This window comes from Dasypus novemcinctus, chromosome 26, assembly GCF_030445035.2.
Source record: "Dasypus novemcinctus isolate mDasNov1 chromosome 26, mDasNov1.1.hap2, whole genome shotgun sequence".
NCBI classification, from domain to species: Eukaryota; Metazoa; Chordata; class Mammalia; order Cingulata; family Dasypodidae; genus Dasypus; species Dasypus novemcinctus.
Window position 1 is genome coordinate 61,184,688 of NC_080698.1, and position 72,089 is coordinate 61,256,776.

At 40.3% G+C, this 72,089-nt stretch overlaps 2 protein-coding genes across 2 annotated transcripts; one reads left to right on the forward strand and one right to left on the reverse strand.

The window, feature by feature from the left end:
* Positions 1-1,422: 1,422 nt before the first annotated feature.
* Positions 1,423-2,370, reverse strand: LOC101420966 (olfactory receptor 14C36-like). The gene has a single exon (XM_004479292.1). The coding sequence runs from the start codon at positions 2,368-2,370 to the stop codon at positions 1,423-1,425; it is 948 nt and encodes a 315-aa protein (XP_004479349.1).
* A 4,975-nt stretch (positions 2,371-7,345) lies between these two features.
* LOC131276127 (constitutive coactivator of peroxisome proliferator-activated receptor gamma-like) lies at positions 7,346-50,369 on the forward strand. The gene is given in 10 exon segments (XM_058288533.1): positions 7,346-7,360; positions 10,117-11,259; positions 11,353-12,036; positions 13,605-13,785; positions 25,966-25,985; positions 27,415-27,418; positions 28,144-28,221; positions 38,056-38,228; positions 46,613-46,705; positions 50,346-50,369. Coding segments are annotated over 10 exon segments (2,415 nt in total).
* The last annotated feature ends 21,720 nt before the right edge of the window (positions 50,370-72,089 follow it).

Here is a 72,089-nt window from a genome sequence, read left to right on the forward strand (position 1 = left end):
GGGAGTGGGGGCAATATATGGGTCCTCATTTTTTTAATGTAACATTTAAAAGAAAATAAAGGAGAAAAAAAGAAATAAATGTATAATCAGGGGAAATTTGTAGCATGAGTAGAATAATTGTAAGTGTAACTTATCAAGCTCCTTAGGGCAGACATAAAGTTTCTGTAGAAAAGCGCATAGTCCTGCCTACTATGATATTAACCAGATCTTTTCATACTTCTTTGTAAAGAAAAATGTATGATTCAAGCAAACTATATATATATATACTCAGTGGCTCTCAGTTTCATCACAGACTTGTGCTATCATCCTTTCAGATAATGTTTCCATTACTCCAAAAAGAGAGGGATATATATTTGTGGTGTTTATTTTATTAGCCTTCTTATTTAACATTTCTGATTACCTGCATTTGTTCCTGTGAATTTTTGTTTCCATTTATTGCCATTTTTAAATTCTAATGCAGTTTCGCTCCTACATCCTGATATTGTCAAATATATTTCAATTCCATATGTGGTGAACTAATTCTCTATATCTCTAGAAATAATGGACCTATAAATTGCATCAACAATGAGATGGTTTGTCCATAATTTTAATAAGAATTAGTAAATAACCATATCATATACAGGTAAGTAGGTATGTGAATAGAATTTTGTTGGCAGAAGTATAAATTTGCCATTATTTTGATAAAGCTGATTGGTGATATTTACAAATATGTAAAATCTATTTTCAGTTTTTATCAAATTATTTATTTTAGAAACATTTTCATATGTGAACAAAAATTCAGGTACAATAATATTGAAATTATTCTTGAAACCTTGAAACTTAAGAAGAAGGTTTTTATTGAGAACTGTGATATTTTATTTCATATAAAAGTTGCATTGAAAGAAGAAGATGAAATTCAAGCAGACTTGATTTGCACACACTTGCCAAGTCTCACATGCTTCAACCTCATTGACAATATTTTTGATTTATGATACTTATTTAAAGCCTCATACTGAAGCCCAGTATGCATCCAACCCAGACAACAAATGTGAAAATGTATATGCAAAGCAACATCTGGAGATAAGTGTCTCCTAGGTCATCCACTATATGTGTTTTGTTCCTCTGGTTGTCACACAGCTCTTCAGTGACTGATTCCATTTCAAAACATCACACAAAAGAAAAGACTTAAAAAAATAACACAACTTTCTTTACTTGGCTACTGACTATCTATTAAGTCCCTTTGTGATAATTCATCAACAGTTAGAGTTCAGATTGCTTTACAAAAAGTGTTTTTAAAAAGATCAAAGATAAACAGACATAAACACTGGGAGGGAAAGACCTTCTTTGTGATCAAGGGGGAGCACTAATGAATCCCAGGTAAACAGAAATTCCCTGAAATGCTAGTTTGAGAATTGATTTTTTTTATGATTGAAAAATTCAGCTTCAAACAATTATGCTTTTTCCTGAGTAACGCTTTCTCCTCATAACTCTCTTTACAGCTTCCTTTATCTGCTTGTTTCTAAGACTATAGATGATTGGATTCAAGAAAGGAGGGACTAGAGAATAGAACACAGAAGAGAGTGTATCCTGAAATGTGGGTGAGCTGGAGACTGGCTTCACATACACAGCAGTACCTGAGCTGACAAAAATTGTTAACACAACGATGTGAGGGACACAGGTGGAAAAAGCTTTTCCTCGCTCACCCCTGGTTGGAAACTTGAGCACAGTAGAAAATATGTGAATATAAGACATGATGATGAAGGCAAAGCAGCCACCAGCAATCACCACTGAAGAAATGAAAATTAAAATTTCATTGTTTAAAGTATCAGTGCAGGAGAGCTTCAGAAGAGAGGACAGGTCACAGAAGAACTGATGGACCACATTGGACTGACAGAAGGACAGCCTGAATGTGTTGCCAGTTTGGAATCCAGAGTGGACCAGACCACTGAGTACAGAGGCCAGAGTCATCTGGACACAGACCCGAGGGTTCATGATCACAGAGTAGTGCAGGGGCTGGCAGATGGCCACATAGCGGTCACGAGCCATGATTGTAACGAACAGCAGCTCTACTGTCACAAATGCGACCACAAGGAAGATCTGAGCTGCACATCCAGCCATGGAGATTGCCGTGCTGTCAAGCAGGAAGATGACACATGCCTTGGGGACTGTGACAGAAATGTAGCACATGTCTAAAACAGACAGATTCCTAATGAGGAAATACATGGGGGTGTGAAGTTTCCAATCAAAGGTGATTACTATGACAATGAGAAGATTCCCCACCAGGGTTGCCAAGTACATCAGTAATAACAGCAAGGCATGTAAGACTCTGAGCTCCCACACATCAGAAAACCTTGTAAGCAGGAATTCGGTCACTGTGGTGGAGTTGGGCATCTTAGGAAAATTTCCCTTGGCCATGAAGAGTCAGGCAAATAATCCCTAAGAAACATGAAAGATTCACATGTGGAAGGAATTAATCTAAGCTCATATATTGCCTCACATTAATACATTTATATTCTATTAAAATGTTTTGTCAAGGTTATAACATACTTCCCATTCTCCTTTGGGCTCCCTGCTTTTTACACTTGTCTTCAGAATTGAGCTAGCAGTAAAATGTAATATTTACTAGCTCGTCCATATGTTTGCATCGATTTCTATCATTTACTAGTTATAAAATGTATCTACTGGAAGTTATATATTTGCCCAGAAGATTAAAAGATTTAATATAAGTAATTTCTATTCTTCCCCATCTCATTAGGCAGGTTTTGTGTATGTTAATATTTATGACAATGTGATAACTTTGTAGAATCTGAGTAGAAATTGGAGGGTACTATTTATTCAGAGCTTATCAATATATTATAATCAATTATAATCCATTCCATGACCACTAAATCATTCCCATTAAATGCCACCATACATTTCTCATTCTTCTCCATGTACTCCCTGAATGTACATAGGTGCTTAGTTTTCTCTGTTCAAAAGAATCACTTACAACTCTTGATATGTAGATATTACCTGTGGTGAAAACTATTTATATATTGATACTATCAGGGTCTCTAAATTTAGAATGTTTATTCTTCTGTTTTTTGTCAAATACTGTTATGTTTTTTTCAATAAAACCTGAACATACTTCAGAACTTGAAGAAGCTAATATGGAAAGACATTGCTTGAGTGTGAGTCATTACTTGTTGTTGTACTCACACATGATTCCTTCATAAAGCTCTTTTTATAGTCACTCTCAGCACTCAGCAATCCTTACTCAACCCTCAAATGCAGAATGATTTCTTCTGAAGTTCCTTCAGCTTTGAGTCATATTTTAACTCATGCCATCGAAATGGGAATGGCTTTCCTTGTTGCCTTGAAACCGCAGAATGTACCTTTCCGACTTGCTTATCCAGCCTCTCTAATCCTCAGGGCTAATGACTTCACCTTCCTGCTCTGTGTCCCTTTTTCTCCTGACAAATGTAACTACTTCTAGAGAAACTCTGCTCACTGTAAGAAGACAGGACACCTGTCACTTTCAGACTGACCTTCTGAGCTCAAGAGTAAAAGCTTTCTATCTCTGCTCCTCTTTATTTCAGAATTCTTCAAAAAATTACTTCAATAAGTAGTTGTTCTTGTTTTATACCAACAAGTTTACTGAAAACTTACAATAGTATTGTATGATGACCCTGATTGAAAATTGCTAACTTCAACTATTTATAAGTAGTTCTAACCTATTTAAACTAGCCTCATGCAGAATTGAGATTATTAAAAATAATTGCTTAATATTTTCCTCACTAAATTCCGTATCAGACTTCTACTTTATTACAAAAATACAATGGGATCTCACAGTTGAAACATAAAGTGAACATATTTTATTATTTTACAATCACCAATTATACATTTCTAGCTTAAATTTATAACATGTCAGCAGGACAGAGGTGAATTTTTGCAGATTACAGAAGAAGATATATTTTATATCTTGACTCTGCCATTTATTTCTATGTATGTAGATCTTCATATATATCTTTGATTTTCAGTTTCTTTTTTGATAAAATTTGTAAAAATACCAAGTTCATGAATTTAATATTTTTAAAAGTAATTAAAGATTCTCATAATGGTAGCAATGTTAATGAAAAATGAATGAATATGAATTAAAATTTCTAAAAGGGGGTTTAAGCACTACATTTCTTCCATCTCAAATTCATATTACTCTTATTTTTTTCAGAAGCAAAGGAATGCTAGCACTCTGAATTTGATAAAGCAATTTTCTTTTAAAAGAAGTACAACATCATAAAGGTTATGCACATGTAAATACAGATTTTCAACCATGACTATTCTTAAGTAGTATACAGACTACAGGAAGATTACTCACAAAGTAATATCTCCTGGGATAACTAAGCTATTGAAGAGATGTTCCTATACATAAAATTGTAAAAGCAAATGATTGCTTGCCTTTTCTGCAAAGACCTAAAAAATTTAGATGACATATTTTGGTAATTAATATATTAATTTGTATATTTATTGATTTAGACAATCCTTGTAATGTTCGTTTACAATATCTACCTTTAAACATATTTTGGGGTGAATTATGTGCAGGCATTTGTCTGGAAGCTGTGGAACTCAACTATGAACAATGCTTACATGGTTTTCACAACATGTTATTAGAAACTCCCAGAATTACACGTGAAGTATAAGGAGTCATGTGCACTATTTATTTTTATGACAAGGACTGACTTACTCATTATGTACTACCAAATGAATATAACAGAGTGCTGGGGAAAAAGAAAGTAATGTGAAAATAATCATTGAAATTAATTGATTTGCAATACACATAAATCAAAGTTTATATTCTTTTAAGATAAAACACGTCAATCAGAATTAGATCTGTTTAAGTATAAACTTAAATTAGCATTCTGCGTACTGAAGCTGTGGTCAGTGTGCCGAGCAGCTCCTGCCCCTGCTCCGTCTGGTGCTGCAACCAGCTCACTCTTTGCTTCCATGAACAGCTATCAATTCTGCTAAAACTGCTTGAACTGTGAGTTTATTTCATTGAATAAAAAAGAAGTGGTTCATTTCACTGTGTGAGTACCTTTCATAGACCCCTTGACAGCTTCTCTTAAAAAATCAACTAAGCAGTGCGGGAAAGAAATGCAGGTGATTTTTGGAGGGAACAGAAGGAAGAGAGAAAGAAAAGAGTTAACATCAAAGTCTCAAAAATTGATTTTGTTTATTACTTACACTGGATAGCCATGTCAAGACTTCTGATAAGGGTCCACCTGGGGACAAGACTGAATGGGCATATTTGGTAGAGGTCACTGACATCCTGTCTGGAAACTTTCTTTTGTAATAAGAGCTTTTTTGTAAAGTTTTATATCCAAACAGGGGTCTCCAATGGCATCATAGAAACCCCCAGGAGCCCAGGCTTTGGCACCAATAATAGCCAGTGCCCACGGGTAATTTCCAAGAGATAATTGGTTGTAAAGGTTAGGGAATAGGACCCAAGTAAAATCTGTCCATGAACAGCACTTGTGTAGAAGACATATTAGTGTATTTGAATGTAGAAAATGGTGTAGATTAAATGGCTAATCATAAAGAAAACCACAGGTCTCCTAATATTCTCAGTGCTCTTAGGGTGAAATGCCTGCGGATCTGAGGGACCAAGGAGCAGGGAAGACCCAGAGCCTGGCCCCGGCCCAGTCCCAGGACACCGAGGTTTCCTGCTCCTCCTGAGGGTTTTCCTCTTAGGAACAGAGTGATTTTCTCTAGTCCAAACAAACCCATGGTATTGTTAAGGATGACAAAACAGTGTTTCTGAAATTGTCCAAAGCACATAGGAGCCTGGTGCCAAAGCCCAGCACAGCGGCCTGTGAGCTGGATGATCCTCATCACGTTGCTTTATCTCTGATGACTCAGTAGCTCAACAGGTGAGCATATTAACAACGGTGTCCACCCTCATGTGCCATTGGAGGGTAGGACTAAATGGAGCATGTAACCACTTAGACTAGTGCCCAGCACAAAGTGCAAACATATTAGGAAGCACTACAGTAACTGTTCAGTCTTCACAATCATGAAATAAGTGGGTCATTTTTATCATGTTAGGGAAGTAGAAAGTCTCAATATGTTTCTTAGAAGTGCTATGAACCTTTCTGTCATTGATTTCCAGTATAATTCAAATGTAAGTAAACAATATACACTTTTTAATTTCAAACTACTTAACATACACTTGAATGCACTTTCTACACCATTAGGAGTTAGTCAACTACACTTTTCAAGACTTTTATACCTTTCCTGATGGCTGTCTCATGGAGATTACACTGTCTGAATTGTTTTTACATATCCAGGTACAATATGGGATATTTTAAGTTGTCCTTTGTGATACAATGTGTTGGGCATTATGTATTTGGAAGCCATGATAATAGATGAATATAAATTTAGCATTGTTCGTCTACCATGATGCAAAATAATCTTAATCTTGAGCCATACATCTTGCCTTCAGGTGTACACTGTTTGATAAGAAGGTAGCCTTTGATGTTTTCAACTTATATGCACCCCCGAAAATCATGTTCTTATAGCTAGCCCATTCCTCTGCATGTAAACCTATTGTAAATAGCGTATTTTGATTAGGTTGCTTCAGTTCAGGCTTGGTCCAATGTGAGTTTTAATCCTTTTAATGGAGTCCTTCATAAAGTACGAATATGATTCAGGATGAATATGAAGTCAAAGGAGAAAAAACACAGAATCAAGAAACTGGAAGGAATTACACCTGGAAAAGAAGGGAGACACCAGCAGATACTGACATGTGCCGTGTCACACGGCCTAGTCCAAGCTGGCTGGCAGTCAAGCTTCCCAGAGAAACTTCTCTCCATGATGCCTTGATTTGGACATTTTTCTCAGCCTCAGAACTACAAGCTTGTGAACTAATAATGTTCTATTGTTAACGGCCAACCCCATTTTATGGTGTCTGCCTGAGCAGCTTAGCAAGCTAAAATGCAGCAGTAGAGCCACAGCAGCTTTTGGTTAGTGCTATATCTATATCATCTATCTATAGATCTTTATCTATATTGTTTTAAATTTACTATCAATGTATATAATTTACATATATTTCAAATAATCTTTCTTATCCACAGAAAGGTCTTGTATATACTTCAGATCTTATATAGGTAAATAATAATATGAAGATGATATTTATACCCTAAGTGCAGTTACTTTAAGTTTCTTCACATGGTGTAGGTTCAATGTTGTCATCAGGATGCAAGATTTAAAATTGGGAAAATCAATCACTGACATCTCATCCCTCCAAACATCAACATCTTCAACAATATATTTATTTGATCATTGCTCTATAGTGCCTTCAGTTAGGCATTCATATTTTCTAGAGTTTATAATGATTAGAGAGTTGGTCCTGTAGTAATATACTCAGCATCCAGAAATAGAATGGTTTTGTTTGTGTGTTTTAGTAGATGCTTCCTATCATATTGAAGAATCCCCTTCACTTATTTCCCCCGAGGTGGCTTCCTGGTCTGTCTGCTCCCCGTGTCCCCTCGTCTTCTTTCTTAGGAAGCACCAGGAATGGAACTGGGCCCTTCCGTGTGGGAGGTCAGCACCCAACTGCCTGAGCCACATCCACTCCATCCATTCACTTTTAATTCGATGAAAGTTTTCAGCCTGAATAAGCTTCGGCATTTATTGTTTTATCTACAGTTAATGTGAAAGTTACATAAATTTTCTCCTTTATTGTTGCATCCTCACTCCAAGAGTCTTAAATGAGATATAACAGCCACCTACAGAATCTCACTTTAATCAAGAAAGGAACCTCCATCAGTCCCCCCCGAAAAAAAAAAAAAAAAAAAAAAGGATCAAGTAAATGACAAGGCCTAATCAACTGATAAAACAAGAAATTAATGAGGTGATGGAGTGTTTCGGTCAACTTTCCATTGAGATCATTGGAACAAGGTTCAAATTGGGATCATAATTAAGTAAAATAAAATGGCCAGATGCTTTGGATATAGCTGGGGGGTCACTGCCGCAGACTGCCAAGGCTGCTGACGCGGGGACCTGAGCGGCGGGCGGCAGCGGCGGGCGGGCGGGCAGAGCCTGGGATCCAAGAACTCCCGGGGGCCCAGAGAAACCTCGGCGGGAAAGGGGGCCGGAGCGCAGCGCGGCGCTCACTACCGCCGCCCCCGGCGGGGCCCCGCACTGCGCTTAAACCCGGGACGAGCTGCCGGCAGCTGCTCTCTGGCCCGCGCGGCCTAGTTTAAAATAAAAAACACAAAATAAGACAGGATCTCTCTATGAGTAAATCTCTGGCACAGCATCATAAATGTGAAGTTGCTTATCCAAACACTTGAAGTTATGTGAAGATTTGCAGCACTAGGAAGAAGTGGTCCCTGCAAAGGAAAGGGGTAGATACAAAGAGAGTGTGCTTCCTGGGGGATGCCTGCCCAGGGGACCAAACTGTAGAACCACGTAGAACATTGTTGAAATAACTGTTATGAGATCTGGTTTCTGTTTCAAAAACTGAAACACCTTGGCTATGTTTCCAAGTTAAATGGTATGTAACAATAACTCTGTATAATTTGGGGGGTGTGTGTTCATGTATTTAATTGTACTTAATAACAAGACTTCTCCAAATTTCAACATAAAATGTGTGCTATTTATATCCATACAACTTTCCTATCTTTTCCTTATCAATGGCTATTAAACAGATTATATCTATTAGGTGCCCATTAACAATTCAGTGAATTCTTAAAGATAATCCTGTGAGGGTGCCTTTTCTCAATCTGGTAACTTATTTACAGTTTTTTTCATTTGTCAAAATAGAGCGAACGATACTTACTTGTCAGGGTTGTAGGGTTTTTTGGCAGTACCAGGGACTGAATCCAGGACCTCGTTCCTGCAGAGCAGGCACTCAGCTCCCGAGCTACAGTAGCTCCACAGTGTCAGCCTTGTTTTTAAGACAAATAGATGATGTCTTTAAAGTGCCTAGTTCTGCCTGGTAGGTAGTCAGTTCACTCTTAATGTAATAGCTGTTTTTAATTTTATGATTTTCCTAACTGATGACTACTGTTATCAGTGCTAATTCTGGGAGAGGTATCATTTGTTCTTGTGTTCCTCTCGGATAGTAAGGATTTTTTTGTTTGTTTTATTTTCTCAAAAAGACATCCTTTTTTAAAACCCTGAAGATAAGAGTGAAATGAACAGACCACTAACATAAAGGGTGTCATCACTGTAAGGGAGTGGGATTTTTTCTGATCGTTGATGGATGTTGTTATCTACTTGAAGAATGGCCACAGAATAAATACTTGGCTTAGGTTTTCCCCAAATTTCAAAATCCAGCTCTTTGAACTACTTTGATCTGTTTAAATTGGAAAATGGGCTGTTTTCCAGTCAGCCACTGTCTCCAATGTTAGAAATATCTGGCATAGTGAATTTTTATGTATGCTTTTTGGGATATCTTTGAGGTATACACGACATAAAGTAAACTATACAGATTTAAAGTGTGCAGTTTGATAAACATAACATACATCTACACCTATGAAACTATCACCACAATCAAGGTAGTGCACATATCCATGACCCCCCAAAGTTTCCCTTTTATAAGTCCCCCCTTCCATTCACCCCTCTCACCCCAGACAACCATTCATCTGCTACAGATTAGCTTAATTTTAGATTAACTAGAGTTTTATAAAAATGAAATTATATAATATAGACTATTAGATTTGATCTGGCTTCTTTCAGCAAATTATTTTGAGAATCGTCCATGTTGCATGTATCAATTTATGTCTTAGGATTTTAAATTTCACTTCTATTTGAGTTCCTAGATGGGAAATATTAATTCTTTGAAAACTGTTACCTAGATTTTTAATTTGGTTCAGGAATCATTTGAATCTTAGTCTTAGTGAAAATCTTAAGATTGCTACTCTATATTGTCCTTGTGCAAGTCTCACTCACCTTATATTTGGATTAACTTCCTCATGTATTTTAATTGAAAACTTTTTAGGCATTTAACCGGCATATCATGTTACCTTGTTGGCAAGAGTTTCTTGGGAAATAGAGAGTGCATTTAAATATTGTCATGTGTTTACTTTGAAAAAGTTGCCGTATGTCTCGTGCTAATACCATCATTACTAATTCCAGATTTATTTTTCTTTTCAGATCCTTTCCAGGAGTTCAGTTATGGGTGTGAGAGGCTTCCAGGGATTTGTGGGAAGTACCTGTCCGCATATATGCACAGTAGTAAATTTCAAAGAATTGGCAGAACAACACCGAAGCAAGTATCCTGGATGTACTCCGACCATAGTGGTTGATGCCATGTGTTGTCTCAGATACTGGTATACTCCAGAATCTTGGATCTGTGGTGGCCAATGGCAAGAATACTATTCTGCTTTGAGAGATTTTGTTAAAACTTTCACAGCAGTTGGCATCAAGTTGATATTCTTTTTTGATGGCTTGGTGGAGCAGGACAAGAGAGATGAATGGGTGAAACGAAGACTCAAGAACAGCAGGGAGATATCCAGGATTTTTCATTATATCAAGTCACACAGGGAGCAGCCAGGCAGAAATATGTTTTTCATTCCCTCGGGGCTGGCCATATTTACACGATTTGCTTTAAAGACACTGGGTCAGAAAACTTTGTGTACATTACAGGAAGTAGACTATGAGGTGGCTTCTTATGGGCTCCAAAATAACCGTCTTGGAATTCTTGGAGAAGATACTGATTATTTAATTTATGACACTTGTCCCTATTTTTCAATTAGTGAGCTCTGCTTGGAAAGTCTATATACTGTTATGTTCCATAGAGAGAAATTTTGCGAGAATGTGAATCTCAATATAACAGATCTTCCTCTTTTGGCTTGCCTACTTGGCAATGATATAATCCCAGAAGGCATGTTTGAAAGTTTTCGGTACAAATGCTATACCTCTATAAGAGACAGCCTTGACAAAAAAGGTAGCCTTATCCTAGCTGTAGCAGATCATATATCTAAAGTTCTTCACTTGCATCAAGGTGAGAAAAAATTAGAGGAGATGTTACCTTTGGGACCAAACAAAGCTCTTTTTTATAAAGGAGTGGCATCATATCTTTAGCCAGGACAGAAATCTCCATGGTTTTTCCAGAAACTCAGAGGTACAATAACTTTGGACAAGCAAGTAGCATCCATGAGTTCAGACCCTGAATCCAAGCAAGTTCCCATGTGTACAGACCCTAATTCGAAGCAAGAAGTTCCCATGCATACTGATCCTAAATCCAAGCATGAAATTCCCACACGCACTTTCCCTAAATCTAAGCTAGAACTTCCTGTGCGTCCTAACATTAAATCCAAGATAGCTCTCATGCGTACTGACCCTAAATCCAGATTAGGACTTCCAATGCGTCCTAACATTAAATCCAAGATAGTTCCCATACGTATGGACTCTAAATCCAAGCATGAAGTTCCCATGCATTTGGACCCTGCGTCCAAGCGCGAAGTTCCCGTGCGTACAGACCCTGAATCCAAGCAAGATGTGCCCATGCATACAGAACCTGAATCTAAGCAAGACGTTCTCACATATACAGACCCTGCATCCAAGCATGAAGTTCACGTGTGTACAGACCCTGAATACAAGCAAGTTGTTCCCATATGTACAGACACTGAATACAAGCATGAAGTTCCCATGCATACAGATCCTGAAACCAAGCAAGAAGATTCCAGGTGTGTAGACCCTGAATCTGAGCAAGAAGTTCCCATGTGCACAGAGCCTGAATCCAAGCAAGAAGTATCCATGTGTACAGATCCTGACTCCAAACAAGAAGTTCCCATGTGCACAGACCCTGAATCCAAGCAAGAAGTAACCATGAGATCAGACCCTGAAGTTAAACAAAAATTACCCATAGATTCAGATCCTGAATCTAAGCTAGAAGCACTCATGCATATACACCCTGAAATTAAACAAGGTGAATCCATGAATGTGGAGCCTGAAACTAACCAAAGAGTAACCAAGAGTTCAGACCCTGAAATCCAGCAACAAGTAGTTATTTATTTAGCCCCTGAAATCAAGCAAGAAGTAACCATGATTTCAGACCCTGAAATCTTAAAGGTATTTAGATATGCTCACCCAAATTTAATATGTCATGATTGAGAATGTGTCAAATGATGGGTTTGTCAGTGAATATTTATTGAACATATTCAGTGAATATTGAATATATTCAGTGAATATTTATCTCTGCAGTGGCTAAGGACCACAAGAATGGGAATCTATGAGACTAATTAGGGGGTATGGCATAATTGCATGTGAAAATTCAAAATAGAAACTCTATTTGATATTGTTAACATGAATATTACAGGTAAGAGTTCTAGGAATTAGGAGAGAGATCACTGTGGGTTAAGATAATTAGGGAAGTTATCGAAAGAGGTAGAACTGGAGCCAGACCTTAATGGGACCAAAAGTTGCTTTGAAAAGGCAGAGTCTTAGGGTATGGGAGAGCACTAAGGGTGTAAAGTTGGGAATCTTTTTATCTCTTTGAGGAACATAACAATAGTCAGGCTGGGGCATGGGGTTTAAGGGGAGAAAAATTTGAAAAGGTAAGCTTTGCAGCTTACCTTTAATTACAGATTGGGAATTTGAATTTATCTGCAAGTAATATAGACTCTCAACAGAGCTTCAGAAGTAACATTAGATATTGAACTTGCAAACTAGGTAGCAGTTTGCCAAAAGGACAGGGTGGGGAAAGGATGCCAAACAGAGCTAACAGCAAAAATCTGGAGATAAGAGAGTATGCCTGAGGCATAGAGATAGTACCTGCCTTGACTTGGTATCCGTGAGCAAACCCAGTGCATGCTTAGTTACACATGAGCCATAATTCCCTACCGGCGTGTAAGGCAATCATTCTGGACCCTTTGGATTCTGGCTGAATCACAGTGGTTTTATAAGGATAAAAATGATGTATAATGCTAGAAAAGTAAACGGAAGCCTTAGAACGGGAGGCCTTGAAAGTTATGGTGAAGAATTTGAGGAGCCATTCAAATGTTTCAAGGAGGATGGTGACTGGCCCTCTCTTTCCAAGAAAATAATATGACACTAGTACAAAGGATAGGTTGGAGTCAGGGAGAAAAGGAGGCAGAGGTTTTAGTTAAGAGCGTTTAATAGTATAGGAGAAAAGCAATGAACACTTGATTAGTACGAGAGTATCAAGTAGACCAGGGGTTCTTAACCTTTTCTTGTTGCACGGTCTCCTTTGCCAGTCAGGTGAAAAGCACAGACTCCTTACTAAGTCCACCCTATGCTGTGTATTATTTAATAAATATGCCATATCAGCACCAATATGTCCCCACAAGAATTTTTTTTTTATTCAAGCTCCTTTACCCCTTGTTAAGAACCCCTGAAGTAGACAAACTGATGAGCTACTGCAGAGGTAAATCTGGTAAGACTGATAGATGATTGGAGCAAGGAGGAGCGAGAGTCATAGAGATGAAGTTTGGAGGCTGGAAGCCCAGAGGAAAGGAAACAAATACCAGCTTGCCATCATGAGTTCAAATGGCAATTATTCCATTTCTGAGTGCCTTAAGAAAAAACGCATAGGATACGGGGGTGGGTATTTTTTATTTGAAGGTTACTAGTTTGTTTTCAAGGAAACCTCAGTTGAACTGTATTTAAATTTTGAACAGATTGCTAAAGCACATCATGTCCAAGCTGAAAGCTATCTGGTGTACAATATTATGTGCAATGGAGAGATTGAGTGCAGCAACACCTTGGAAGATGAGCTCGATCAAGCTCTACCGAGCCAGGCCTTCATTTACCGTCCTGTTCGACAGCGTGTTTACTCACTCATTTTGGGAGAATGTAGAGGTACGAATTAGTCTCTCTCGGTAATGGTTCTACATGGAGTCGAAGCCAGAGAAGCTGGCAAGATGAAACAGTGCATTCTTCCAGGACCCCAAGACAATTAAAGGGGATTTGGTTCTCCATCAAATCTATAATTGAGAATACCATTCACATCTGTAAAAAATTAAGGATAAATGCCATGGGACGTTTATATATAATTAGCAAGCAGTTGATCAGTATTCATTAAATGGAGAGTGCATTGTTTCTATAAAATGTCATATTTTTAGGCTTTAAAAGAATTTGTGTTTTTAAAAAAAGTAAGGATTCCTTCCTGCTATAGGAGTGTAGGGTATGTTTATTATTAGAAGACAATGCGTACTTAGTCTCCCCTCAAAATGTGATTTTCATAAAATAATTTTGCAGAATCTAGTATATCATATTTTTAAACATAAACAAAAAATGTTTTGTGGAAAAGAAAATACTGCTTTATGTCTTTGAAATTAAGTTTGTTTTTTTACCCATCTGTATTTCCATTGTGCGCTAGCAGTAAGAGTAGAGGAAGAATCCTCCATGGCCAGAGCAGTGAAAAAGGAGAAGACCTTCAACACCAAGTATAAAGTTAATCAGCGCTCTATAACCTTCTACTAGAATAGTTTAGGGGGATAAGGAATATAGAAGAACACTGCATAATTAGAATGCAGGGATGCTTAATGCATTTACTCACCTCTTGGGTAAGGCCTAGCTCATGTCACAGACTGACTGGTACTTTATAGTCTGATCGGAGAATGCTTTGATAAGAAATGTGGTCTAACAAACTATTATCAGTACCAGAGGGAGAAACATTCAAATCCTGGTGAAAGAACATCTGTGACCTGTTTGTGTAAACACCATTATTTCCAAACATATCAATATTAATATTATTCTAGAAAGTAAATATTTAAATAATCTAGAGGTGATAATAGAATCATCAGAATAAAATGTTGTAATTATTTCTTTTTTGGGGTGTGGGGCGTAGAGTATTCACTGAATTCCAGTTTTCATTAGCTTCAGCACTAACTATCATGTAGTACTTTCTCCCATATGTACTGCAAGAGGTCAAACACTTATGTGATCAATGGACAACATAAGAAATATGTTTAAGATGATTTTTAAAAACCAACAAAAACAGAAGCAAAAGAACCTATGTAATAAACTTTGAGGCCAAATATTGTGTAAATTTTTTTTCTTTTTCTTTTGTGGCTCTGTGCCCATTCCTTATTTGTTAACTTGAATGGTGGCAAATTTACACTAATGAATTAAAAATATATATCTTCAACATGAAAATTTTTTCATATTATACAATCGTATTGACCTGGAATTGTTTTAGAGTATGTCATTAAATGAGATAAAGATATATAAATTTTTATAGTTTATTTTTCAATTTCATATTTTGTTCATTCATTTCTAGCCATATAGATACCTTTATTACATCACTACATAAACAGTAAAAACTATTCAAATTGAGCTCACCTTCACAGTTGATCTTTGTTTTCCTTCATTCTTAATATTTTGAAGTTTTACAATATTAGTATGTAAATTTTATTATGAAAATAAAATGCTGCTTTTGCTGTTTTATTTACAATGTTAGTAATGAAACTTATTCTGTGTTACTTGCTTGGCCTAGTTTATTCCATGTGCATTAAACAGTTGTTAATTGTAGTGTTCGATAAATATCAAGTGTTAATAGAGTTATTCAAGTCTTATGTCCTTACTGATTTTCTGTCTACTTTCCTTAGTTCCTGAGAGAAGAGTGTTGAAATCTCCAGATGTTATTGTGGATTTGTCTATTTCTTCCTTCAATTCTATCAGTTTTTGCTTCAGGTATTTTGAAGCTCTGTTATTAGGTGCATATACATTGAGGATTGTTATGTTTCTGAATGAACTGACCTTTGTAACCTTATACAATTTCCCTCTTTTTATCTGGTAATACTCTGTGTTCCAAAGTTGGTTATGTCTGATATTAATGCATGCATTCTACTTTTCTCAAGATTAATGTTTGCATGGTGTATCTATTTCCTATCCTTTTACTTTAAACTGTTTCTTTATAAGTTCATCTCTTTTAAACAGCATATCTCTTCTTTTGATTGGACAATCAACCCTTTTGATTGTCAATCTTTCTTTTGATTGGACTGCCTATATCATTTACATTTAATATAATTATTGACATGGTTGGGTTTTGGTCTTTTTTTTTTCTTATATTTTTCCTTATTTTCCCCTTTTCTGACTTTATTTTGAATTAGTTGAATATTTTTAAAAAATATTTTGTTTTATCTCCCTTACTAGGTGATTTCAATTAGCTATTTATTTTTAATGCTTGCAGCATTTACAATGTGCATTTTTAACTTACTGAAATTTGCTTTCAAATAATATTGCCACATATAATGGTAATATAAAAAAACCTTACAACAGTGTACTTTGATTCTCTCCTCACTTTTGCTGTTGTCTATGTTTCCTGTATTTTTAAAAACTATTTATTGTGAAACAATTAGACTCCCAGGGGGTTGCAAAAATAGTGCATGGAGTCCTATGTACACTTTACCTAGCTTGCCCCAAAGGTGGCATCTTATATAACTGCAATATTATATCAAAATCAGGACACTGATATTGGTACAATACTGTTAAGTAGACTACAGACCTTATTCACTTTTCACCATTTTTATATGCATTTGTGTGTGTACGTGTGCATGTGTGTGTGTGTAGTTCTTTGCAATTTTATTGTATGTATGGATTCACGTACCACCACTGCAATCACAATACAGAACTCTTTGGTTATCACAGAGGAAATTCCTCATACTACCCTTTTGTACTTGCCTCCCTCTCCCTGCCATCCCTATTCCCTGGCAACCACTAACCTGTTTTCCATATTTATACTTTCGCAATTTCAAGTTTGTTATATAAATGTAAGCATATCATTTGTAACACATGTTTTAAGCTCCATAATACATTGTTTTTAATGTTACTTTACATAAACTTTCTGTGAAGGGCCAGATGATAGTCTCTGTTGCTACTACTCAATCTGTTCCTTTAGTGCAAAAGTGGCCATAGACAATACAAAGATAAATCAGTGTGGCTGTATTCCAATAAAACTTTATGTAATTTTCCCATACCATGAAATTGGAGTTTTATATAATCTTCCTGCATCACAAAATATTATGATTTTGATTTTTTTTCAACCATTTAAAAATGTGAAAACCATTTTTAGCTTACAAGCTCTACTAAAACAAGAGGCAAGCTGAATTTGGCCTATGGACTATAGTTTGCCAACCCCTGCTTTAAACAATTATCTTTTTAAGAAATGTGGTGTGGGTGTTAGTTTTGAGTTTTTTCCTAATGAAAGTCTTATTTCACATTTATTTCAGAAGTTCCGTATGGATATGATAGTTTTGTGGGGGGTTTTTTCTTCCCAGTGCTTTAAAGATGTCATTATATTGTCTCCTGGCTTTTATTGTTAATTATAAGATGGCAGCAGTCATTCTTATTGTTGTTGCCTTTATGTAATGTTTCTTTTTTTCTCTGTTTTCAAGATTTTATTTTCTTAATCACGTTTTTTTTTTAGCAATTTGATTAAGATGTACTTTGGAGTGGTGTATGTTTTATTTATCCTGCTTGGGGTTCTTGAGAGTCTTGGATCTGTGGTTTATATTTCCTGTCAAATTTGAAAAAAAAGGAGGCATTATTTCATCAAATATTTGCTTCTGCTTCAACCTCTTTCATATCTCTGTCTGGGCCTCTAATTACTTATATATGTTATGTGTTAGATTGAATTATATACCCTAATTTAGACATGTCCTTAATATTAATCCACATCCCTGTGGTTGTGAACCCATTGTAAATAGGACCTTTTGAAGATATTATTTTTAGGTAAGCTGTATCCAGCTAAACCAGGGTGGGTCTTCAACCACATTACTGGTGGTCTTATAAGAGAAGGCCCCAGGGAGAAGCCAGTCAGCAGGAACCCTTAAGAGGAAAGAGAGGACATCGCCACATGACAGGGAAGCCAAGGAACCCAAGAATTGCTCTCCAGCCGGAACACTACGAACCCTGGGAGGAAGCAAGCCTTTAGCCTCTGAAACCGTGAGACAATACATTCCCATGGTTTAAGCAAACCCATTGTGTGGTATTTGTCATGGTAGCCTGGCAATCAAAGACATGGTATGTGACTTCTTAATGTCCCTCAGGTCATAGAGGCTTTCCTGTTAAGACTCTTTTTTTTCTCTGTGCTTTGATATGAATAGGTTTTATTGCCTTGATTTCAAGTTTACCAATTTCTTCTTCCACAATGTCTAATCTGCTATTAACCCTGTCCAGTGAAGTTGTCATTTCAGATATTGTATTTTTCACCAGTTTTTTTCTTTCATGTCTCTTTCCTGTCTTCATGTTTTTCTTTAAATCCTTAAGTATATTCAAAACATAATAGCTCTGTAAAGTCCTTATCTCCTAATTCTATCATCTCTGTCATTTTTGGGTCTATGTCTGTTTATTGACTTCTCTCCTCTAATGTATCCAGACATTTTTGGTTATTCTTATGTGTAATATTTTTGTGTTATATACTAAAACATTTTGGATGCAATAAAGAGCATTGGGATTTGTTCTGTAAAGCAGTTAATTTACCTTATCCTTTTGGGGTTTGTTTTACAGCATTAGTAGGGTCAGTCTATAGTAACCATTACCTTAGACCTAGAGAGGCCCTACTTTTTTTTTTTAAGATTTATTTTATTTATTTATCCCACCACCACCCCTTGCCATTTGCTTGCTGTCTGCGCTCTGTATCCTTTCACTGTGCATTCTTCCGTGTTTGCTTGTCTCCCTTTGTTGTATCATCTTGCTGCACTAGCTCTCCTCAGGTGCAGCCCATCAGCTCTCCACAGGCGCGGGAAACCCAGGGTTTCCCAAATGGTAGACAGGAGCCCAGTCATTTGAGCCACACCTGCTTCCCAAGAGACCCTACTTCTAATACATGAGCTATCAACTGAGTGCTCAGGGTGTTTGGCAAGGTTTCTTACTTTGGCTGGTGGGAAATCCAATGTCTTCAAGCCCTGTGCAAGCACCATTAGTTGTTCAGCTCATGGCTTCCAGAAGTTATTCTTTGCCTGACCTCACTGAGTCTTGCCCTATGCATGTATAACTTACTATTCATCCAACATCTCAAAGGCACTTCTAGGAAGATTTCTGGAATACTGTTTCTGCCTAGCTTGCTCACTCTCTGTCTAGCTCGCTCTCCCCTCTATTCCCCTTCCCTCCTCTTCCCCTCCCCCCCCGCCTTACTCTACCCTGCAAGTCCCAGCTATCTCAATAGCCTTGATCTCCATCTCTGTTCCTTCATCCTGGAGAGACTGTCTTGGTCTACTAGGCATCACTTTCTTTAAGCTGCAGTCTGGAAAGTGCCTTTGGTTGGAAAACTGGAGTGATTGTGGATTTTGCATTGTTTTTCTTCTCCCAGGATCATAATCCTTGCCCATTGTCCAACTTTTTAATGCGGTTACTTCAAAAGTTTGTCCAGCTTTATAGTTATGATAGGAAGACCAATCTGATAGCACTACTCCCTCATGGCCAAAAGCAGAGTCTATCTACAGGATTTTCAGTCATTGTTCCATTGTCATTTGGCATCAAGTGTGGCTAATGAAGTCTAGTGCTAGATTGATTAATGTCCCTTTTTTGGTGACATTTTTCTCTTGGAAAATTTTGAGCTATTGTCTTTATCCTTTATGTTTAGAAATTTTCCTCTTCTATACTACCTCTGTTTTCTGTTACTAGACTTGCAGTTAGATGGATGTTGGACTTCCTAGATTGATAGTCTATGATTCTTCATATTTTAATTCCAGTTTTTGCCTTTTTGTTCTACATTATGGGACAATTTGTCAACCTCACTGTTCAGTTGAGGAAAAATACCCCTCTTTCCAGCTAGACCTGCTTTTCCCAGTGCCCTCAACTGAATGTACTGCTCTTTGCTTTTCTCTGTTAAAGCAGCTCTGCTGAAATTTTTTGGCTTCTGTGTGACACCACCTTCTCCTGGTTATCTTCCTTTCCTTCCTTGGCTTCTGCGTCTTTGTCTGGCACCTACATTTCCTTGATTGACTTCTACATGTTGTAGTTTCTAGGAGCTGGGTCTTTGGGGTCCTCTTATGCCCATTCACTCACGTTGCTTAAACTTTATCCATGTTGGCAGATGCCACATTTATATTTCTGGCTCAGGCCATTCTTCTGAACTCCAGGCATGTACCTGATTAACGCTCTTCAATCCCCCAAGTCCCACCTTAAAGTTAACTTTCTCCAGTTCTTCCCATATTCCCGAGTCAAAAGTAAGTTCCTCTCTCAAATCACCTTATGCTTTTCATTCTCAGACTTATAAAAGTTTGTAATTACGTATTTATTTGTGCAGCTGTTGGTCTAATATATCCCTTCCCCTCTGGGCTGCAAGCTGAATTGCTAGGGGATGTTTTTTGTTTGTTTGTTTGTTTTTGGAATATGGTTTTACATCCTTTAGCCTTAATGATGAACCTGCCTCTAGGTGTACTGTGGGCCTTCAAAAGAGAGTAGTTCCGGGAGCGTTTGTAGCTCAGTGGTTGAGCACCTGCTTCCCACGTACAAGGTCCCAGGTTCAGGGAGTGTTTATAGTGTTATTTGCTGCACTTGGCAGATTTCTTGGTGTGAATTAGGCAATCAATATGTGTTTGTAGAATGTAGGTTTAAAATATGGCCTTTTCAGGAATATTTGCATTTAAGGAGCCATTCCTTAGAAAAGAATGACTAACAACTGAATTTCAGACACATGTGGGAGAAATTGGTGACTCTCATATCCCATTAGGTAAGCAGCTGTCTCCAAGTGAAGCTAGCAGGTGGGAGCGCACTACTAGAAAGTGAGATTTAAAATCAAAAGTCCCTTTAAACTATATCGTATGGGCTCTAAGCACTAGAGCCAGTCTTTTAAATATGCACAACGAGCTCTGAACCAAAATTCCTAATTATGGGTGCAATTTGGATAACTGACCTATTGGACACACCAGTTCATCTAATTATATTATAGTATCACTTCCTACATTTTTAATATAGTTGAGTACACAGTGTTTAGCTTTACTAGATGGCTTAGTGGTCAAAAAGGGGAAAAGAAAACTTGAAATCGCATACACATCCACAGCCCTGAATCTGGCTTTTAACTCTTTTTGTATTCTCTCTGAATGATATTCTTAGCTTAAAGCACTTCATAAAACTTTACAAATTTGAGGAAATAGAAGAGATTCAGGAAGGTATAAGAAGCAGAATCTATTCTCTTCTCTCTTACCACTCACATAGTGGTGGGCAGCCTTTAACAATGGCTCCAGTTCCTTTAAGGCAAGGGTCCTTGTCATTCTCTCCTTCTCACCTAGCTGAACTTCTAAAAAATCCATAGATAATTTGGAGAAATCAGGTAGCATTGTTATGGAGATACACATTAGCCTTCTGAGTAAACGGTCACTGCCCAGTTGGTTTAACACTTTACAGAGCTGCCACAAGGCTATCAATCCATTAAAATCCTAAATATTTACTTAAAAGTTGACTTTTTTCCCCCCCACATGTGTATACAAAAAATAATTCTGGGGTGCTTTTCTGTTACTTTTTTTTTTTTTAAGGACTAAGGCCACACACAATTTAGAATAAACCAACAGTATAAAAATACCACAGAACCGTAAGGACAAGATATATATTTTTTATAAGTCTGGAGAACTGTTATCAAATTTTTAAATCCCAGTAATTAAAAGGTTAAACTCAACATTGCTTCTCCTCATCCTCTTTCTCCCTGCCCAGTGCCAACCCTCCCACCCCCGTACATCCTCACATACCCCACATACTTGAGCAAAATCGGCCTCCTCTCAAGCTGCTTTGAGTCTGTTCAACCCTTTCGAGACCTTGTGTATTTGCCTAATCTAGTCAGAGTTTTTTGGGGACAGAGTTCGGAAGTATAGACAGTTCCACAGTTTTGCTCCCAGGGGGAAATATCTTAGTTATATATAGAAGCTTTTACAAAGTTGAATAACATGTCCTTTGGGGATACCAATAGAGCAATTTGATTATTTTTCCATTTTCCTTGTGAAATGTCATAGGCAAGAAGTAGAGTAAAACTAACAAAGGATTTTTATTTAGTTAAGGACTTAGTTTCAGTTCAAACAAACACCTTTCTATTTCTTCTAGTATTGAAATAAATAAATCAAAAAGTATAAACTATGCTTAATATAGTTTTCAAACTGCTACTTAATTTCAATTTTTTGAATAGTGCTGTCAGAATTTGATTCTTCTCTACTTTTTTAGAGCCCTTGAATTAAACTTCACCTAGTTTTATTTTATTTTATTTCTTATTTCGTTTCTTTGAATCTGCAGTGCTTGCTATGTTGGTATAGCTTTATTTGTTCTCTTGAATTCAGAGCCCAGCAAAGTGAAAGCTCCGATGAGAAAAACCAGTCTTTCCTTTTAGGATTTCCCAGACTTAATTTCCTCTTCTTTTTTCTTGATATATCAGACATTTAAAATGAGTATTTCATTTTTAATTCAGACAAATCAAATTGTTGCAAATGTTGCTGCTATGGTTTTAAAAATGAGTGTAAGATTAAAATCTGAAATAAGACATACAAGAGCATTTGCTAAACTTTAGGATTTTCCTATACATCATGTTTATTTTTTATTTCAAGATGTAGTCTCTGATATTGCTTTGCATCCACTTCAAGTTTTTTAAAGTAACACCAGCAATTGTAAGTCTAACTATAAGAATGATAATCTGAATTAAAAATGAAAAACAATTCTCCTCTGAAGATTTAGATTTGAATAGACATTATCCAGACTTCCAACATTATCCTTTATTAACATCAGTTATATTTTCTAGCCACTACATGCTAGCATTTTATCCTTTTTTGATAAAAGAATGAAACTAAAGCATATAGGTCTCATAATTTACATGTCCACTGTTGAAGAATTAGTCACAAAATTAAGGCTAGAATGTAGAACCTGACAACACTGCTCTATTGTTTCACTATTGTGATTTAATTAGGCTACTGCTACCTCAGAGAAAATACTGAATTTTGATCTCCCTTTCTTTTAGCTACCCAATTCCTTTCTGGTATTCTACCCCATAATTTACCAAAATTTCAGATGAAATTTCATTTAGACAATGAAACAAGGCATCAACAGAGTTGAGTTTAACTTTTATTCTTGGGTAAATTAATTTTATATGTGAATGAATAGTTTTTCACGTTAATTCTCCATCTAGTAAATAGCTTTGAGTACTGAGTTTTACGAAGCATAGTTTACTTTTGTTCTGTGACCATCTTGCTTGGTCAGTAAAAGTCATCAGAAGTAAATCAGTTCAAAAAATAAAAGCTTTAATCTCTTCGTTTAAGAATGCAGTGTATTCTTGCTTTTTGCTGTAGTTATAGTCTCTAGAGTTGCTGCAAATGCTGAATTAGCAAATACTGAACCAAAGGAGATACATAGTGTTAGGTTCCTTTGAACCTCTGGTCAAAAAATTTCATCAACCAGTTAATAAATTATCTTGTTTTATGTGCTTTTCTGTAACAACACCTTATTTAACATATGTGTTTGATTCATTAGCATTTAACTCATGGCCAATAGCACTGTAATTGTGCCTCAGTGAAGCTTATGTAAACATCTATATTTACCCTATAAGACACATCACAGCCTTCTTGCATTTAGGACCACTGGACAGCCCTTCAGCACTACACTTGGGGATTATTTTAAACAGTGAAATCACACACACACACAAAAGTACAAAAATGTGAAAAATGTGGCACTAAATATACCACAAAAAAGACACTTGTTTACTGTGTGAAAACAGAAACAAAAGAGTCAGGGCACTATAGTTACTAGTAATAATTTGATGATGCTCTTTCATAATTTGTTACAAATGTTTCACAGCCATGCAAGGTGTTTGTGGTGGGGTGATGCATAGGAGCCCAGTATGATGATATGCATGTTTGTTTTGTAAGTTCACAACTTTTACTATATACTTATTGTTTATTAGGTTCATGTATGAGTAATATACTTCAATAAATTCTTTTTAAAATGAAAAATAAATAAATAAAGGGCAGAACATCACCTTGTTCAACCACAGCTGGGAATGTGCACATCAGATGATTCAAAATTTTCACTGCTTGCACATGTCTTGAATGACTATAAAAGTACCACAAGGATTGATTCTGGGGTTACAAATAAGTTTTAGTGAGTAGACAAATTCGCAAATATGGAATCCCGTACAGTGGGGAGTGTACTTTATAATATGGACATTAACCCTAGTTCACCTAATACCGATTATTGAGGAAAGAGGGAATCTGGTCTTTGTGCTTCCCTCCAGTCTTGTTTTGCTTGCTGAGTCTTGTACAGAATTATGGTTTTATAGATTTTATGGTTCAACTGCTCTAGATGACCAACTGTTTCATTCTGGACTGTAGCTGAATTACTGACTCAGTTGTGTGGCATTTCTCTTGGAATTTTTGTTCATAAAACTGACTTACTTAGGTTTTAACAAGAAAGGAAGTAATAGAAAATCTGCCTTTTTTTTTTTTTTAAATAAAGAATACCAGTGCCTAACACAAAATTCTTCACTCTCTCTGTATAAGTTATTTAGACTTAAAATTATTTGGGAAGTCAACTCTAAACCTCTGTGTTGTGAACAGTTTAGGATGAAGCATCACTTTCTGCATTGGTGATATAATTATGGCTTTGTATATATTTTAGTAATTTCCCAAGAAGGACATTTGGCAAACTGAGCATTGACAGTTGTGGAACGTTCTTACCCAGTGAGTTACTAAAGCCTAGTAATATCTTTTGGCATGAGAGACTAAATTCTTTCTGAAATAGCAATTTAGGATACAGTTCACTGAGTTGACCAATTTTTTTTTTTATTAGAGCAGCTTTAAGTTTACAGAAAAATTGTTCAGAACATTCCCTTATACCTCCCACTCACATGCAGTTTTCCCTATTACCATTTTGCATTAGTGTGGTACTGAAGGCGGCCAGTCAGCTGCAGCTCGTGGACCTGCTCCACGGGGGGAGAGGGCCTTCCTCACACTGCCAGTGTGAGATACGGGTTGTCGGTGTGACCTCTCTTGCCTCGCTCCGGGAACCACCGCCGGGGCCACAAACCAGCTGCGGCAAAGAGGACCAGGCTACGAACTCACACGAACACCGGTCGGAAGAAACAGGAGACTTTATTAGGAGGGCCAGCATGTGTGGGCTCATGCGCAATCTGCAGACGGTTAGGGGAAGAGGAGGATAAGGGGGAATATATAGGGATATGGTAATTTAGGGGAGGCGCATGGGCCTTGGCCTTGCCCCATGACTCAGCATTCCTGACTCATCATGACTCAGCACTCCTGACTCACCATGACTCAGCACTCCTGACTCATCATGACTCAGCACCTATGACTCAGCACTGTGATGGCACCCAGTCCCACAACACGGCCTATTCTCACTACATGGTACTTTTGTTACAATGAATAAAACAATATCATGACCGTGCTATTAATTTAAGCCCACTGTTTACATTAGCGTTCACTCTTTGTGTTGTACAGTTCTATGGTTTGTGTGTGTGTGTGTGAGGTAATTTATATACAACCTAAAATTTTCCCGAGTTGACTATTTTTTAACATAGTGAAAACCTAGGCCAGGAGGATTACATAGGAAATGGTTTGTTTTGTTTTGTTTTTCAACTATAAGAATACTTTCTCACACTTTCTCCGTATGTGTGAATTTAGGCTGAGTTGAATTTGTTCATTCAACTTATTTTAACGAGCATTGTTCTGTGCTGGAAAATGGAGATACCATATGAAGAAGACATAGTTCTTGTCCTCAAGGAGCTCACAGTTAGGAGGGGTTGGTTCGCATTTACATTCCATTAGCCAAAGTACTGTGATGGATGTAGGATGCTTCAGGAATTCACGGGAAGGGCATTAGATCCCATCTTTGAGGAGCTGACATCGAAGCTTAACAGAAAAGTAGAAATGACTGAGTGAAAAGCAAGGGAGGTGAGCCACAGAGGAGAAGGGTTGGGGGACCAGGGGGTCCCACACCAAAGAAACACCACATCCAAACCCTGATGTATGAGAAGGTATGAGTTGGAGGAGCTGGAGGTAGATCAGCACAGCTGGACCCCGAAGCGTGAGCCACAGGCTTGGTTCCCAGAGGCCAGCAGCACCTGCGCTGTCTGAGAACTCATTAGAAATGCGACTTCGTGAGTCCCACCTGCATCTGCTAAGGGAGGAGGGCCAGGAAACTGCTTCAACACGACCTCCGGGGGTTCTGATGCTCGGTCGGTCGAGCATGAGAACTACTGGGGAAGAGGACAGTGAGCAGTGGGCTAGGGAGGAAGCAGCCACCAAATCGTGAGGGACTTAGGCCGTCTGCCATCCTGTGTTCAGACTTTTACCCTGGGGGCATTGGGGAGATTTTAATTAGGGAGCAACCTGATGAAATTTTCATTCCAAGCATTGGATTAGAGAGGGATGAGACTGAAGTCTGAAAGAGTTATAACCAGGAGACTGTTATAACTAATCCAGGCTAAAGATAGTCATGGCCAGAACTAGGGTGGGAGTGGTCGGCATAAAGGGACTGGGTCCATTGGGAAGATAGTTCCGTTTATAGGACTTGATTTTATTGGCTGTGAAGGGCACGGGCAAGGGTAGTCAAAAGCATTTTAGTTTGGGTGCCCAGGAAGTTCAAAGTGTCATTCACTAAGATAGGGAATATGACAGGAAAAAGAAGTTTGGGCTGGAAGATGGTCACTTTAGCCGCAGGCGTGTTGAGCTGGAGGTACCCGTGGGAGGGTATAGCATGACGGGTGGCAACAGAGGTCCTGGGCTCAGTGCCCCTCAGAGCCTTGGTTTCCTTTTCTGTATCTTTAGAGTTGTTACAAGGATGAAATGAGAAAATGCATGGTAAATGCCTAGCACATAGTAAACAAAAGTGTTAGCTGCTGCTGTCATCCCTAGCACAGGTGCCTGGGGCTTGGGAGAGAGCCGGGCTAGACACTCAGGTGAAAGTGTCAGTCTAAGTGTGGAAGCCTTGGGAGTAGAGGAGTAGCGTGGAGCAGAGCAGGAGAGGAGAGCCCTGAGCAGGGAAGGGACGGGCAGAAAACTGCAGCCTTACAAAGGAATTCAGGAGGAGACCTGAGGGGTGGGAAAGAAACCAGGGGAAGGGGATGCCACAGAATCCGAAGGAAGCGGAAATGCTGATAAGAAGGCTGTGTGGCCAGCGGTGTAAGACAGAAGTGAGATCTAACTATGACAGGGACTCAGCACAGCCACTGGAGTCGGCGACGAGAGGCCCTTGCCGGCTGGCCTTGGCAAGGCCGGGTCCGTGGCGTAGCGAGGACGGAAGCGGGAAGCGCGACGAACGCGCTGGGAGTGAGGGGCAGGAAGGCCGCTCTTCCAGCGAGGTTGGCTGTGAAGGGAGGCAGCAGCCGAGGGGGGCCTTGCCGTCCAGGGAGGGCCTTTTTTTTTTTTTTTTTTAAATAAAGGCTCGAGCGTGTTCAGATGAGGGAACACACGGAAAAAGAGGCTTCCAAGAGGAAAGGAGGGCCTAGTGAGTAGAGAAACGCCAAGAGGGTGGGATCCAGAGCCCAGATGGAGCGAGGCGGGTGTTAGGGGCACGAGGGGTGGCGTGGAAGCTGTACTAGAGCTCCAAGGCTGCCCTTACCCGATGGCCCCTGTGTTCTAACTTTAAGATAGGCTAGTTGAGAGCACGGAGTCGGAGAGCTTTGATTTCACTTTGTGTCGCATAAGCGAAGAGAATTGAAATGGAAAGCATATAGAAGTACATTTGTTCTAGATTATTTCTCCCACTTTTGGAATAGTTGCACGAAATATTAGTTATGACAGTTGTTTAAAATAGTGTAAGACAGAACGGCCTTGTCTTATTTCAGCAAGTTGTCCTCAGTGTTTTATGGAGCACGTGGGAGGGAAGGCAGGAAGGCCATCTTAGTAATCGTTGATCAGCTCTCTGCTCTCCTTCAGCTGTTTACTGACCTAGATTATATCCCCTTTGCTTTTTTAGACTTTTGCTTCCAAGAGTACCTTGTTTCCTCAGGCACCTAGATTTTAGTCAGAGCCAGAGATTATTGTCCTTTCTGGAATGAATGAATGAGCCCCAGAGCTGATGAGGGTAGGAAACCAACTGTTGGATCACTGAAATCACTTTAATCACCCTTGGCCATGAGAACACACTTGCGCTGATGGATTTTGAGTTGGTTAAACGCAGGCAAAGTTGGGTTTGTTACACTCTTAACCTGGTAGCAGAAGTTGGCATTGGTGTGCATTTCTTGACCCAGCTGTCTTTGTTTAGGTGGTGGTAGCTCCTCCACAGTGAAGGAGTGGTTTGTGTACTCTGGGAACCCGCTGAAGCGCCCGGATCTGGTGAAGCCTCTACAGATGAACATCCCAGGTACAGGCAAACTGGACTACATTAAAACACATATCTGTGTATTATATCTTCTAAGTCCCCAAAAGGATCAGGCAAGGATATGTACTTTTTCCAGATCTACATATACACTCATTTTCATTTCAAACCTTAGCCCAAGATGAATATATTTATCTAGTATTGTTTTGAAAAGACAGAGGCAAGGACATTGTAGCAGACTCATCCTAGACCTGCTGCAATTCTGCCTCTCCTGGACAATCTGCCATATTGCTTTGCTCCTATCTTCTGCCTCCACCCGTGCTCAAGGTCCACACCAATGGGAAGAGAAGAGAACCCTTGAGAAAACCCCACGCCCCAAAGGTCAGTGTTCTTGTGGTTTAGAGCTCTTTGCTCCTGTACACCCAGTGTCTGAAGCATAGTGGGCTCCCAGTAAAGAGACACCAAATAAGCAAAACTGGATTCTTGGTGTTCTGTTTCAGTCAACTCTGGTCGTCTCCCACTACTGAAAGTTTACTTTGGGGAGTGGATGTGGTTCAGTGGTTAAGCGCCTGCTTCCCACATATGAGCTACCAGGTTCAATCCCCAGTACCTCCTAAAATAAGAAAGTGTATTTTAATGAGTTCTAGAACTGAAGGGAGAGATAAAAAGAACAACTTAAACTGAAGAAACAAGTTTTATTTTCATTAAAACATGTCAAGAGAGAGGAAGAAAAACAAAGTTCACTTAAAACTTGGCAGCTTTTCTTCCTAAGAGTTCTTAGTATCTGAAAAATGCCAAGAATTTATACTATAAGGGATAATATTCTACATACAGATAGTTAAAAAAGAGAGTGGATTTTAGAGTTTATTTTTAGTGGCCCTTTTCATTCTTTCAGAGAAACAAATATTTTTCTAAAACTTTGATATTCCATTTTTGTGTGCATTAAGTTCTCTCATCCCACTATTATTTTCCATCACATGAGCCTGTAAGTTACCAAATAAGAATTTGATTACAGCAAAATGTTTTTATAAAATGGAATTGAATTTGGAGAGAAGTTGAAAAACTTTATTCTAGGGAAATGTTCCCTATTCTATCAATCAGTGATAGACTCAAGCTAAAAAAGTACTTGTCTTGAAAGTAAGATACACTGAAATTTATTTTTACTGCAAGAAGTATTTTTAAATAATAGCAAAAATAATTTTTTAAAACTAATGTATATAATTACTACCCTATAATCTCTTTCCAAAAAGAATAAAAGAATTATTATAGTTCTCTTCATGGTTTGAGTTAAAGGGAATATTTGACTATCCATCATTATATTTTCAATTAATTTTAAAAGTTACTCTATATAATATTTTAATAAACTCTAGAAATAGTGTAATAATCAGAGCTACTGCTCCTAGAGTTTATTAAAACATTCTCTTTGGCCCTAAAAGAACTGCAAAGCTTATGCATATAGTACTACATCACAGAATTTTGCTTCTGGAAGGACCTTTGAAAGCCTATTCATATTTCATATCTAATAAACTAGTGATGTGATTTTGAATTTTTATTGCAGATAATTTAACTGAATGAATCTCATTGTGTATGCTTATGTTAATAATGATAAAGTAACATTTTAAAATTTAAAACTTTCCTGTATCCATGAGGAATAATGCCAAATGGTTTTAAAACTAAAATAGAAGCTTTTATGTTACAGGTATTCTCCATTACTTACAAAAGCAATTATTATTAAGAATAACAGAATCCTACTGATTGATCCTCTGCTTCCACCTCTGTCAGGAAAATCTGAAATTGGCAATTCACCTTTCCCATAGGTGCTAAATACTGTTACATGAATAGTCAGTTGTTTCCAAGTAAAAGAAGCAACAAGGTCATCAAAGAGTTGAGCATCGCCATAAGAGTACTCATTTCAGATTTTACTTGTTCTTCTGAGATCATTTCGGTTAAGTTGATCTCATAAATGCTACATTTTTAAAGGAGTTTCCTAATATTGTGGCTGGAAATGTTCTCTTTTTTTCTTTCTTTTTTTTTAAAAGACCCTTTCCTTTAGCAGCACATATGATTTAGTGCTTGCTTTCTTAAATGGTAGAAATGAAAATTTTCTCTTTAAATTTTAGATAGCTTATTTACATGCATATATTTCCATCTCTGTTCATAAAGTATGTGTATGTATGATATATACACCCATCATATGTATATTACATTTCACTTATCTACAATATATCATGAAAGATGTTTCTGATAACACAAGAAAGGGTATACATTTTGAATTTTAGCTTCCTTAATCCAAACACAACTCTTAAAAACTCCTTGTGTTGCATATGTGTTTGTTTATTCACTCTCAACACACGTTACCCCTACTCTCATTTTTCTTCCCCAATTTACTAGTAGCATGCATTGTGTGGGAATGAATCTTAGGCCAAACAAAAGGCAAATATTTGAAATAGCTTTTTCTACAGAAATTAGAACTGCTTCTTTAAACAAAGTACAGGGATTTTTTTCTCTTCTCAGTGTCATTTTTTTGGTTGTCTTAAGACATCTTTATTTTAGAAATCTAGAAAAGCTCATTTCACACATCTAATTGATAATTATCCATCCTGAATGATTTTTGAAGTGTTGTTTGGTTCAAGAAACAATAAGTAACCTTAATATTTGACTCACCAGAAGCTTGCAGAGCATCTTAGAAGACTTTCCGAAAACAGAATGGGGTGAAGTGTTATATTTCATGAGAAAAAAGTTTCTGCATTTGGTACATTCATTCTGTCATTTGCTATTACACAATTTTAGTGAAGTTTTCTCGGTTCACTTTTACATATACTGTTGAAGGTTTTCATCCTGACACTTGTTGTATACAAGTCAACAAAGTCTTGTCAAATCTTAGAGGTTTCTATGGCTGGTGAATAGAAGACTTAAAGTCACCAACTGTTAGATGTACACATGTATATGCAATTGGCACTGCAGGATGTATATTCCAACAGATGCTAACATTGCTGCCAGTCTCGAAAATTACCTAGCCTGACCATCATAAATCAAGCTAAATGAATTTAAAAGCTCAATAGTGACCTTTCTTCCACTTGTAAAATATAGTTTGAAAATTTGTCAAATAAATGTAATACAAATACACATTAGAGTGACAAGCCAAGAATTCAGTTTTGCATTGAATATTTTTATAGCCACATTAATTACATTTTGAATGCATTAGATAGAAGTAGTGTAACAATATCATTTTGCAGACATGAAATTATACAGCTTACCCATGTAAATGTAGAGTTCAATGTCTTGAGATGTTAATATGTTCTCCATTTATATCTCAATTGTTTGTTTATTGTAAATAGGCTGTTGAAATTTATCACTTCATTGAAAAGGAAAGATTTAGTTTGCATGTTGCGGCGGCTTGCTCGGTCGGTAGAGGTGGGGTCTGGCTGCGGACGAGGGGTCGGTCCAGCTCGGGACGAGGGGTCGGTCCCACTTGGGACGAGGGGTCGGTCCGGCAGCAGACGAGGGATCGGTCTCACAGGGGTTGCACGGTTCGGCTGACGGGGTCGTCTGGCGAAGCCGGCGATGAGGGGGTCGCCCAGAGAAGCAGGCGACGAACTGGGGACAAGGGAGGCCAGGCCCTTGTCGGGGGCTCTCAGGACTGGAGGGCGCACGGCAGAAGAACTACCGCGGAGACAAGGTAAACACGCAAGTCCACTTTATTGAGGGAGAGGCAACAGTTTTATAGGGGCTGGGGAAGGCTGATTGGTCGAAGCCACGCCCTGTTCTGATTGGTTGCCGGTGAAAGGTCAGTGGGCGGTACTGGACGGGGGAGGGGTGGTGGTTAGGGATTGGCTGTCGCTGTTGCTGGGGGAAGGGGCAGGGTTTAGGGATTGGTGGCTGCTGTTGCTGGGGTGGAGGGCAGACTTGAGTTTCCCACCCACGCCTGGCTGTTGCTGCTGTCGGGGGAGGGGAAAAGGGCAGACTGGAATTTTCCACCCTACGCCTGCGCAGGGAGAAAGAAGAAGAAGGGTGCCGCCCCACAGGCATCGTGTGGCGCCATCCGGGAGGAGGGGTGGCCACGGAAGCATGGCTGCCGAGAAGGGGAGACCTGAGGGCACTCTGCACCCATGCCGAGCTCCCTTCAGGGGTGGCGGTGAGTCCGACCAGCCACCCTATTATGGGGGCAGCGGCTTGGCCTGCCGTGGCTGCTCCCCCGCCAGGCCAGCAAACCACACTTCAGCCCGAGGGGTGACCGCAGCATGTGAGTAGTCAGGGTTTTTTTGGTTGTTGTTTCATTTTGGCCAAGAATGTGCTACCAACAGAGATTGTTAAATAAATAGCTATTTGAATTGAACGTATGAATTAAAACCATCACTGATGAACTTGAGATGTAAGAATCTCTGCAGGGTAATTCCAGAAGTTTCACCTCTCACATTCTGAGAGTGGACTCAAGCCAGACAGTTTTATCGTTTTTCTCACCCTAAGAATATGCAAGAAAAATAACCATATGATAACTCTAAAATCCAGTTATTAGAATACTTCTTTCCCTATAAAAAGCACATAGAAATACCAAAGCTTAGGGTCTAGGAGTCTGTATTCATTCACTTGTGTTCATAGCTGTAAAAATACGAATGGGACACTTGCTTTGTTACTAATGAGGCAAGTCCAGCAACCCTCCCCCAGGGTTTGAGTCCTCCCCTGCATCTCTCAAGACAGTCCTCAAAGCTGTCAGTCATAGAAATGACCTTCCTCCTGCCCTCTGCTTGATCCTCTGGGGTCTGTCCAGCCTGAAAAATCCCTTGGCTGCCTTGTCCATCTATTCTCACAAAAACTTTGACCAATTTATATAATTAGGTTTTGAAGTTGGTGCATTTTAGATGCAATGCTAGTGAGTGACCTAGAGACCAAAGTGCCTGTTCAGCACTCTAGATTATTCTTTGAAATATTTCGTATGCCCATGGAACCTGGGTGAAATGTGAGGGCACCTTGATCTTTATTGGAAGAACCTGCTTTTCTCATGATCTGGAGAGGTATGTGTTGGGGCAGGGGGGACTTGCCAGATAGTTTGGAAGTTTGAGCTTCTCTTCCTCTGATAGTTTCAGGCCTCTTAGAGTTAAAAACCATTTTTCTTAGAGTAAGTTTATCAATTAAAGAGAACCTAAATGGTCCTTCAAAGTAATTCATATCCTTTCCTGATTAAGATGATTGGAAATCTATCAACTAAGATGCACATCTTGGGAAGTGTATTTGGCTCAATGGAGAGAGCATCTGCCTACCACATGGGAGGTCCAGGGTTCAAACCCAGGGCCTCCTGCCCGTGTGGTGAGCTGGCCCACGCACAGTGCTGATGCGTGCAAGGAGTGCTGTGCCACACAGGGGTGTCTGCCGCGTAGGGGAGCCCCATGTGCAAGGAGAGCACCTCACAAGGAGAGCTGCCCTACGTGAAAAAAGTGCAGCCTGCCCAGGAGTGGCACCGCACACATGGAGAGCTGATACAGCAAGACGATACGACAAAAAAGAGACAGATTCCTAGTGCCACCTCACAAGAATGCAAGCAGACACAGAAGAACACACAGCAAATGGACACAGAGAGCAGACAACTTGGGGGGGGGGAAGGGGAGAGAAATAAATAAAAAGTAAATCTTTAAAAAAATTATTCTTTGTTTTTATCTGGGTGTAAATGATTTCTTAGCCTTTTGTTAGAGAATATTCTTTAAGAAGTGTTATTTAAACTTTGCCTACGAGGTTTGTTAAAACACAGATTGCTTAGTAAGTGAATGTGGCTCAACTGATAGTATGTCCTTCTACAATATGGAGGGTCCAGGGTTCGATCCCCAGGGCCTCCTGACCCATGTGGAGCAGGCCCACATGCAGTGCTGCCAAGCACAAGGAGTGCTGTGCCATGCAGGGGCGCCTCCGCGTAGAGGTGCCCCACGTGCAAGGAGTGTACCCTCCAGGGAGAGCTGCCCTGCGTGAAAAAAGCACAGTCCACCCAGGAGTGGTGCCACACACACGGAGAGCTGATGCAGCAAGATGATGCAACAAAAAAGACGCAGTTTCCCAGTGCTGCCGGATAATGTAAGCAGATGCAGAACAAACAGCAAATGGACACAAAGAGCAGATGGGGGGGCGAGGAGGCAATAAATTAAAAATAAATCTTTAAAAAAAACAGAAAAACACAGATTGCTGAGCCCCATCCCTAGAATTTCTGATTCAGGGAGTTTGGAGTCGGGGAGTGCCCTAGAAATTCACATTTCTAACAAGTTCACAGATATTCCTAATGATCCTAGTCAGATAAAAGATATGCTGAAAAGAAAACTAAAATCCATCAATCATGTGTTACAAGATTTTTCTTTTTCATTTATGTTGTTCCCCTGAAGGTTCAGAGTTCCCCTGAAGGTTGAGGGTTAGAGAAACCATTCAATTCATATTTATTTAGTGCCTTCAATTCTAAGTGCTGTGCTCATTACTAAGCAGCCCCATTACAAAGAGGCCACACTTTGAAATAGTGTTATTTTCTATGAATCTCTCCACCATCCGTCTAGTACAGAAAGCATAAATCTGGGAGTCTTACTTAATATATCTGGTTTTTCACCATGTCCTACCTATTTTCCTCCTAATCGTCTCTTAGCTCCATCTACTTCTTTCCAGCTCCAGCTCCAGCTCCTTTGTCTTCCTTCCAGCCTGCTGTCATACCTTCTTGTACTTTTTGCTCGTGTCCCATTTTATGTTCCACCAATCCATTTTCCACTGCAGCCAAACTGACCTTTCCAAAATGCAGACTCAGTTATGGCATTCCTTTGGTTTAACCCTTCATTTTCTTCCCATTGCTCATAGGATAAAGACCTTTTCCTGGAACCTCTCTCTCCTTCATCTGATTTAATTGCTATTCTTCCTTCAGATCTCAGTTCAAATATGTTTTTCTACCATGTTACTCCCCAGATAGTTCAGGTCTTCCAGAATATGCTCTCAAAGTACTCTGTATTTCTCTTGTATTGTACAGTTAGCAATTATATAGGCATGTGATTGTTTGGTTAACATCTCCCTTCTCTACTAGGTTGTAAAGGCCCTATGGGCAGGCACTGTGTATGTTTCATTCTATTCCCTCATGTATCTCCAGCACCTACCAGGATGCCTGGCAGATGGTAGTTACTCAGAAATATATGTTGAATGCATAGTTGCTTGATGTTTATATACATGGTAGGAGGAGAGAAAACAGCAAACGTTTTATTTTATTTTTTGTAGCAAATTTTTTTAATGTTCTTTTTTTTTTTAAAGATACATAGATCACACAAAACAGCAAAGGTTTTATAATATACCCATTGCTGCCTCCTCACAATCCTAGAAGAAATATCCTGTATCCAACCAAGTCCAGCCCAAATGTTTCACCCGTCTCTTCGGTGGAAACTCCCTCCGTACTTCCCGCCCCAATTGGTTACTCTCTTTGAACTTCAGTATTCCTCTAATAAAACTTCTGTGCCTCTTGTATTATAATTTGTTTGCAGGACTTTTTTCTGCAAGTTCTTCCAAGGCAGGGACTGCTCATATATCATATGGGGCAACCCATTAACTTTTTCCAATCTCAACCTTCAGAGAAACTTTGTATCAAGTTCATGAAAAAGAAAAAAGAGATGGTAAAAACAACTTATGGAACTCACTGGTTTTGCTTTTCTCTCTCATATCCTTTATTAGACAAGATACTTGGACATACCTCACCGGAGTATTTCACCCAGTTTTGTTCCTGTTGGAGATGAATAGCAGGTGTCCACCAGCACCGTCATTTTGTTGGTGGTTTCATTGGTGAAGTCGTGGCAGTAACTCTTCATTCAGGAAATCCTTCTTTTAGCATTCTGCTACTCTTGGTTCTAAATATATTTTGTGAATCTCCATTTTTTTGTGCTAAAGTTTTATTAAGAGCAAATGAAACAAAATCTGTTAATCTCTGTGCACTCTATAATAGACACTTGACCTTTTAGATATGTTTGTAAATGGTTTATATGCATTGAGGAAAGAGCTAGAAATTATTTGATAATATGGTTTTATCTAGATAGTGAGAATATAGATTATTTTTCTTTTTTTCTTTATGCTTCTCTATTTTTCTAAACTTTCTACAATGCAGCGAGTTTTTTCATCAAAATAAATGTTTTTCCAAGACTTTAGTGTATTTGAAATAACTTAGATTCATATTCATTGTTTACCTTAAATCAGAGGTTGGCAAACTTTTTCTGTAAAGGGTCACATAGTAAATATTTCAGGCTTTGCTAGCCATGCAGTTCCTGTTGCAATTATTCAACTCTTCATTTACAGCATAGAAGTAGCCATAGATAATAATACATGAGCATGGCAGTGTTCCAGTAAAATTTTGTTGATGGACATTGAAATTGGACTTTCATATAATTTTCACATGTGATGAAATATTATTTTTCTTTTGATTTTTTCCCCAACCATTTAAAAATGTGAAAACCATTCTTAGTTCACAGACTGTACAGAAGCAGGCAGTGAACCAGATTTGGCCCACAGGCTGTAGTTTCTATTTTCTATCTTAGATGATGCTTTTCCTAAAATCATGCTTCTAAGAAGACCAGCTGATATATTGTCATTTTCTTGGGAAAATATCTCTATCTTAAGTACTGTTACCACAGGTTTTTTTCCCCCCCATGTTATCTTCACTATATTCTTTCTCCCAAGAGAAAAATGAAGGTTTTGTTTTGGTTTTTGTTTTTCTCCCTGAAATAAATAATGAAAAAGTTGTGTTTTGTTGTTTGTTTTTGGTGAAGAGAACACTTTAGCCATTTCAGAAATGCAAATGACTTTTACTGAGTTGTTTCACTTCTAATGGTGGATAGGAAATACACCACTGAGAATATTAAATAAATAACACTGCGAGTAAGGCAAAAAAAAAATAGGAGAATTTCTTTTTTTTTTTTTTTTGAGTCATTCTATTACCATTTAGTTAGTGGGTTTTGTTTCTTTAATAAACCTGTGGAATATTTAGACCCCAACCATCCTTGCACTTTAGTTGTCTATTATAGCCAAGTGTACTAATAGAAACTCACAGCTGCTATTAATAAAGGGAGATGTGTTACCCATTATAGATTAATCTGCCCAATCTTAAAACTGGCACCTTTCTGTTTATTCAATAAGCAAAAGCAAAATTGCTCTCCTGTGGCTGCAGCTCTGTATATCTTCATTAAGACTCAAGTGTCTTGGCACAGTATTTGTTTTGTCAGTGATTTAAGTAAATGAGGAAGGGGTTTTTCTTTTGATTGTAGTAATTTAGACATAGATAGAAATGGTATTTTAAAACTTCTGGGTTGTTATTAAAGTACACCCTTGCAGAAACTGTCACAAACCTCATGAAACAGAATATCTGGATAGAGAACTCAGGAAAATGCTTTTTTTCCCCCCAATACAATCTCTACAGCTGATTTTTATGCACACCAAAGTCTGTAGCATTGGTTTAGGGAAATGAAAGCAAACTAAAGGGGTAAATCGATGGTATTTCAGCGAAGTACTCTCAGCATAGTTATTTTATCTCACTGCAGCAGTACTTTGTTATATCCTTAAGGCAGTGCATTTGGAATATATTCTGAAAAGCATTCTTAACAACATAATATGCAACTTGAGTAGGAACAAAACCCTTTATTTCCCCAAAACTTAGAAAAAGAATGCTTTCGAATATATTTATTATAAAAGCTAGCTCTTTAGGGGTGGTTGGATTTTTAACCAGAAAGCTCTGTTCATGTTTATTTTCTAGTTCCTTCAAGCTTTAAAGCCCCAAGTATATCAGGAAGGGAAGAGATTTGTTTCCTTTTATTGTGTTTCTAGAAGCAGTATGTTATAACTTACTGCAAAGAATAATGGTAAATGACTTTTCCTTTTTTTTTTTTTAATCAGGGGAAACACCTAATTTGAAAAGGCTGTGGTTGAACCAAGAGCCAGAAATACAATGTCTGTGCTTTGACACGCTCCTGGCCTGTTTTAATCTTTCCTGTGCAAAAGAAGAGCTGCAGACTTTAGAAAACCCATTTAAAGCTTTATGCTGCCTCTTGATCTACCTCTTTGTGCAGGTAAAGTCGAAGTGATTTGTTCTAGTAGCTGCAATCTGCTGTTTACTTCTGGCCCTCATCTTTCATGAGATACAGTGTTATGAGATATTTCCACGGAGCAGTGCCTCTGGGCCATCTTTTTCCATTATACCTTCCACAGAACTTTAGACCTTTGAAATGCTCTTAAAGAAAAAAGAAAAAAAAAAAAAACATCTTCTGGGTGAAATAAGTTTGAGAAACATGCCTGTTGTTTCTGACTCTTGAGATTTTTAATGTATATGAAATACAGTATTGCCGGTAAAGAAATCTGTTTCAACTTTAAACCAACATTCCCAAACTTCTTTGGCCATGGATTTACCTGTACTCACCCACTTAGTCGTTGTTTCAGTGGTGGTGGTTATTGTTGCTGGGTTTCTTTTAGTGTAACAGTTAGAAGATTCAGCCCCAGAGTCAGACAGACCTGGCTTTTCCACTCAGTAGCTGTGTGACTCTGGACAGATCATTTTCAGTTTACCTAAGTCACATTCATTCATCATCCATTGGATGCTTATTGAGCACTACCCTTAGTTTTCTAATCTGAAGATGAGATACTAGTTCTTCCTCAGATGTCAAGGGATCATATTATATGACACACACAGTGTTTCTGCACCCATGCCCAAACAATTGCCCACTATCATCATCATCATCAATGTCCTCTTTGTCCTACTAAACTAGTATGCCAAAAACTATATACTTCGGATGAGTCCTTTTTTATTAGTTTTATTCTTTTTTTTTTTTTTGCAGTTCTACCCATATTCATATTTCACATATTTTTAACTTAATTTTAAAAAATATTTCCATTCTTTTTTTTTTTTAAGATTAATTTTTTTCCTCCCCTCCCCCCTAGTTGTCTGCTCTCTGTGTCCTTTCGCTGCGTTCTTCTGTGACCACTTCTATCCTTATCAGCGGCACCGGCAATCTGTTTCTTTTCGTTGCATCCTGTTGTGTCAGCTCTCTGTGTGTGCGGTGCCATTTCTGGGCAGGCTGCACTTTCTTTCGCACTGGGCGGCTCTCCTTACGGGGCTCACTCCTTGCGCATGGGGCTCCCCTATGCGGGGGACACCCCTGCATGGCAGGGCACTCCGTACGTGCATCAGCACTGCACATGGGCCAGCTCCACACGGGTCAAGGAGGCCCAGGGTTGGAACCGCGGACCTCCCATGTGGTAGGCGGATGCCCTATCCATTGGACAAGTCCACTTCCCTTTTTTTTTCTTAAGATACATGGATCACACAAAATGCTACATTAAAAAATATGAGGTTCCCATATACCCCACTCCCCACACCCCCCACTCCTCCCACATTGACAGCTTCTTTCATTAATGTTGTACATTCATTGCATTTGATGAGTACATTTTGGAGCATTGCTGCACTATGTATGACAATAGAAACAGTCAATTAAAAGATTTGCCTTTTAATAGTTTTCCTCATACATGATAATTTTTGTACATCTTAATGAAAGAAGGATTGAAAATACCTCTCTTCTTCTAGTCCCTCTTTCCATATCTTTTCTCCACCTCCCTTCTACAGTGCTGTCATTTTAAATGATTTTTGTCCCACTGTTGTCATAACAACAACAAAAAGCCCTTTAAAATTGAGTGTCATTTCTTTAGCCCATCTAAATAGTCTTATAAACTCCTTGACCCCTTCAAGCTATCTTGTCAAGTCCTCTGATCTCTGCATGAGTCTACTCTGGCAGAACCATTAAATTATCATTTGCCTAGAATAGAAAGTTAGGTAATTGTGTTTTCAAACCTGAATTCACTCTACGGTTTACTAATAGTAATTAAGAAGCTTATTGTAGAATTACATCCCAAGAGAATACTATCCTGATTTTTTCATCCTAATTGTCCTCTTGTCCCTGGCCATTCTATAGCTAGCTCTTTATTTTATTTTTTATTTTCATTTTTTTATTTTTTAGGAGGTACTGGGGACTGAACCCAGGAACTTATATATGTGAAGCAGGTGCTCAACCACTGAGCTGCACCTGTTCCCCAAACTTAGTCTCTTTATTTGTTTGTTTATGGAGATGTGGGGGATTGAACCATGCAAAGCAGGCATTCAACCACTGAGCTATACCTGCTCCCTCTTCATTTTAAATATCAGACAAATGTGGTATGGATTAAACAACTCTTTTTTTTTTAAAGATTCTTTTTTCCTCCACCATTCCTACTCATTTGTTTTGTGCTTCCTATCTTCTCTCTGTGTCTGTTCAGTGTATGCTCATCTTCTTTTCAGGAGGCACTGGGAACCAACCTGGGACCTCCCATGTGGGAGGGAGGCACCCAATGGCTTGAGCCACCTCTGCTCTCTTCTTTTGGTGTCTCTCATTGTGTTTCCTCATGGTTATTCTTCGTTGCATCATTTCATTGTGTCAGCTCATTGTATTAGCTCCCCGTGCCAGCTTGCTCTCTTGCTTGTCTTCTTGAGGAGGCACTTGGAACTGAACCTGGGACCTCCCGTGTGGTAAGCAAGTGCCCAACTGCCTGAGCCACCTCTGCTCTCTTCTTTTGGTGTTTCCTCATGGTTATTCTTTGTTGCATCATTTCATTGTGTCAGCTCATTGTATTAGCTCCCGCGCCAGCTTGGTGTCTTGCTTGTCTTCTTGAGGAGGCACTTGGAACTGAACCTGGGACCTCCCATGTGGTAAGCAAGTGCCCAACTGCCTGAGCCACATCTGCTTCCCTTAAACAACTCTTAGAAATGTTATTGCTTAAAATAACATGACTTTAAAATGCTGTTTGACCTAAAGTAAGGGGGAAATGGAAAAGAGAAATGAGTTTATATGGCTACGAGTTTCTAAAAAAGAGTCTGGAGGCTGGCAGAAGGATTGCCCTCATGCACAACTGAGCAGAGTCAGAGAGACAGATAAAGCAGATACAACCCCCAGATATCGGTTCCTTCGAGGGCTAAAGAGACCCATGGGAGTTATGGTCATGGCCGATGGGGTTAAATACCAGGTCAGATGGCCCCTTTTTGGAACTGGTGTTTATGTGTGATGAATCTGGACTCAGATGGGATCTTCCTTCATAAGACTTTCATGCTAAGGTGATGGAGGTGCAGTTAATGTTGGGGTTTAAGATATATTTAGCGGATTTGAATCTCTGGACTGACAATGTGATAGCCAGGTCCTGAGCCTCAACAGACTCCAGCACCTACAATATGATTTATTGGACTTATCACACTCAGCTAAGATGGAGTTGAAGAAGGACAACCACCACACCATGGAGCCTAGAGTGATTACAACTGAAAGTGGGAGGATTGCATCCAACATCCATGTGGAATCTGAGCCTCCTCTTGACATAGAGGTGCAATGGACACAACCAATCCAATGTCCACATAGAAGAGGTGGCATTGGATTGGGAAAAGTGGACATGGTGGCTGATGGGTATGGGGAAAGGCAGGAAGAGATGAGAGGTGGAGGCGTCTTTGGGACATGGAGCTGCCCTGGATGGTGCTTCAGAGGCAATCACCGGACATTGTAAATCCTCACAGGGCCCACTGGATGGAATGGAGGAGAGTATGGGCCATGATGTGGACCATTGACTATGAGGTGCAGAGGTGACCAAAGATGTACTTACCAAATCCAATGGATGTGTCATGATGATGGGAACGAGTGTTGCTGGGGGGGGGGGGAGAGGTGAGGTGGGGGGGTGGGGTTGAATGGGACCTCACATATATATTTTTAATGTAATATTATTACAAAATCAATAAAAAAATGTAAAAAAAAAAAAGAAATGTTATTGCTTTATTATTGGTTTCACTTGCACCAATAGAAACTTTTATTTTTTTTTACATTTTGTTTATTTGTACAAAACTTAGCAAAGTATAAAACCATAGAGGTTACTCAAATGTGGCCAGTCTCGAAGCCAAACTCAGCATGTAAATGCAATGCCTTCCCCCCAGCATGGGACATGACACCCGGGGATGAGCCTCCCTGGCAACGAGGGACCACTATCAACTACCAACTTATGATGCAACTGGAAAATGACCTTATACGGAAGGTTCAATGCGGATCAGCAGAATATCCATGTCTACATAAAATACCATGACTTTAAAATGCTGTTTGACCTAAAGTAAGGGGGAAATGGAAAGGAGAAATGAGTTTATATGGCTACGAGTTTCTAAAAAAGAGTCTGGAGGCTGGCAGAAGGTTTGCCCTCATGCACAACTGAGCAGAGTCAGAGAGACAGATAAAGTAGATACAACCCCCAGATATTGGTTCCTTTGAGGGCTAAAGAGACCCATGGGAGTTATGGTCATGGCCGATGGGGTTAACTACCAGGGCAGATGGCCCTTCTTTGGAAATGGTGTTTATGTGTGATGAATCTGGACTCAGATGGGATCTCCCTTCATAAGACTTTCATGCTAATGTGCTGGAGGTGCAGTTAATGTTGGGGTTTAAGATATATTTAGGGGATTTGAATCTCTGGACTGACAATGTGATAGCCAGATCCTGAGCCTCAACAGACTCCAGCACCTACAATCTGATTTATTGGACTTACCACACTCAGCTAAGATGGAGGTGAAGAAGGACAACCACCACACCATGGAGCCTAGAGTGATTACAACTGAAAATGGGAGGATTGCATCCAGCATCCAGGTGGAATCTGAGCCTCCTCTTGACATAAAGGTGCAATGGACACAACCAATCCAGTGTCCACATAGAAGAGGTGGCATTGGATTGGGAAAAGTGGACATAATGGACAAAGGATATGGGGAAAGGCAGGAAGAGAGGAGAGGTGGAGGCGTCTTCGGGACATGGAGCTGCCCTGGATGGTGCTTCAGAGGTAATCACCAGACATTGTAAATCCTCACAGGGCCTACATGATGGAATAGAGGAGAGTATGGGCCATGATGTGAACCAATGTATATGAGGTGCAGAGGTGCCCAAAGATGTACTTACCAAATCCAATGGATGTGTCATGATGATGGGAACGAGTGTTGTTGGGGGGGGGGGGGAGAGGGGGGGTGGGGGGGTGGGGTTGAATGGGACCTCACATATATACTTTTAATGTAATATTATTACAAAGTCAATAAAAAATAAAAAAATTAAAAAAAATAAATAAATAAAATAAAATAAAATAAAACCATAGAGGATGACAGGAATTGTTTTGTATTTAAATGTAAGCACACATTTCTTTTTTTATTCTATATTAAATATACATGACTATATGGATTAATATTTTATATCCATTGTTTATTAATCCACAGGTGGCTATGGTTGAAATTGAGTCAAAATGGAACTGGAAAGTGGAGGAAAACCAATAAGCTGAGTTATCTCACCCATAAAAATAAATATGCTGTTCTCTGTACAGGATTGGTATATATAGAGATAGATAAGAATGCCTTTGTATTAGCACTTATAAGACATACATTTTGAATGATTTTTTCCAGTAGTAGAAGTGGGTTATGTGAACCCATTCTCACTAATTCCACCTAGCTCTGTTTTCTGTCCAGTTAGGCAGTTGATCTACAGATATTACAGTTCACTTCAAGGAGAAAAGACCCAAAATCCCAGAACGATAGTTTTATATCTGTATTTATATAAGCCTGAAGCAAGAAAAACAACAGAAGGAAAAGTTTTCCTTGCACCTTTTTCCTCTCTACAATTTGCTTTTAAATAAAAATGTGTAATTCAGCATAAAATAGGCTTGATGATTTGGCTTTAAAGGACATGTTTAAATTATAACTTTAAAAAATTAGAAAACATCAAAACCATACTTGGTAAATCAATAAAGCTGTAGTCTGTTAGATTAAGAGGTACTCTATTATTATACACAGGGATAACTTTCTCTTACAATAAATGAGACTAAAATGATAAATTTATTAACATATTCTAATTTTATGTAGTTAAGCCTAAATTAGAAGATTGATTTGCAATGTGGGATAAAATTGCTTACTTATCAGTGTACAAAACCTACAGAGAAGCTAAATACTCATTTGGTCCAACCTCCACGTTAAAAAAAAATTATAAAAAACAAAAAATAAGTAATTTTTCAATGACTTGTCTGAGAAAGTCTTCTGGAAAGGGAAGTTTATATCATAGAAAGTATGAAATCTATAGTACAGCAAGCACTTTAAAATAATGATCCCCATTATGTGAAATTCTAATAAAATATATTATTAAGAAACTTTGGACCTATGACATGTTTTAGATTTGTTAGCTGTAAAGATGATGGCAGAGTGTGAAATTGCTTAACTAAAAATCATGACATAGCAGATAGGTGTTCTTTTCTTATAGACTGATATTTTTAAATCAGCCTTCTTCAAAAGTTACTAAGGGCAAGAAGTAAAATTAAATTCCAGCAAACCTCAGCCTAAGCAGAAAGAGATGGGGGTTTATGGATTTAAAAAAATAACTCCTGCGTTTGATCTCGCTTCTCTAGATGGGGATCTGTCTAATGTACTGTACATTTACAGATAACTCTGGCTTTCCCTAAAATAATTGCAATTGCTGTCACTTATACAAAGGTGATACCTGCTTTCAAATAAAATGGAATAGGATGGTGGGGGGCGGGTTCAGTAAGAACATTCTTAGGTCTTAGCAGCCAGTCAATACCTTCCGCTCGGGTGGAGATGGTGAGTGGCAAACATACTGTCCAGCCTTACACTTCTCTTAGTCACCATCCCCCCACCTTCTTCATGAGAGATTTAGCACCTCTCTCAAAAGGGAGGAGAAGGTTTATGGTGAGGAGCAGCAGGAGCCCCTAAAGGAAAGTATTTCTGATATTTCTTATTTATGGTGGGATCATTTTGATCCTTGAGAGGCACCTTAGCCATTTTTCTTATCCAGGAAGAATCAATGAAATTGTTAGCAGAAGACTTGTTGTTTTCCATCTTTGTTTTCCCTCCAGCTGATACTTGCTACAGAGTGTGCTCCTCTGTAAAATTCTCATGAGTAATTCTCATGTTCATGTAGGATAACAGAATTATTTAGGGAGAGGGCACCATAGTGTTTTTTGTTTCTTGTTGGGTTTTTTGGTGGGTTCTTTTGTTTGTTTGTTGTTTTTTAGGAGGTGCCAGGGATTGAACCCAAGACCTCATGCATGGTAAGCAGGTGCTCAACCACTGAGCTACATCCACTCCCCAGTGAGAGTTGGTTTTCTCGGTTGTTTATTTTTAGGAGGTACCAGTGAACAAACCTGGGACCTTGTATAGGGGAAGCAGGTCCTCAATCACTGAGCCACATCAGCTCCACCATATTGTTTTTATGTGGTTAGCAATATTTGATTGCTATGCTAGAAAAGGTGCAGCCTCATCACCATGTGAGAGAGGAGAAAGTGCATTAGACAGATGCTGTGCTGCCCCTGCCCCGTCATCTTTGCTCCTCAGGTCCTCTCTGTTGTGACCATTCTTTATTTGAGACCCAGCTATTGCCACAAGGTCTCTTTCTTTCTGTGCATTTCTCTGTCTCTCCTGGTTTCTCACTTTTGTTATGCCTTTTGATTTCACAGAGGATTTGAGGGCCCTCGTGTTTTAGGTCCCTGGTTCATTTTCAACCGAGATCCAAGGACATACATTTCATCAGGGATTGGTGAAGCTCTGTTCACCTCCCAGCTCAGCCTCGCTGTGGATGATAGTAGTAAGTTGAATTGTGTGCTCCCCCCCAAAAAATACATGTTCTCAGTGTGCATTCTTGTGGGTATGACCCCACTGTCAAGAGGACCTCTTGAAGAGCCATACTTAAGGTGTGGCTCCACTGAATGACTGGAGTCCTTTTTTAGCAGAAAAAAATTGCAGCACAGTTGGAGGAGGCCTCAGGGAGAAGCCAGGAGTCAGGAGGAACCCGCAAGAGGAAGGAGAGGACATTGCTCTGGGATGGGAAAGCCAAGGAACCCAAGGATTGCCAGCTAGTCAGAACACTCCTGATCCTGGAGGAAGCACGCCTCAAGCCTCCCAGACCAACCCATTGTTGGTGTTTGTCAGACCATGGAAACTAAGACAGTGGTCTCTGTCTGGAAACCGCAGACCATGGAAACTAAGACAGTGGTCTCTGTCTGGAAACCTCAGAAACACTTTTTTTCATTTTAGGGTCAACTCTGGCAATTTGTTCCCCCCCACCCCCCCCCCCACCTCCCCAGAAAAAAAAAGTGATCAGCTGTACTACTCTATGAATTAGATTTGGTCAGTACCTCATGATTACTTCCAGATGTTCTGGGGCTTTCTGTATTGCTAGAGAGAAGGGATATTAGAATTCCAAGAACGAGAGCTTTTGCCCCTGTGAGTTAGGTAGAAGGCCTTGGGCACAGTGGAGAAGATTTGATTTTACAACCACTGATTTCAGACTGTGAAAGAAGAGATTGTACTCCCTTTTATCTGCATTTTTCTCACTTGTCTAGTTTTTCTCTCTCTCTCGCCTTTCAGGTGGACTCTCTTTGCCTGGAGGATTTACATGCTTTCATTGCTCAGGCTGTTTGTCTCCAAGGAAAATCAACTAGTCAACTTGCAGGCATTCAGGTACAGACATGACTGATTAATTACCACATTTCCAGTGATAACCCCAGATCGAAGGTTCATTCAGTGTTCTAAGTAGTTTTTTCCTTCATTATAGTTGGTATTTCACAGAAAAGCTCAAGATCTTTAAGTCAAGGTCTTTTTTTCTTTTTTTCTTTTTTTCTTTTTTTAAGATTTATTTCTTTCTCTCCTCTTCCCCCCCCCCACCCCCTTGTCTGCGCTCTGTGTCCACTTGCTCTGTGTTCTTCTCTGTCCGCTTGCACCCTTGGAGGCACCAGGAAACTGCGTCTCTTTTGTGTTACGTCATCTTGCTGCATCAGCTGTGTGTGTGGCGCCACTCCTGGGTGGGCTGCTCTTTTTTTCACGCAGGGTGACTCTCCTTGCAAGGGCACACTCCTTGTGTGTGGGGCACCCCCACACAGGGCGCCCCTGTGTGGCATAGCACTCCTTGCTTGCAGCAGCTCTGCACGTGGGCCACCTTACCACACAGGTCAGGAGTCCCTGGGTTTTGAACCCTGGACCCTCCCATATGATAGGCATACACTCTTATCAGTTGAGCCACATCTGATTCCTGGTCAAGGTCTTTTCATAGTGCAATGATTAGCTTCATTTCTTAAACAGTAATTTTGTAATAACTAAGCTGAGATTCCTGTCAGATTAGTCAAAGTAACTATATATATATAACTTCTGCATCCCTCTAGAATGAGGCCATTTGAGATTTCTTCATGAGCAACTGAAATCAAATGCTTACAAGTACTGGCCAAATTCTATTTTTGAGAAGCTTGTAGTTCTCAATACTACCTTGATATTCCAATAATTGGGAGGGAATAGTTTACTTAGATCCTTTATAAGCTTTACTGACCTTAGCATAATATGATACTTTGCTCTGGTTTTGGTAATTCTGGCCATATATGAGTTATTCTGCCTATTTTGTCTGTGAGTCTTGCCTCCAGACTACACTGTTTAATACAGGAGTCTTGGATCCATATCACATCTCTCTTATATCCTCTCCCAGTGTTGTGCTTAGACACTAGGGGTTAAGTAAATCATGTTTACATAGAGGAAATAAGGCACTTCATTTCGGGGATTCATACCCTCTCTTGTTTTTATTCAAGTTTCATTTCATTCACAAAATGGTCCAATCCCAGGATAAACTTGGTAGCTCTTCTCCAGAGCTTCATCCTTTTTGATCTGACTGATATTTACTGATGGGAAATTCCAAGGCCAGGTAGTTGGAATCTTAAAACTTTCCTTTGTAAATGCCATTTGATTATTAGTTTTATCTGTAGCTTCTATTTTACTGAATTAGTTTTTCATGTCTTTCTAATGGAAAAAAACTAATACCATTTATAAATTACTTTTTAATCTAACTTCAAGATTTGCATACTGGGTTTAACTCATAAACTAATTCTCATAGCAGTCCAATTTTTTTTTTCTTTTGTGTTAGCCATTTTATCACATCACTTTCAAAAAAGCTATTTTAAAGTGCTTTTTTCCTCAGGCAAAACAAAATTTTAAAATGTGAATTCTGAGTTCATATGAGGTCTTTTTGATACTAGATTGTAGTTCTAATGCTCAAGACCTCCCTTTCAGACCATTTCCTACCTACCACCAGCCCATTAATTCCTGAAACCTGTTAAGCTCTTCCATTATAACCTGAGGCCCTCTCACTGCCTGTCCTGGTCCCTGTCAATAAAATCAAACAACTCAATGAAAGTAGAAATGAACTATGAGGTCATTTAGTCTAATCCTTTGTGTTATAAATGAGGAGACACAAGCTCCTAAGGCACATAGGTAGCAGAAAAAGCTGGAGATTTGGAACCATACAGATAAGGGTTAATCCTGGATTATGTCCCTTACTAGCTGTGTGATGTTGAACAAATTCTTAAAAACTTGAATCTAGCAACTGCTCTGTATTAGTTAGCCAAAGGGATGCTGAGGCAAAGTACCAGAAATCTGTTGGAAGGTGTTTATTTGGGGTAGAAGCTTAAAGTTACAAGACCCTAAGGAGTCCAACTCAAGGTTACTTCCTCACCAAACTCTATTGGCATGTGTTGATGCAAGGTGGCAGGTGGTCTCTCCTGGTCTCTCCTTCCTCTTAAGGTTCTGTGGGCCCAGCTTCTTCCGATTTATCAGCTCAAGGCTGGAGAGCTCATTTCTCTCCAGGCTCTTCTCAGCTGCTCAGGGCTCTGTTCTCTTCAGCTGCAAACTATCAGGCAAATGGCTCAGTTCTCTTTGGAGCCCCTGGATCAAGGTTCTCTCCTCTGGGTGTCTGTGCAGCTCTCTCTTTCTTCCTTGGGTTCTCTGTGTGTCTTCTTGATTGACTGCCAAGTTATATTGCCCACCGAGGGGGCAGGGATTCAACCCTGAGTCACCCTAATAATGTGGGCGAACCAAGCCCTCATCTTGATTTAATCAAATAAACATTAAATTTATTAAAATTTATTAAAATCAAAAGGTATGATGCCCAGAGGAACAGACCAGTTTGCAAACATAACCAAATATCTTTTTTCGGAATTCATAAATGATACCAAACTGCTCTACTGCTCTGAGCCTCAGTTTCCTCTTCTAAAATGAAGGTAATAACCTCATGTACTTGTTGCCAAGACTACCTGCAATAAAATATGTAATGTTCTTTGTCTTCCTAGGCATTTTTTAAATGTTATTCCCAGTCCTACACTGGTTTGTGACCTGACTATGGTTACCAGCTCATTATTTGTAGAGCTGAGGTAAAATCCTGGTCTTTTGACATGCAATCCAGTGTTCTTGCCACCTCACCATTTTCCATGAGAAAGATTATAAGAGTAAAGATGTAATAGAAAAAATCCACTTTAGAAACAGACTCTTACAAGTTTATCCCCCTATAATGCAGAATTCCATTACTCTTAGATCTTCATTTGCTGACTTTTGATATACACAAACAACAGGGCTTCTTTTCATGGTTCTAATTTTTTTTCCTTCAAAATATGGACCTAGGCCAACTCGTATCATCATTGGTTTATTCTGGTACCATAAATGGGTAGAATGTGTCCTTTGAGTTTAAAGTAATGCTCCCAGTGATCGTCAGAGCCATTCAGGAAAGTGTTTTAAAAAGGATGGTGGGGGAAACGGACTTTGGCCCAGTGGTTAGGGCGTCCGTCTACCATATGGGAGGTCCGCGGTTCAAACCCCGGGCCTCCTTGACCCGTGTGGAGCTGGCCATGCGCAGCGCTGATGCGCGCAAGGAGTGCCGTGCCACGCAAGGGTGTCCCCCGCGTTGGGGAGCCCCACACGCAAGGAGTGCGCCCGTGAGGAGACGCCTAGCGTGAAAAGAAAGTGCAGCCTGCCCAGGAATGGCGCCGCCCACACTTCCTGTGCCGCTGACGACAACAGAAGCGGACAAAGAAACAAAAGCAGACAAAGAAACAAGACGCAACAAATAGACACCAAGAACAGACAACCAGGGGAGGGGGGGGAATTAAATAAATAAATAAATCTTAAAAAAAAAAAAATTAAAAAAAAAAAAAAAGAGGATGGCGGTTTGACCAAGCCATGGTACTAACAACAGAGTATGACTTTTAGTTCCTCATTCTTGAGCCTAAGATTTGCTGTTATAGACATACAATGAATGCTTATCATTAGCCCTCCCTTTTTGGCTCCGCAGATTGACTTTGTGGAAATAGAGTAAAAGATGAAAATAGAGGCTGGAGAGGGGAAAGGAGTATCAGCTACGGGCAGAGTCTCATTTCACGTTTTGACTTGGTTCTGGTTGCTGAGGAACACATTGTAGGTTGAGTTAGCCTTGGCATTGGTTTCAAAACCCCCTGTCTTGATAAGGAGATAACTGAGCCACTTAATGTCTAGTGGGCCTGTTGTCAGTGCCTGCTGCTCCCTGCAAAATTGTTTAAATGCCCTGTTAGATCTTTGCCCATCATTATTTTTCTTGTCCCAACAGCTCAAATACATTCTTTACAGCTATGCATGTATTTATATATTTCTTTATTAAAAACTCAGATGATTGACTTACATACATAAAGATATGTATTTATATGTGTATATATATATTGCACATTTGTTAACAGACATAAAAATCTCTATGAAATAAGGGAATATACAAACTCAATCTGCAATAATTATATAAAAAAACAAAAGGAAAGACAGCTATCTTTGATATTGTATAAAAGCTTAACACAGAGAAGATGATAATAGGCTACACCTTTTATTGATACTGAGGATATGAGAAACTGCATATACATATGTTAAATTAAATTGCTATAGTTTTTAAAGTTATGGATGTGTCTTCTCTGTCAGTAGGTACTTTCAGAGATCATGGTCTATTATCGTACTTTTAACAGTATACATGATTCTTTAATAACTACTTCTAGAGCCCATATTAAAATATATATACACACACACACTCATATACACACCCATATGGGATTTAAGTTAGAGTTTGTTAAAGTGAAATAAAGTAAATTAATCCAGTGAATTAGTTAGCAAATAAATAACTGAGAGCGCTCCTTTAAATAACTTTAAAGGGCCGGGCACAGATTCTTATCTCTGGATGATTTAAAACAAGTTTGCCTAGGGCAGAAGAATAATCTCTCTGAGCTCTGACCTTGAACTCTGCTGCTCTGGCTAGTACCTCTTTTATTTATGCCATGATATGTGTCCTCCTATAGGTACTCGTAACTCTTTATCCCTTTCCCAATTATTACCCAGCTCTTTCACAGCTGGTTCCCACTGCGATATGATAGACCCTGAACTTGGAGTTGAGCATCCTTGTTCAAGGTTCAATTCTGTGCTTAGTAGCTGCTAACTAAGGGCAGACGGTTTACCTGTCAGGTATGTAAAAGAGGTCGAAATATCTACCTCACTTATCTTAAAATATTTCTTAAGAATCATATACATGCTGAGAGTATTTTGTCAACCATAAAGTCCTCTTTAAAACATACTATGATTGTCATTATTCTTACCACCGAGCCAAATATAGTGTACACTCTATGTATTCATATGGGACCAGAACCTGGATTCTGCGTGCAATATACTCTCAAAAGTCTGTTTGTTCCTCTCCTACTGCACAATGGGACTTTTAAATTTGCTCTTGCTCTCTTTTTTTTTTTTTCTTTTTTGGTGGGGGGAGCCAAAACAACTGCTCTTGCTTTTTTTGCCCATCACTTTATCTCTGCTACTGTGGGTCCCTGAAACCAACAAAACGGTCCACCCCTCCTTCTGCTGGCTTGGTCTCCAGCCTCCTTCCAGGTGCACAGCCCTCGACTGTTCTAAGAGTCAGGGTTCAGAAAGAGCACGGAGAGGGTCATATCTTCCAAACCAAGGTCCTAAAGAATGTGCCTCCTCTATTCCAGACACTGGGCTTCGAGGAAATTCTAGTCACATTTTTCTTGTCCCTCATAACCTCATTCGAAAGTTCTTTGTCTTTTTTTTTTCTTTTGGTTTGGGAATAAAAAAGAAAAAATAGTTAATGAAAGGAAAAATTCTGTTATAAAATTCAAGCCATCCCACATTAGAAAGTGATCTGTTGTAATTAGCCTTCTATTTTATTGCTGCTGAGAGGACTTTTTAAAATTTCTGGTGGAGCACATGGCCTTAACATTGGAAAGGACTCTTGATGTTAATAGGACTGCATACTAAATTCTACCCACAGCAGCAACATCACATGAGGAGGAGCACAGTAGGACTTCAGAAAGGGACAAACTGTGTGTGCACTATTTTTGTTACAGTCATTATAGTTGATGGTTATTGTCCATTCTAGCAGCAGATTGTGGTTAAAATATTTTATGGCAGACTCAGTCAAGGCCTTATGCCCCAGTTTTTACTTTATTATGATCCTATTTATTCTGGGCCCTCAATTGCTCAAGTGGCAAATATACTTTTCATTTTGTTTAAAACTGTCACAGTTGTGCACACTAACTGAACGTTGCCTTCCCACCATGAGACTATGTCAAAAAAGCATTTATTAAAATTGAATTTTTTAAATACTTTTCTTGCTGGGTTATCTATTTAGGTGAGTTAGTTTTAACTTCACGATTCTTAATAGTTTGTAAGTCTTCAAGAACCCCTTGTATAGCATGTACCTTTTAAGCGTTCACTCTTTAATAATTTGTTTTAAAAATCACTGAAATAATTCAGCAGTTCACTTAAAATGGGTCAATTTTCCTATTCACTACAATTTACGATGCACTGCTTGTGACTCCCAGGGCCTCTGATCGAAGCTGGTTTCTCTACCTTGACTCTACTGCCCATTTCCCATACCTCCATGGGGAGTTTGCAGTATAAAGTATCCCCTTCTCTTTATCTTTAATTTCATCTTTTCTCCTGACTCTGGTCACTTGTTGAAAAACTCAAGAGTCTCCCAACTGGAAAAAAAATAATGCTCCTGTAGCAATGTTTTCCATTCAAGCTCTTGCCCTTCTTTCCTTTTCAGAGCCAAGCTTGAGGACATAACTGGACATTTATTCTCTCTACTTCATTTCCTCTCATTCAGCCCATTACAATGGGAGTTCACAGCATGAAACTGCTGAAGCAAAGGTTAAAATCCAGCCTTCTATCACTTTCTCTAACCTCTCGCTCCTTTGAGCCTGCAGTGTATCTTTTGTTTATCTTTGTTAAATGATACCTTTCACATTTTAGACCTTTTTCTAAATACACATGTTGAAGCCTCGCCCTGCAGAGTCCTGGGTTGGTAGGTCTGAAGCAGCGTCCAGGGCACGTTGTTTTGATCTGTACCTTTGTTTAAGAAACCTTTGGTATTCCATTTATGTGTTTCCATGGTTCCCTTCCTCTACTAGACTAGGAGAAAGGACAGTGTTTTCACGTATCTTTTTCTAGTGCCTAAAATTAACTGTAAACATCATCCTCTGAGATGGATGGTATTAATATGCATCATATGGGGAAGTGGATTTGGCCCAATGGATAGGGCATCCGCCTACCACATGGGAGGTCCAAGGTTCAAACGCAGGGCCTCCTGACCCCTGTGATGAGCTGGCCCATGCACAGTGCTGATGCACGCAAGGAGTGCTGTGCCACACAGGGGTGTCCCCCACATAGGGAACCCCATGCACAAGGAGTGCACCCTGTAAGGAGAGCCGCCCAGCACAAAAAAAGTGCAGCCTGCCAGAACTGGTGCCGCACAGATGGAGAGATGACACAGCAAGATGATGCAACAAAAGAGACACACAGATTCCAGGTGAGACTGACAAGAATACAAGCAAATGGACACAGAGAACAGACAGCTGGGGGGGGGGAGAGAAATAAAAAAATAAATGTTTTTTAAAAAAAGAAAAAAATATGCACCATATGAATATAAAGCTAAACATCTGGAAGAAGTTCTACTTTTGCAAAGTTCCCTTTGCCTCACTGATGCTTCTACATGGAGTACCCAGCTATACCAGTTCTGTAGAATTGGTGAGGACTTCAGCTGCCTGAAGAGTTGATTGTGCAACTTGGAGTTGATTCTGGGGATTAGGAAATGCCAGTGGATCCTCCAAAGGCTCAGGGGTTTCTGGCTGGTACTGCAGAAACAGAAATGTGGAAACCACCCATTGTTACATTCTTCTTTCTTCTCCAGATAACTGACAACACTTTATGTGTTACCACTGTGCCCTGCAAAAATGCTACTGGCTTGTAGACTCTGTTACAATGTTCAAACCTAAAACTGGTGAAGGCAAAATCCCCTTTGTAAACGTGGACTCAGGTGGCTGAAGAATGATTTGGGGATTCACTTGACTGACCTCCTGTGTTGCAAAGCAAAGCTAGGGCTCTAAAATTTGCAGTACAGAATAAGGGAGGGCAGAAGATGGAAGCAGAAGTGGCAGGGAGAAGGAGGGAATAGTATAGAATCTACTGCATCTGTGGCATTATATTTCTGTTGGTTAGGTCAGAAACTAGAGTCCTACCCTGTCTCTAGCAGCTCCCAGCCCAATGCCCTTATGTGTGTTAAATTGGAAATATGGATTTGTTTTTGTGAAGCTATTCACACTTTTGCAGCCATTTGGATTTTCTGAGACCAAAATAGTGTAAACTAAAGCTAATGGGAAACTTATATCTAAATGGTTTAGGATAGCAGGCAGAGGAAATGTCCATGTCCATTTTCTTTTTGGTCTTCTAGACAGCCTTTCTTGCCTTATCAGAGATAGTATTTATGGTCTATATCATGCATTTTTTATTGGTTTATTTAGATTGGTTTTATTTAGAAAATTTTAAATGCTGTTTTATAATCATGTGAAAGACTTGTTTCTACAACTAAATGGTAAGCTCCTAAGGGCTGGCACTATATCTTATCTTTTTTTGTAAGTACTCAGTACCTAGCATAAAATAGATACTCAATAAATGCTTGTCGAAGTGCAGAGTAACAGTCATTTAAGATTTTTATGGAATGAATCTACAACATTTAGTTTTACCAGCGTTGCTGTCTTTATTTAATATAGGGCTAAATTGTCCTGCTAGAGCACTGTCTGATATTATACCAGTAGAATATGGCTAAAGACATGAGGCATTTTACCATATGGTTAGTTTTATGATTTAAGGTTGGGTTTGGACTTGACCCTTTGATTTTGTGAATTGTTTTCAAATATGTCCATTGGAAAAAAGTAGGTCACAAACGATGCTTTAAATGATAACAAGTGCTAGACCATGAAACCATGGAGGAATGAATTGTCAAGGAAAAAGGCTCCAGATATTTTCCATTCATTAAATATATCCCACTTCAGGAGAGAATTCAAATCAAAGAATTGTTGAGAAAAAACTGGTGCCAGAATGGTATAAGACTAGGGCATGCCTTAAAATATCTTCTAAAGCAACCTCTGGATACAGGATGCTTTATTCTTGACCAGAATTTCCCATTTTCTCTCCAGCTAGAATTGTGGAAAGAAATCATGCAGGCCGTTTGGAGCCTACCAGAATTGCAAAGTCCTGTGATTGTTTGGTACTTGAAAATATATCCCATGACAGATTCTAACATTTGTTGGCAATTAACTACATGATTAGAAATAAAATGGGTGCCTACTGAATAAAATAACATAAACATAAAATAGCAGAGGAAAAAAAGTAAGCTCCTTGCTATGATGGCAGCACTGATGTGCTTCTTGATCTCTGGAGGAAAATGCTTAGAGCCTAAATCCATTAAGTAAATTAAATAAATAAGCAAAACAGATTTGGTGATATATGTCATATGTTGAGAGCCCAGATTTTCAGCATACATAAGAACCTCTCTGCAACTCTTAGGAAGTGGTACAGGTTACTTACTGGGAATTAGATTCTTATTGTCTGAGGGCTAAAAGGTCAGCAAAGATTTCTTTAAAATAAACTGATGAAATAAGACCTTGGGGTAGAGTAGGGTAAGACCAGGTATGGAAGAGCAGTTAAGAGATAAGCTTGGCTATGGATATGTAGAAGTTGGTTCCATTCTGACAGAAAAGGGACCATAATTTCTAATGGATTGATTAGTCACCTCCCAGTTGCCTTCCCATAGTTTCTACTTGCCCATACATAAAAGAGTTTTTTTATATGGACTTGAAAGGGATGATTGTGAACAGGAATGAAAAATGGGCAAGGGTAGGAAATAGTGTTTGCTTGGCTGGGGTGGGGCTTCACTTCATCAAGTTTTTAGGGTTGACCTGTGTTCCTACATGGTAGGTGCTGCCCAGAGGGTGGGGCAAGGCGGGCCTGGAGAGGAGACAGCAGTAAACAGTGGCACACACACCTGCCCGTCATGTGCTCTGCTGGCCACCTGCACCTGTCAGTGAGCCCCTTGTTACCCTGACAGGAGCATGAGTTTCACATCTGACTAAGCTTTCACCAGATGAGGCAGATGGTGGGGCGAGCTGAAGCCCAAAGAAAGTCAGAGTGCTCTAGGAGCCTCCCACACAGAGTGGTCATCCGGAGTGGGACTGAAGGGAGCACTGATGGTTCCGCCATAAACCTCGCAATCACAATGACTTAGTGAAGTTGTAGACCTTGCTGAACAATAAAAGACCCTGGCAAGGGATAGCCTCTAGTTGCAAGCTTTTGAAAAAATGTGTTGTCACATATAGGGTATTTTGCTAAAATGAGTACATGAAATGAATAGTATTGCTTCTCTTAGTTTTGTGGCTATTGATATATCAGAATGTGGAGTTTCATACAGATCATTTTCCTTCTTCCCCTTTTGATGAGGGTAAGCTTGAGGTAATTGGGTTTTTAAATTGTTTTTCCTTCTTCTTTTTTTACCATATTTATATTCAGGACTTTGACAAACAAACAAGATACTAGATGTTTCTTCCTGTTGTGACTGTACTACATTATCCTTCTTGACTTTCTTAGAACAGTATCCAGAAACAATTCCATAATGCTGGATTGAGTTACTTTTAAACTTATTATAAATTTTGGCAATTCTGACTTCAAACAAATGTTTTTTCTTTTTGCATTGTAGGAAAGCTGTAAAACTCATCAATAGAAATTTTAAAGGAAATAATTCTAGGACATTGAATCTCCAGATCATATCTTTATCTTGCTGCAAATTAAAGTTAGTGAAACTTTAAATGATAGTCTCACATTGTCATTGGCAAATGACAGCCCATAGGCCAAATCGGTACTGCTTGTACCTATTTTTCTAGGGTCTTCAAGTTAAGAATGGTTTTTACGTTTTTAAATAGTTGGTGGGGGAGTCAAATAATATTTCACGACATATGAAAATTATTTGAAATTACAATTCCAAATAAGGTTATTTATTTATCTATGTATTTTGAACACAACCATATGCATTCATTTACCTCTTGTCTATGGTCACTTTTGCACTACAACGGCAGTCAAGTGGTTGTGATAGAAACTAGTATGGCCTACAAAACCAAAAACACTGACTGACTGAAAAAGTTTGCCAGCCCCTGACTTCAAGTCAACGGCTCCTAGGCCAACAAGATAATCGCTGGAGGATGCGCCCCCTCAGCAGGGACCCTTTCACTGGTCTTTATGCTGCCCTCAGCACCGTGCCTGACCTAGAGCTCACAGGCAGTGCGACAGTAAGAATTCTTACATAGATATTGCAGTTTTATAGAAATTTTGAGGGCTTCAGAAATATTGTATAGTTTTCATATCTCTTTGAGATAAGTAAAAATCATATCATCTGTTTTACTGTAAGAAAAATGCAAACATGAAGAGGTAGGTTGTTGGCAGAGGTCACCATGAAGGAGCTGAAAGGAGAATGTGTATTTCTTGACCCTCGAGTCCACCAGCCCTATCATAAAACCTGCACCCAGGGTTTGGGAGTCTCTAGGGGTCAAGGATTGTCACATATTCATCTTTGGGCCCTCTGTGTCACCTGATGTGAGGCTTTACAAATACCAAGTACATAGTAGGTTTTTCAAAATGAAGTCTACTGTTGCTCATTAGAACCAGAGCAGAATGGGGCCTGAGAAACAAGTTAGTCAAGCTTCTTGTTTTTAGAGATTATTAGCATCTTTAGTACAATGATCTGCCCAAGGTATAAGGTACTTGCAAGGGTCAGAGCCAGATTGAGAGCCCAAGTTGCCAAGTTCTAGTCAAGTATTCTCATTATTTCATATCATCTTCCCAAACAAACAACTAAGCTCCTTTAAAGTTATGAGCAAATGTACCATGTGTAAAAAGCAAATCTTCCATTATCCAGGTATTGCTCTTGTTGAATCCTCACTTTCCAAATCAAAAGTTTAAATTCCATAGATAAACATCAAAATGATGAGGATATATGGAAATCATATTTTTGTATTATATCAAAATCAAGTTCTTAGATTGGTGCTTTATTGATTTGTTTAAATCCCTAAAACAACCACAAGAATACAGGATTATATAAATATTCAAGGGAATATTTACAATTGCATTCTAGAAAAATGCTTTCAATAAATACGTGAGAAATGAATGGACAGTAGAAATAGAAGCTTTTAAAAGTTTTTCTGGACTTTAAAAATTGATATGTAAAAACAGAATGACTTCTAGACAGCTTAAGTTAGATAATCACTATGGCAAAGAAGAAAAATAAGGAAACTGTCTTTCATATTTTCCTCATTTTTCTCTTCTGTGCACATATGACTTTCAAATATTTATCAAAAAGCTCCACAGGTAGAGTATCATTGATTTGACTTCATGAAAACAAATTTGTGGCAACATTTTATCCTAGAAAAGGACTTTATTTGAGGCCCCATGCCACATTGGAACCAACTGCACACCTTCTGAGTTTGAATTTTGCCTGATGCCCCATAATCCTAATATTTGATTCAGAAAATATGATCTTTTGGGGTAGGCAAGAAAGTACATGAAGAGACATAATGAAAAAGTGGAAAATTTAGATTATAGTTCGAAGAGAATAAAGAGGTAAACTGTAAAGAGCTGTAGTGATAAAGATAAGAAGTCAGATTTTGAGGACAGCAGTGTCAGGGAGACCTGAACAGCTAATGGGCTGAGCTCCAGCCTCTCTTCTCAGAACCTTAGCCGTGTGGGTATTGCTTAAATAACCTTTGCTCCAACCTAATTACTGTGCTCTTCTACTTCCTGCTTCCATATCTAGTTGTTAAATATGAACTTTCTCTTGGCCCAGTGAGCCTTAAGAAAAATAGATGTTTTTGGTAATCAGAAGAGAGCTGGGGCAGGCGCCGGTAGCTGAGACTCAGGAAATTTGTTTTGGCACATCGTCTTAGGAGTGGGCTGGCACTGCCTTTGTCAGTGAGTCTTTGAAGGAGGGAAGTATGTGAGAAATTTCACACACTTAAGGAAATAGATGATTTATACAGTATCTCTTCAAAGGATTTGCCTCTAGTGATGGTTGGCTTTCTAATAATAAATTATGATAGAGGGTTTATGTTTGGGATGATGGAAAATTAGTGGTAATGGATGGTGGTAAGAAGAGCAGAACACTGTGACTATGATTAATCTCACTGAATGGTGTGCTTGGGAGTGGTTGGGAAGAGTTCCTGAGGAGAGATCCATTAGCTGCCATTTCCAAATGCTCAAAACCTTACCCGTTCCATAACTTGTTCCTTTTTTTTTTAAACTTTGAATGTTTATCTTTTTAAAGTACAACTTATGTAATTGAAGTTTTTATCATTTAATTTCTTCTTTAATCTTTTCATTTTGAAATATTTCAAACTTACAGAACAGTTACAAAATAACACAAAACCCATACAGAAAAGTCTACCTGGATATCGAGATCTACTACTCTTAACATTTTGCCACATTCACTGTATCTGTCTATCCATCCTTCCGTCTTTCTATCCAGCCCATCTATTTGTCTGTTTTCTAACATTTGAGAGTAGGTTGTATATGTCAGGTTCCTTGAACACGGTGCTTCCTTGTACATTTCCTAAGGGCAAGGATATTGACTTATGTAACCATAGTAAGTAGATTTATCAAGTTCAAGAAATTTAACATTAATATAAAGTCTACAGTCTATATTACAGTTTTTCCATACATGTCAATAGTATCCTTTTGGGACTTTTATCCTCAACAATTAGATATGGTCTAAGATCATGCATTGCATTTAATTGTCATTGCCTCTTTAGTTGCTCTTTTTTCAAAACTGTGGAAACATATATACAATATAAACTTTCCCATCTCAACCACTCAAAAATTGAGGATTTTTAAATATCCTAATCTAATGTCTCTTCAGATCCAGCTGTGCCAGCAACTTCTGCCCCTCTCAGCCGCCCAGAGTCATTATGCTGCTCCCACACAGACTGGGCCAGTGAGCCTTTGGGAGACCCTGTCTGCCGAGACAGCCCCTGTAACCATCTCTTCTTGGGGATATGGCCACCTTGTGGGGCTTTACCTGGGAAGGTGGTTGCAGCTCCTTTCTGCTCTCAGATCCATGCCCACTCCCCACACCCCACACCTATGTCCGAGGGTTCCATCTGTTCCAGGAGGAACAAAACCGAGGACCCCATTTTCTGTAGGTCTTGCACTTTTCCTGCACACCTGGATTTCCCTCGTCCTCTTTCTAGCCAGAGAATCTGCATATAGTCTTGGGAAAGAGGATTCTTGCTCTGAGTCATGATATGTTATTGTAGATCAATCATCTATGCTGAGTTCTTTAAAGTTCTCCAGCTAAGGTTTGGCTTTTGAAACCCAGAAGCCAAAAACTGATAATATTCTCCTCTTTTGGTTTGCTCATTTATACTACACCTATAGATTGATTGTTGTGGGCGTGCCCCTGGGGCCGTTAGCTATACAGCTGGCCTGGCCGTTAGCTAGACGGCTTTTGCCTCAGTGAGGCGAACTTCTCGAACGGGTTGTGAGTGACAACGGGGCCCCGGTAACACACAGCCAGGTTAAACACACAGTAACCACCCCGGAGACGCAGGCTCGTGGCGCAGGTCTGGTTTATTGGGGAAGTGGTACAGCTTATATAGGCAGGGGTGGGGGCTTGAGGTGATGTGTCAATTATAGATAGGCTAAGGGGATTGGGATAATATGAAGCAGCTACTTGAATGGGATGAGGTAGTTTTGAAGTTGGCGTACGTGGGCTTCTCTGGCAGGAAGCTGGCTAGGAAGAAGGGAGGTGCCTTTTGTGATAGCCATTGTGTATGCTTAGCGGCCATTTTGGCTACATGTTATTTGCCAGCAAGCTCACCAACAGATTGTGAAATATCTTAGATGAGTAAAGGGGTTAGAGGCGGGAGATAAGGGGGAAGAAGAGTGGAATTCTGGTTAATAATCCAGATTATGATCTCACTACATTTCTTTTAATGATTAGCCTTTAACCTCTTTGAAGGATTTGTTTTCCTTAATATACTTTTTGACTAGGATTCTTCCTGTATCTTTATCCTTATTAAATTATATCATCACAGAATTACTATGGTCCACTAAATGGTGAAAAAGCCCACACCAGAATGTCATGGTGAGGTTTTTCCTTCTTGGGATTAGAGCACTGAACAACTACCACAAAGCCTCCAGAATTCTGGGTTATGTAGTCAATCAAGAAAAGTGGTATACTTTTTTTTTACATACATTTTTTTACATTTGTTACTGAGAAATAACTTACATAGACCATACAGTTCACCCACTGGAAGTGGACAAGTCAGTGTGTTTTAGCATAGTCACAGGGTTGTACAGCCATCACCACAGTTAATATTAGAACATTTTCATGACCCCAGAAAGACTTCCAAACCCATTAGCAGTCACTCCCAATCCACCAGAGGGCCCCATTACATTGAACTCTACAATAGCTGGTCATTTGTGACTGGCTTCTTTCACTTAGCATGTTTCTGAGCTTCATCCATGTTGTAGCATCAGTTCTTCATTGCTTTTTACAGCTAAATAGTGTGTCATCGTAGGCATATACCATATTTTTGTCCATCTTTTTATCAGTTGATGGACATATGGGTTGTTTCCACTTTTTGGCAAATATGAAGAACACTTCTATAAACATTCATGTGCATATTTTTGTGTCGACATGCTGAAGGAATTTCCTTAATATATGAATGTAATAGAAGTCAGCCCTCAAGTGTTGAGTAACTGAAGGCTTTCTCCTTTTTAAAAAGTACCTTTTCCACAATCAGAACCATCTCTCCTCAGAAGTTTCAAGAATTCCTTAAAATATTTTGAAGAAAAATCTCTACCTCAAGATGCATAAGGAAATAGGGACAATTCTCCAGAAATAAAAAATGAGGAATGAAAAGAATCATTTGCTAGCATTCATCAAATGGATCTCAGTGACAAGAACTTTCTGGAATAAATTATAGGTTTGAACCCCCTATATAGATCAAAACTCTTTACACATCAGGCCTTCAAAAGACTGTGGCCAAAGAATATGGAATATTGGGGAGTACAAGATGCTGCTAGCTACTTAAAAGGTTAAGATAAAAATTGAAGCTGGTGCCTACTGTGACTTTTGTAGGAGCAGTACAGGATGCTGAAACTCTACAAAATGTTTGAAAAAGGAGAAAGATTACTTGGGGGGGGGGGGAGTTGAAGCATGGAAGAGGGAAAACCAAAGCAAGATGAGCTGCGTATAAACTTTGCTATCTTTCTTCAAGACATTTCTGGTTTTCAGGTGTTCACTTGAAGAAATTCAGCTTTTCATGCTTTTTCCCATGTTAAGTGAGCCAAGAAATTTTTTAAAACTAGAGAAAATTAACATTAAATTAGATAATTATTTCTCAGATTTATTCAATAATTATTTAGGAGTTTGCTCTACTGAAGCAAGTGCAATAAGGTTTTTATTAGAAATACCGATAGTTTATTTTTTGTTTAGACATAACAAGGATTTATATTCCTGCCACTTGGTAAAAATATAGCAATGAGCTCTTTGTAATTTATTGTTTGTCCTCAGATTAACTAAACTTTTTTTTTTTTTTAAGGAGGTACTGGGGATTGAACCCAGGACCTCCTACAGGGGAAGCAGGTACTTAACCACTGAGTCACATCTGCTCTCCTATGATTTTTTTTTTAAGATTGGAATTTCTTTGTACCAGATTTGTCAAAAATGCTAAGAAAGCCTCAATTCAGATACTGCTTTTACAGATTATTTAATTACTTTAATATTACAAAAAAAAATAATGAAACCTTTACTAGAGTGAGAATAGTGTCTCACAGTCACCCAGTAAAAGCAATTTGACTATTTTATTTTCAAAAGTAGTAATGGCGGGGCACAGTATTTAAATTCAGCTTTGCCTGGAAGTGTCTGCCAAAATGTCTTCCCAGTTCTGTGATTCCTTGAATTATAAGAGTTCTTAGAAGGGGAAATGGTGTAATTATATTAACTGATAATTATAACTCAGAATAATATTTTTAACTTTCTTCCCAACTAATCTATATAAATTGTGTGTGTGTATGTGTGTGGAGAAAGAGACATGCCATTCCCAATCCATCTTCTCCCTTGTTGCCTTTCTCTGTAGAGACTAGAGCCTCAGATTCCCTTTTCCCATCCCTCTAGAAGCTGGGTTGACCATGTGGCCCAATCATAGCCAATAAGACATGAAGAGAGGTTGGGAACATTTGGGAAAGATCTTCCTTCTTGCCTTGAATGTAGACGTGACGTCTCAAGCTATAGCAGCCATCTTATTACCATGAGGAGAAAATTCTAACACTCTAAAGAAAGCTAGAAAGAGCTTGGGTCTAGATGATCCTGGTGAGCGGCTGACCTAACTGTGAGACTGCCTGCCGCTGGTTATTCTTATTAGGTAAATAGCCAATAGCTTTATGGTTTAGGCGGCTTTTAGTTGTGGCACACACGCAGTCTGAAGTATTCCTCCTTAACAACCGCATGGTGCTGCTTTTTGCAAGTCTAATTTTTGTTCTCACTTGGCTTGCTTTTTATAACCAGCATATTGATGCCAGGGAGAAGTCAGATAAGGATTATTACAGGCCTGTATCCTTTAGTTGAATCTTAAAAAGGAAATAGGAGTTTTAAAGGCAGTGAGGATGGGGCAGGTGGGGTGGGGGTAGTGCTTTCTAGTCAGAAGGAAGAGCATGTTCACAGCCCCAGGTAACGGCAGAGGTTGGCAGTTACAGGGAGATGGCCTGAAGCTCTGGCTGCATGTGGGGGAGTAGGTGGAAGTGAGGGCGGAGGGCCGAGTCCAAGGGTGCAGACGGATGTGTGTCTCTCTCTCCCTCTCCTCCTCCCACCCTTCTCTTCTCTCTGTTCTACTCACCTCATTCTTGGATAGGCTCTCTCCAAGCACAGCCCCAGACCTATGTCAGTCTTGTGCAGCTCCCTTCTTTGGCAACTCCAGAGAAAAAGAGCTTGGAGCTCTTTGATGGCTCTGGCAAAGTTTTCAAGAAAAGTGCTTATTTGCCAAGACTAAGTTGCATGTCCATTCCTGTGCGGCGGCTTGCTCGGTCGGTAGAGGTGGGGTCTGGCTGCGGACGAGGGGTCGGTCCAGCTCTGGACGAGGGGTCGGTCCCGCTCGGGACGAGGGGTCGGTCCCACTTGGGACGAGGGGTCGGTCCGGCAGCAGACGAGGGATCGGTCTCACAAGGGGTTGCGCGGTTCGGCTGACGGGGTCGCCCGGCGAAGCCGGCGACGAAGGGGTCGCCCGGAGAAGCCGGCGACGAAGGGGTCACCCGGAGAAGCAGGCGACGAACTGGGGACAAGGGAGGCCAGGCCCTTGTCGGGGGCTCTCAGGACTGGAGGGCGCACGGCAGAAGAACTACCGCGGAGACAAGGTAAACACGCAAGTCCACTTTACTGAGGGAGAGGCAACAGTTTTATAGGGGCTGGGGAAGGCTGATTGGTCGAAGCCACGCCCTGTTCTGATTGGTTGCCGGTGAAAGGTCAGTGGGCGGTACTGGATGGGGGAGGGGTGGTGGTTAGGGATTGGCTGTCGCTGTTGCTGGGGGAAGGGGCAGGGTTTAGGGATTGGTGGCTGCTGTTGCTGGGGTGGAGGGCAGACTGGATTTTTCCGCCCATGCCTGGCTATTGCTGCTGTCGGGGGAAGGGAAAAGGGCGGGCTGGATTTTTCCGCCCACACCTGGCTGTTGCTGCTGTCGGGGGAGGGGAAAAGGGCGGGCTGGATTTTTCCGCCCACACCTGGCTGTTGTTGCTGTCGGGGGAGGGAAAAAGGGCAGACTGGAATTTTCTGCCCTGCGCCTGCGCAGGGAGAAGGAAGAAGAAGGGTGCCGCCCCACAAGGCATCGGGTGGCGCCATCTGGGAGGAGGGGCGGCCGTGGAAGCATGGCTGCCGAGAAGGGGAGACCCGAGGGCACTCTGCGCCCATGCCGAGCTTCCTTCAGGGGTGGTGGTGAGTCCGACCAGCCACCCTATTATGGGGGCAGCGGCTTGGCCTGCCGCGGCCGCTCCCCCGCCAGGCCAGCAAACCACGCTTCAGCCCGAGGGGTGACCGCATTTCCCCCTTCTTTTCAAATAAGGACCAGGATGGCAGCAGCAACAAGTAGCTGAGGCCCAAGAGGCAGTAAGCAATGAGGGAAGCGGGGCTGAAGAGGGAGGTGAGTATGCCGGGGATACAAATGTACAATTTGGGGGGCGGTATCTTGCTGTTGCAAGCAAGGGTGGCCAATGTCCAATTCCCGTTGATCTCGGTGGCTATAAGGTCTATCTGTTGTTAAAAGTCCAGGATGATAGCGCATTACAGGTGGTTGATCTCTTCTTGGTGGCGAAGAGCGGCAGAGGCAGACTGTGTGATGGTCTGGAGGATCACAGTGGTGAGGACAAGTTGCGTCAGGGCATCAGCGACGGTGGTGGCAGCAGCGTCAGGAGTGGTGGAGACGTAGGCGAGGACAAGAAGGCCAAGGTCTCCACGGGTGCGAGAGAGGCCGATGTTAATGGGGCGGGCCGACATGGGCGGCCCAATCTGCGACGCAGTAGGGGTTCAAGCGAAAAAAGGAGGGGGGCGGGGGACGAGAAAGGACGCTTTGGATGGCTGAGAAGAGGAGTGAGGTCGAGACAGGAGGAAGCTCCGCAGAAGTATGGGGAGCTGTTAAAAGCAGAAACGTTATTAGATGCTAGAAAGCAGGCCGCAGGCCAGGGAAAGCAGGTTGTGGGCCGTTTCGCGGGGCTGGAGCTGCTTGAGAGCGATGGCAGCATGGGGGGCCGTGGTTACAATCTTCTGGGGTGGTAGTGGCTTGAGAGCGCGGCGATGGGAGCCGAGGTGCACGGTGAGACGAGGGGTCGGAGCCGGTGGGGCTCCGACGGTGGTCGCGGGCCAAGAGAAGGCCCTGACGAGGGGAGGGCGGGATGACGAGCAGTGGAGCAAGGCAAAGGGGAGCAAGCGCAGAAGGGAGGAGGCAGAGGTGAAGGCAGCAGTGGAGGTGCTCAGGCACGTGCTCCTGAGAGTTTTATTGGCGCCTCTTAATCATAGCGGGTCGGTATAAGCCCCCGACATGGAAGGAGAAAGCCATCCAGCGATTCTCCCAGACCGCTGTGGATCATATGAGGTCACCAAGGTTCAGGAGCAGCAATGCAGAGTGAAAAGATAGGGGTGAGAAGAGAGGAGAGCGTAGGGCTATGGTAGGATTACTTCAGACGTGCAAGCGCGCGCTCCCGAGAAATCCAAGGCTCCTCTTAATCATAGCAGGTCGGTATAAGCCCCCGACATGGAAGGAGAAAGCCATCCAGCGATTCTCCCAGACCGCCGTGGATCATATGAGGTAGCCAAGGCTCAGGTAGCAGCAATGTTGCACGAGAGAAGTCCCAAGGTGAGAAGAGAGGAGGGGGTAGGGCTGTGGTAGGATTACTTCAGACGTGCAAGCGAACGCTCCCGAGAAATCCAAGGCTCCTCTTAATCATAGCAGGTCGGTATAAGCCCCCGACATGGAAGGAGAAAGCCATCCAGCGATTCTCCCAGACCGCCGTGGATCGTATGAGGTAGCCAAGGCTCAGGTAGCAGCAATGTTGCACGAGAGAAGTCCCACGGTGAGAAGAGAGGAGGGGGGGCCGCCAGGTTATGGAGTGAGGCTGTGGTGGGGTTGCCTTGCCCCACGTTGGGCGCCAACTGCGGCGGCTTGCTCGGTCGGTAGAGGTGGGGTCTGGCTGCGGACGAGGGGTCGGTCCAGCTCTGGACGAGGGGTCGGTCCCGCTCGGGACGAGGGGTCGGTCCCACTTGGGACGAGGGGTCGGTCCGGCAGCAGACGAGGGATCGGTCTCACAAGGGGTTGCGCGGTTCGGCTGACGGGGTCGCCCGGCGAAGCCGGCGACGAAGGGGTCGCCCGGAGAAGCCGGCGACGAAGGGGTCACCCGGAGAAGCAGGCGACGAACTGGGGACAAGGGAGGCCAGGCCCTTGTCGGGGGCTCTCAGGACTGGAGGGCGCACGGCAGAAGAACTACCGCGGAGACAAGGTAAACACGCAAGTCCACTTTACTGAGGGAGAGGCAACAGTTTTATAGGGGCTGGGGAAGGCTGATTGGTCGAAGCCACGCCCTGTTCTGATTGGTTGCCGGTGAAAGGTCAGTGGGCGGTACTGGATGGGGGAGGGGTGGTGGTTAGGGATTGGCTGTCGCTGTTGCTGGGGGAAGGGGCAGGGTTTAGGGATTGGTGGCTGCTGTTGCTGGGGTGGAGGGCAGACTGGATTTTTCCGCCCACGCCTGGCTATTGCTGCTGTCGGGGGAAGGGAAAAGGGCGGGCTGGATTTTTCCGCCCACACCTGGCTGTTGCTGCTGTCGGGGGAGGGGAAAAGGGCGGGCTGGATTTTTCCGCCCTGCGCCTGCGCAGGGAGAAGGAAGAAGAAGGGTGCCGCCCCACAAGGCATCGGGTGGCGCCATCTGGGAGGAGGGGCAGCCGTGGAAGCATGGCTGCCGAGAAGGGGAGACCCGAGGGCACTCTGCGCCCATGCCGAGCTTCCTTCAGGGGTGGCGGTGAGTCCGACCAGCCACCCTATTATGGGGGCAGCGGCTTGGCCTGCCGCGGCCGCTCCCCCGCCAGGCCAGCAAACCACGCTTCAGCCCGAGGGGTGACCGCATTCCTGGACCGAATAGTACTCTGACCAGCCCTAGTGGAAGGGGTAGAAGATAGGCCCCTATGTGAGTTGAACAGGATTACAATCCATTAGGGGTTGAATGATTTCTCAAAGAAATGACTGGCAGGAAGAAATAATGTCCCTTACCATTACTATAGGAAAAAAAATTTATATACGAGATGTTAGGGAGTGCTGGGAGATCTACCTAGGCTTTCCTAAGAAGATATTTGATCAGTAATAGTAGCTAATTTGTCCGTGTCTAAATAGAATTATGGATGAATTTTGTTTTCTTTCTGTTGCTTGTTTGCATTTTCTGTTTTATAATAATGCACTTGTACCAGGCATATAATAGAGTTCAAAATAATAAAGGATAAAGTGCTAGGCAAAAAAACCCCACCCAAACATACACAATGTGGGTATGTAGTATATATTATTAAGAATCTGTTCCCAGTCAAGCTTTTTTGTAGGTATCTCAACCAGTTCTTAATAAAACACAGCTCAACAGGAAACTGCATTTCAGAAGTAATTTGCCTGAAGCTAGAAATGCTAGAGCCAGGATTCCAGTCCTTGGCTTTCTAAAATCAAAGTAGATGATGTTTTCTTTATGTCATAGAAATGCCAATTAAGAGGTCTCTGCTGTAGACCAGGTAAGAGATAAGGTCTTGAGCTAAGACAGCCCTAGGAGGGTAGCACTGCCATTACATGAGAGCATCTCTAAGGGAGGAACAGGTGGAAACTTGAATGAGCTCTTTTTTGGAGCTGTAGAATATATGGGATGTCCAGGTAGAAATATATGGTATATGCATCTAGAGAGAAGTCTGAAATAAAGATCCAGATCTGGAGCCATTAACATATGGGTGTTAGTTGATGCCGTGAGAGGTGGTGATGTCGCCCAGTGGACTTAGAGTGGGAAAGCAGCAGGCAGAAAGGAAGACTGAAAAGCATTACTCAGAGAAGGGAGAGAACTGAGAGAATCTGGTGTTCCATAAACAGAAAAAAAAAAATTCCTTCCATCAAGGGATCAAGATAATGAGGGCTGACACTTGGCCTCTGGAGCTCTCAAGTTCATTGGCACCTTTTTCCAGAATAGTTTTGCAGCTGTGGCGGGAGCAGTCTGCTTGGTGCTAAATGGTGAAGAATAGAAAAGTGAGGAAGTAGACATCAGGTGAGGCAGTTCTTTCAGGAAGCTTGGCTCTGAATAACAAAGACGACTTTGTCAGAAGCTAGAGGTGGCCCTGGAGTGGAAGGGGGTTAGCCTTTGTATTGGTGATTTCATAACTTTATCTCCATTATCTCCCTCAATCCCCACATATTCTCTGTCTAGGGTAAAACTGTCTACACTATACAGTGCATCTACTTTGTATGTTCTGCTTTCATAGTTATTGCCTCTTTTCCCATAAAATCTTTCTACATTTTCATGTCTTTATACTAAACTTCATTTTTCCTTCCTCCATTCTTGGCCCTTCCTATAAGCCATCTGAAAAAAAAGTAGAAGAGAATTTGTTTTTCCTGGTTATTGTCTGTGGTCATCAAGTCTGAACTTTAGTTTCCCAGTAAATTTAATAAAACCATAGACTCTTAGAGTCATTATCACTAGACATTAGGTAGCAAGGATCAGTTTGAAAAAAAAATATTTTTTTAGGCAGTGGTAAGGCCTTTGAATTTTTTTTTTAACAAATCAATTTTATTGATACTTATTAAGACTGGAAGTTATTGTTTTCAGAGAGTAGAAAGACTGCCTCATTTGCCTCCTTGGGACCCTTCCTCTTTTTCAGTACCATGCGTTGCAAATAAAGAAGGTTACACCTTGTGGGGATGCCAGATAGGGCTAATTGTTAGACCTAACTGTTAGACCTATCTAGGATGCCTGAGACAACACACTGACTTTAGCCAGGTGGAGATCTTATTTCTTTGCACATTAGGTTTAGAAAACTTGCTGTTGCTTCCACTTGGTATCGCGCATATTTCACTGATGGATAATAAGGTGCTGCAGCCCACCCTAAGTCCGTTGTACAGGAGTTCCTGTTGTACTCCAAGCAACACTCACTCGTTTATCAGTTATTCCCTTCCACCTCCTACCCATCTGTTCTTTGGAAGGGTCAACTCAGTTCCTAGGAAGGCATTTCAGCACAATTCCCTTTATCCCTGGTTTAAAGATGTGAAGTAAAAAGAAACAGCATTGGATAAGAACATGTACAAAAGAAATGGATTTTTTGTTTAGCTTGCTGAAGACGGGACTAATCTAAGGGTTGAGTGTTGCTTCGATGGAGGCCTTGGTGTTTTGTGGTTACAGCATCTGCTGCCTTTCCTAGGAGCCAGGTATCTTTACTCTCTGGCCAGTACCCACCCCTGCCCCCTTTGCATTATAGGAGAAAGACAAGACTTCAGAACGCAAGGTGGCTGGTTCCTTGTTAACCCATACCCCCCATATAATTATTGTCCCTTGAAGAGAAGACCAGAAAATAGTAGGTTCCCCCATGCAGCCTTCAAGTATAGTCATTTACTTACTTACAAATACAACACACATTTTTAAAGCACCCACTCTGTTCAAGGCATTGGGCAAGGTGTTAGGGATCACTGGCCCTCAGCGACTTGCCTTATATTTAAAGCCTAATTGTACTTTTCCTGCATTTCTGCTTCCACGGTGTTTTCAGAGGCTTAACTGAGTGTCAGACAAATCTGTCATGTCATAGTTCTGCTTAAAAATATTAAATGGTTTTCCAGGGCCCACCAGATAACTTCCAGAGTCCTGATGCTGTGGTCTGCAAAGCCCTCTGCCCCGAGGCTCCCATCTCTCCCCTCCACACATTGTGTCAAAAGTTTAAGATTTACTCCCTCTTTCCTCAACACATACTGCATTTTCACACTCCTGCCTGTTTGGTCATTTCTATCCCCCTTCTCAAGTCTTTGAACTGACTTAAAATATCTTGTCTGTGGTCATGCACTTGATGTTTGACATCTTTTGTCACACACACACCCCCCCCCCCGGGAGCCCTTTCTCTTTGGACAGTTCTATGACAGAGTTCTGCCTTAGGATATGCAGAATTCTGACTTCTAGATGCTGAACTATTACATCACATTTCCTCCCAAGGATAAACCATTGGACAAGGTCTTAAATGTGTAAAGTAAGTAAAATGGAAAGTTTAGAAGTTTAAAGTTGGAAAGTGCTGTTAGGCTATGGAATAATATTGGCATTTTGTTTCAAATACATGGCATTTTTCTAGGTCTTGGTACATTGCTCCCCCTGCTGAAGTCACTGAGAGTTCTGGGAGGGTCTGAAGGATAACTCATGTAGGTAGTCATTTACTAGCCAAGCTCTTCTCCAAATGTAAGTTTTTTTAGAGCGAAAAGTATGAAAACCATGGAAATGATCAAGAAAAATCATAAGTGAGATATTAAATACAAAATGAAAAATTTCAAGTGGTTCAGTTGTTTTGATAAAAGGCTGCAGTCCTGCCCTTGGTGAGCAGAAAACAGTTTAACAATGCAAGATCTATAAACTTTAATTATTCAGGGGAAATGCAAATCAAATATGCTAAAAGCTTATCAAATGCCTGAGGTCCATGCTAAAAGCTTACCTAAGATGTGGAAATATATGCTAATTCAAGCTTATTGAGAACTGAAACAAAAGAACCATTTGGCCTTTCCTCTCTATACTCAAATAATTGAACTTCTCTCAAATTATACAACATTTTTGGCAACCACGAAGGGATAACAAACGAAGGCCAGAGACGGTAGCATTTTGCTGCCCCTTCCAAATCCCTGAGGAAGCTGGGAGGACTCGGGTGAACCCCAAATCTGGGTGCCCCTAGATTAAATTTAATCCAGAAAAGATGTGGGCTCGACCAGAATCTTCCCGACAAAAATCGAGGGCAATGGAAGGTCTGAAGAGAAAGATTCAGGGAACGAAAAAGAACTCCGAACATGGAAGAAGGTAAGACTCCCCGGGTGAGCACAGTCTGGAAAGCCCTAGCTTTAATTGCTAGGAAGGGGAGGCTGATCACCTCCTGAGAGAACCCTAGTAGCCCCAGAA

Excerpts from the sequence above, each read along its gene's own strand:
- LOC101420966 (XM_004479292.1), bottom strand. The coding sequence starts at position 2,370 with ATGCCCAACTCCACCACAGTGACCGAATTCCTGCTTACAAGGTTTTCT.